This window comes from Labrus mixtus, chromosome 14 (assembly GCF_963584025.1).
Source record: "Labrus mixtus chromosome 14, fLabMix1.1, whole genome shotgun sequence".
NCBI classification, from domain to species: Eukaryota; Metazoa; Chordata; class Actinopteri; order Labriformes; family Labridae; genus Labrus; species Labrus mixtus.
Genome location: NC_083625.1, coordinates 21685184 through 21755126, shown reverse-complemented (window position 1 = coordinate 21755126; position 69943 = coordinate 21685184). Strand labels below are relative to the sequence as shown.

The following is a 69943-nucleotide window of genomic DNA, read 5'->3' as shown; positions in this document are numbered from 1 at the left end:
CACGCCCGCTGTGGAAGTAACAGAGGCAGGGTGCGTGTCCAGAACGATGTCCAAGGGGTGGCATGGGGCCCTTTGAAATCTGATTGGGCACCCCAGGCGCAATCCCAAAATCCTAAACTATGATTGGCTATTTGCCCTGTCAGAGGCGGGACTTAAGTTCCAACTAAGTGTTCAGGTTGTGTTAGTAGTTGCCTTGACATGTGAATGCAGCATTTTTTGTTTTGTTAGTCCTTTGAATTGAAAATCAACGCTTTTCATGTTTATTTCATAAGACAGGGGCGAAGGAAAGAAAGGAGTCTATAAAAAATAAAATCCTCTTCACCATGTTTCTCTAACTCTAATCTGTGTCTCTAGTCTGTCTCAAACCCCCTAATGATGAGAAAAGTCCATCCTCTCCGTCTTTTGCCTGCTCCACTTTTCAGAAAATGTGTGCTAAAACAGGCCGTTTGGAGATGTTCCCTTCATGACATCACAAAGGGCAGTAACCCCTCCCCCAGGTGGGTGACACTCCCACAGCTAGGTGTTTGTTTTGCCCTCTGAGTCTGACTTCTCACTGTAAACAATACGAGATGGAGGGAGAAAGCTTGAGACACCCAAGCCCTTCCAGAGAGGGGGCGTGGTCAGACACAGCTTATTTACATTTAAAGGTACAGACACAGAAACAGCCTGTTCTGAGCAGGACTGAAATAGAGGGGCTTATAGACATGATCAAATACAGGATCAGAGTGGATTTAGAACAAGGAACCTCACAGACATGTTTTGAGGAGCTCTGAGACTTATATACACTGGTTGAAGAGGAGGAGGATATGTGACCTTTAAACTCAGAAGATTTACATGTTGCCATGCTCTTGTTTAAGGGTCAATTACGTTCTTCAGGTGTGCACGTGCACTTTATGCCTGCTTACAGTAAGTCAGGGCCCCAGTTGGACCACCCCACCCCCCCCCACCCCCCCCCCCCCGAACAGAGGGATTACTGTAATCCAGCTCTTTGATTCTTTTCAACACCACCTGCAGCGAGACATCTCTGTTATTTTAATGATCGATATTATGAAGATTTTTTTGCAGTAAGAGACAGGTGTTCAGGAGAGGAGTGAATCCGTCTCAAACTGCAGGTAAACTCACACTGATTTAACATTTCCATACCTGTGACGTGTTTCAGATGAATCTGTCCGGCTGTGATAAAGTCGTGATGAAGAACTCCATCAACGGATCCAGATTTGTGGTGAGTTCACAAACAAACATTTATGCTTGGACAACAGTGAGGGAGGGGAGAGGAGAGGAGAGGAGAGGAGAGGAGGGGAGGAGAGGAGAGGAGAGGAGAGGAGAGGAGGGGAGGAGGAGAGGAGAGGAGAGGAGAGGAGGAGAGGAGAGGAAATATGAGTAGAGAAAAGGAGATAGGAGATGAGGAGATATTAAAGGAGATGAGGAGGTATAGAAGGAGGTAAGGAGATATGAAAGGAGAGGAGTCAGTTGTTGAACTTGACATCTCGTGTTTTTTTTAGAATCTGAGTGAAAACGACCTGCAGAAGTTCCCGAAACTTCATGCTCCGTAAGTTTAAACTTTATTTATAACTCTGTTTGTGGACAGGTTTGAATAACCTTTATTTATAACTCTGTTTGTGGACAGGTTTGAATAACCTTAATTTATAACTCTGTCTGTGGACAGGTTTAAATAACCTTTATTTATAACTCTGTCTGTGGACAGGTTTGAATAACCTTTATTTATAACTCTGTCTGTGGACAGGTTTGAATAACCTTTATATATAACTCTGTTTGTGGACAGGTTTGAATAACCTTAATTTATAACTCTGTTTGTGGACAGGTTTGAATAACCTTTATTTATAACTATGTCTGTGGACAAGTTTGAATAACCTTTATTTATAACTCTGTCTGTGGACAAGTTTGAATAACCTTTATTTATACCTGTCTGTGGACAGGTTTAAATAAACTTTATTTATAACTCTGTATGTGGACATGTTTGAATAACCTTTATTTATAACTGTCTGTGGACAGGTTTAAATAAACTTTATTTATAACTGTCTGTGGACAGGTTTAAATAAACTTTATTTATAACTCTTTGTGCTGACAGGTTTGAATAAACTTTATTTATAACTCTGTGTGCTGACAGGTTTGAATAACCTTTATTTATAACTCTTTGTGCTGACAGGTTTGAATAAACTTTATTTATAACTCTGTGTGCTGACAGGTTTGAATAACCTTTATTTATAACTCTGTATGCTGACAGGTTAATCTTAAAGATCAGCACAGAAATCAGCAAAAAGGAGGAGAAACGAGGACTTTTACGATTTGGTAAAAGGTATATTTTCTAAATCTTTTTACATATTTTAAAACAAATGACACAAACACAATTAATCTAGTGATTGAATGTTTGCATCTAAATAATTTAATGTTTGTTTTTTACAGATCAACTCCCAAAAGTCATGAACCAGGTAGGAACTGTTCTTTACAACATAAATATTATCTCATTTAAAATATTGTGCTAAATATAGTTAATATGTTTTATAACATTCTATAAATCTTATTTCTACATCTTATGTTATATTTAATATTTCATCACACTTTGATATCTTGTTATTTTTGGACATGATATAGTAATCATAGTTTTACATGAAAAGAGACAAAAATCCCTTTCATCATGTCATAAATGATTTTGTTCTTTTGCTTTGATGGTATTTGTAATGTGAACAACACGACGTCATGACTTTATATTAAACACACGGTGGATTACTCTGCTTTAAAACTTTTATTTAATCCTTTCTTTTTTAGTTTATTGACATCAGATTCTACTTTTGTAGGTTTCTGTCTCTTTGTTTTATCTGTTATTATTTTCTGTTTGTGCTCAATCGTTAAAGATATTAATCTGAGTCGACATGTTTATGTGTTAATGAGCTGCTAAACTTCTGTCTCCTCGTCTGCAGACACCTGTGCTGACGTTCAGGGCTGGGGAGAAGACGAGTTTGTACGTTCGGCCGCCTTTCTTCTGTTTTTTCCACTTTTGGTTTCATTTGAACAAAAAAAATACTCTGACCCTGTCGGGGAATTTCCAATTTGTGCAGCTTTATTCCAGAAAAAGTTGCTGTTTTAAAGGTTTCAGCCTCTCTTTACATTTGTTCTTCTCATCCTTCTAAAGCTAAATGAGATAAATGAACCCTGCTCTGACGGGCTTAAACATGTCATCTTTATAAATACTATAGAGCCTGGTTGTAGGATGTTCCTCCCGGCTGTTTGGTTGTTCCTCGGTGATTCAGGGTTGTTGGTTGGTGGTTTTCAGGTTGTTGTGGGTTCTATCCTTGAATCATTTCCTCCATCCATCCCTCATCATCCACCTCTCTGTGTCCTCCGCTCTGTCAGGATGATGAAGATTTCGATGATGACTATGAGAGTCCGTACAGTGGTGAGGAGGAGGGCAGCGGCGGGGACTATGAATCCCCAAACGAGGACGCGGCCAATGATTACGAGCCACCTCCTACCGAGCCTCCTGAGGACTTGCCTCACAAACTGTGCAGCACCCTGCCCATGGGAGACAACGATTACGTCGGTAACCACCAGGGGGGGCTCTGACTGTCTGACGTTACTGTATGATACACTTTAATGCTCGACATCAAGTTCTTATTCAGACATGAGAAATGAAAAGACACATGAAATGACATCGATCCTTGTAGGAAATTGTCTTGGAGTCCAAGCTCTGCACACATTTAGCTGCCTCCCTGTTAGAAAAACAATAGAAACAAGAAGCCACATGTAAACAGAGAGACATAAACAACAGGAAGCACGTTGCACAAAAGTCCTGTGTCGTAAGAATAACACATGAATGTTATAAATAAAACACACCAAGACCCATTACACAACTCCCATGGCCTCAAGAAACATTGTTCATAAGATTTATCACATTTTTATAAGTTTCCCTCAAATCTAATACATGTTTTCATCCACTTGGGAAGAATGATATTAATGTGTGTGTTTGTAGATAACAGAGATAACCATGTATCATCCAGAGGCCCGCCTCCTGCTCTGAGTCCCCGCCCCACTGTATCCTCCCTTTCTGCACCGTCTCCCCGGATGGTGAGTCTCTATCTTTCTTTCTCTGATCTCTGGTGAGTCTGGTTCTGTTCAAGGTTTCTACCTGTTAGAGGCGGAGTCAGTCAAATGTTTGTAAACATTCAAACTGGGCCCCTCCTCCTGGGCTCATCTCCCCCAGAAGCCCCGCCCCCTGCAGGACATAGTGTGTATGTTTACTGCTTGTAGCTACACTGCGAACTAACGCACGCTAGCTCAAGCTAACCGCCGGTGTTTGTCACCTGCCTGTCCAACAGGAAGTAGACCAACTCCACGTCCACGAGTAAAAGCCAACACAAGGTTCACCCTCGTTTTAGAACGAGCTTTATCCACTTGGTGTTTCTCCTCACTCTGATTATATTTTCTCTTCTTTGCTGCTACGTCCACGTCCGTCATATTGACTGGTTTGAATCTCGTCCAATCACTGAATTGTATCCTCTCCTAAACTCACCTGCTGCGCTGTCATTGGCTGGAGGAAACACACCAGCTCCGCCCAGAAACGTCCCGAGTCAACCAGAACAAAGCAGAACAGTAAAATCCAGTCAGAGGACAGAGTCTCTGCAGACACAGTCACCACCACACATGTATGGAGGCCCAGAAGGGAAGATGGAGCAGCTTCACTTTAGGAGAAGTCTGTATTTTATTTTGAAGGAGGAAGCTGCTGAGTCTGTCTTTAAAGAACATTTTTCTTGCTCATACAGGATTAAATGTTGGATCTCTGTAAATAATAGAACAAATACGGTTTTCACTTGCACAAAACTCCTGAAACTGTTGAGGTGATCTGCATGTGTGAATGCCAACGGACATATTTTTGTCCCCCGACTGTACCCCCAATTTTTCCTGCCCCTGATAAATTTTTGGCGTGAAGTTGGGGAACTGATGTGAGAGTGCAGCAGGAAATATTCAGGAAAATTCTTCAGGGCAGATCAAAGGAGGGTTTTTACATCTTTATCATGCAATGGTCACAATGAAGCTGCTTCTTATTTGTTTCTGCTCTGCGTGTTCTTCTCCACTCTCTAGTTCATACTGTGAATGTCTGTACACACATAGCATTAGCAGAATGGAAAACAGACATCATAACATCAAACTTTGTTTCCTTGTCGTCTTGGATTTCCGCCGCGTCTCATTTTTATTTTTTTACAATTCTTTATTTCGAGGATGGTTGAGAACAATTTACAGACAATTAGCCATGCAGTTACAGAAGGTATAAAGGGTCCACAGTGAAAGTCTGCAGCAAACATCTAGATAATCCTGAGACCATTTTCCTCCTTAACATCATCAATTTTTTTCTTTGTTTTAACAATATGTACCTTATTACTCTATAACTATATACAGTCTGTAAAGAGGGATGTGTAGTTACATTTATTTTCTTTAATATGTAGGGCGACAGTTCAACATGTTTTCAAAGCGGAGGGCCCAAGAGACAGAAAACAAAGTACAGGAAAACAAAACACCTTATGCATGATAAACATACAAGACATCAGTACACATACACATGTATGCATGGGGATAACAACATCAACGTTAAAGTATCTGTTAATTGACCAATTCTGGGAAGTGTGGCCGTGACAAACGTACATGCGAGACCCATCTAGACCATAATTGCTTAAATTTATCCATTTGTAAATGAAGTGAGAAGGTAATTTTTTCCATAACATAGATTTCATTGACTATATCCTCCCACTCCTCTGTCGTGGGGGGGTCAGGATGTAGCCAGTGTCTAGTTATAGTTTTTTTTACAGGCAGTTATCAGATTGCCAAATAGGTAAACATTGAAGTGACCAGCAATACAGTCAACTTTCCCAAAAAAATAAGTACTAAACTCAGATGGTATTTTCTTTGTAAATTTGACTTCCAGAGTGTTGTGGATTTTTGACCAGAAATTTCTAATTGTTGGACAGTCCCACAATATGTGCCAATGGTTAGCATCTTGGCTCCCACATTGTTTCCAGCATTTTGGATCCTCTCCTGTGAAATAAGATTTTTGTTTCGGGGTGATATAAAACCTAACCAGACACTTCCATCCAAATTCTCTCCATGTATGTGAGTTAGTACATTTCCACTGAAAGTCACAATAGTTGTGCCATTCTTCTTTTGAAATAGTGAAACTGCCTTCTTTTTCCCATTTGTTTTTTACATATTCTGTTGAGTGTGATCTTTTTTTCATGAAGCCTTTATATAGTCTGGCTATGAAACCTCTTTTTAATTCGGATTTGTAGGCTCCTATAAATTCTTTCAGTACCAGTTCATCCATGTCTGGTGGGAAATGTTTCAACACTTTGTCAAAATAATGTCGTAATTGTAAATATCTGTAGAAGTCCTGTTGTTCAAGGGCATATTTTCTCTTCAAAGTCTGAAAATCCATCAAGTGTCCCTTATCAGTAACTGAAAAGAGTGTGGTTATTCCTTTACTTGTCCAGTCTTTAAATCTGGAGTCCAGTTGGTTAGGTTTAAAATCATGGTCATAGGCACACAGTCTTAGTAGTCGTATTTTATCTTGTAAATAATAGTCTTCCTTAACAGCTTTCCAGACTTTCAGTTGGAATCTAATCCAGGGGTTCTGTATGTTAGCTATGGTTTTTCCTAAATAATCATTAGCAAGTACTGTCTGGATTGGATGATTCTTAGTCAATGAGAGCGCTGCGTCTCTTTTATACATCCTGTCTCCACTAAGAGACCTTTCTTCTAGGCATTTTGAAGAGTGCATGTGAGAAAACAGCTTTAGTAGATTTGGTTTGAGGTGATTTTAAACATTGTAAACATGAATCAGCTGTTCACTCGACCTCTCTCTGCCTCTTTCAGCCAGGTGAGTCGCCCTCCAGGAGAGACCCCTCCCCCTCCCCTCATGGCAGCGGACAACCATCAGGAAAATGTGAGTAACAGGAAGCTGCTCCTGTCCACACAGGAAGCACTCTGTTGTCGTGGTAACGGTTCATGACGTGTGCATCTGTCGTTGTGTCCAGTTCCTCCTGGGCCTCCGCAGATCTTTCGTGGAGACAAACCAGGTAGAAATGCAGGATCTACCCCGTCCCCAATCAGAGGTAACCCTGAACGAAACATGACAACGATCACCTCTGTAGGTTTTATATCATTTAATCACTTTATTTTAACTTTTTTAATCACTTAACTAAACCTCAATCTGTTTACAGATTCATTTATCTCACTCGTTTGGTTTCATTTAATTTGAATTTAAACCTGAGAGGGGTGGTGTGGGCCCTCCTAGAACTTTTATTGGCCTCCCCAGGTGCCACCCCAGGTGCCACCCCAAAATCCTAAACTATGATTGACTATTTGCTCAGTGAGAGGCGGGACTTGAGTTAAAATCAACTATTAGGTTTTTTTTTGCAGAGACTGCTTGTATGTTTCTTTACTTATCAGTGCAGCATATTTTATTTTGTTTGTACAAAAACTTTGCACAATACAGGTGTACGGGAAAGTAATGCACTCAATGAACTAACTGGCCATGTGTCGGCACCAAAACATTAGAAGTTAGACTGTGCTGGAGTTTGCATGGACATTTTTAAGTAAGTCATTAAAACATTAAGCTAATGTTTACAATGTTTACATTAGCTTATCTTGTTTTATAAAGTAGATATTATTGGTGAGGTTAGAAAGGTAAATAATTTATATTTATTTGTGTGTGTGTGACATCACACTACAGGCAAGCCCTGCAGAAGTCGGGGCCTCAGTTTGGCCACCCCAGTCCAAAAAGTCTGGACACACCCCTGGTGTTATATTATATTTATCTGAAAATATCTTCATGTGTTTTGTGCTTCTCTTTCTTAATGTTTCTTGAAGACAAAGACAACATAATATGGTTACCTTAAAATCAAATATTAACCTCGACAGGAGCTCAGGGCAGAAACAACAGACGATAACAACAACAGAGTTAAAGGATTAAAATCAAACTGAAGAGTTAACCTTTCTATTATGAGTTTTTATCTATTAATTTGATAGGCTGATGTTTTAAGCACTTTAACATGAAGTTTTCTGCTGTTCACAGGACCTCATCGCAACACACTGAACACGGTGAGTTTTTAAAGTGGATTTTATTTCACAATAATTAAACAATCTCAGATTATATGGAGCAGTGTTCAGGTGGAGTCATTTTATTTTGCTTAAAGTGATCTCTAACTAGAAATCTGGCATTAATTTATTCTAAGTGGGTAATTTGTACACAGCCCTAAGTGGAAGAAGCTGATTTTCAAATATAGATCTATGACGTTGTCTGTTACAGTTTCACTTACATTTAATCCAATTCTATGATTAAGACAGAAAAACTAAAACTTAACAGGATCGAGAACAGAACCCTGAGGAACTCCTGATGCTCAACAGACACTAATAAGTTCTGTGTAACATGAATTTAGTCTAAACTTTTATTCTCTTATTGTTTTATTGTTTCTCCTTCTTACAGCCTGGCGCACATCCATGGAGGTAAGAGAGCGTCGACAGGAAGAGTTTTACACAGTAATAGATTAATCTCAGTTTGTATCATACGCAAAATAAAAAAAACATAATTTTAACTCTAATCCCCAATTTTGCCTTTGTAAAAACTGATTTAAAGGGCGATAATGAGGAAAAATTACAAAATGTACACGCAAAAATAAAATCAGGCATTTTGTAATTCAGATAGCACATAACGTCTGTGAATTAGTTTCAGACTGCAGATTCTTTCTTGTATTTTGGGAAACTAACCCCTGTGTCCCACTGTAACACAGCCTTTAATATCAGATTTTGTGCAGACGATACTATCTTCTATCTATCTGGCTCTTCTCCATTAAATACTGAATAAGTGCATCATCCCACCTCTATGACATGTGTAAGCAAATAAAAGAGGTTCTAAAGTGCAGTTCAGACAATATTCCAATAATGTTAACATCATTACATGCCACTGGGGAGAACTATTCTAAGATATCTTTCTATGGGGCCTTAATACCTGGAGGTGCCCCTGTACACACCTAACCATGAAGTGCCATCTGTCGGTTTATCTGTGAAGGTTGAACACAGCCAATTAAACTTTGTCCCTTCAGATATGCAAAAAAAAGGAAATGTGTCTTGGTTAATAAAGCCACTATCACAGAGGAGATTTATAAAATGTCTGAATGCAACAACTTTCAAATGGCTTGTTTGTTATGGAGTTTATGATGTAACCCCATGACGTACAGAGAATATCAAATGTGTGACGCTTTCATGACACAGTTGTGTGTTTCTGTTTGTTTTTAGGGCTCAGCCCGACACCCCCGATCCTCATAACTGGTCCAAACCTGTTCTACCTCCTCCCTCCACGTCTATCGGCAGGAGTAACTCCTCTGCCAGAGCTCCTCCCAACAGGTCAGCATCATTGGCTGTATATAAATATGGAACTCTGTAAGATGGTCAAACTGCTTGTTCTAGGTTTTTGATCATAAACACGTTTTATTTTGCAGGTTCGATGCAAGAAGAGAGGTACGTTTCTTTACTGACAGACTCTTATTTTGACAGCTAATTTGTTTGAAATGATCTCTGATCCTTTCCTCTCTCTCTTCAGCAGACAAATGATGAAGGTGAGATTAATTTTTAGCTCATTTTATCTACTCCCCTTTGTTTCTTCGATCACCATCAATATGTGAGAAATTCTTTAAACTCCTTTCTCTCTTCCAGTTCCTAAAAACAACACCTTCCCCCTCCACAATAAAAGTCTTCACCCTCGCCCTGGACTCCCGGGTCCCCTTCCACGTCACGGAGACAGGTATAAATGATAAAATCATTATTATGACAATAATCATGCCTGTTTAATCTGGTAAATTGTGGCGTACATCATGGATCAAAGGTCGGCCCGCTAACATTTCTACAAAATGCAACGTTTCGTCCTGAAGCTTTTTCTCAGCTGTTTGAAGAAATGATCCATTTAAGAAACTAAATCTTTACATTTATTCTTTTAAGATTTAACAACACAAACCAATGTCGGTTTGGCTGTTCGGACGTTTCATTTTTCTCCCGCTCTCGACACAGGTTCAGGAAAGCCCCTTGAGCATGCCGCTGTAGTATCCATGCTTTCACCCATTAGTGCGGTTTCTCCTTATTTGTCGCCTCCGCCTCTTCTTTTCTTTTTCCACTAAAAGACCAAGGGCTGACAACGCCAGCGCCATTTTCAACTTTTTATCAGACATTATTCTCCATTAGTAGGCTACCTATAATACAAGTGGTGACATCACCCTTATTTTATATAATGAAGACAAACTTAGGATTTCGTGGGAATAATGCACAAGACGTTTAGCAGCGCCACAAGCTTTAATGTAAGATGGGGCCCTCTAAGGGAGGATTACTACTGTCATTGCAAACTTTGCACATTTTAAGCCACTGCTGGGGTTTGAATTTTGTCAGCCCCCAGGGCGCCCCCCACTGGCCTGGGGCCCCAAGCAGTTGCCTGTCTTGCCGGATGACAAGCAGTGACTCTGGTTATGATGTAAATTTTGTAATATCTGTGAAGAGTTTTCTCACACCATGAAGCAATTGCAAACAAGCAAACATGCTACAGAGTTATATTTAGTGATTTAAAACCTTAATAAAGGTTCAGTGGTGAGTCTTTTATATACATTTATTTTTCACCTCTATCGAGTAAGGGGCCACTGGAGTTTAAAAGTTGTGTTTATAGGGAGGCATGGCCAAGACAAAACACAATAACAGCAAAAAAATAAATATAAAACAGGAGAGACAGAAGCACATAATTCAAACATTACATCCAATTACAGTTTCAGTTTTTTTAACAGGGCCTTAGGTTTTTGGTAGACTGAAAGATAAAGATGTGAAAGTGTAACACATTATTCCAAGTCTATAAAGTCAAGTAGAAAAAAAGGAGGATTGTCCAAGCGGCAACCTCAAAAAATTAAGCCAATGCAGAAGTGCACAAAACTTCAGTTCCTCTAGTGTCCACCAGAGGCCTTCTCCAAAAGTGAGTCAATCTTCAAAATGTATAACTGGCTTTTTTGTGTGTTTTTGAGCAGTTTGCCTCCCAATGTTCCCTCTGCAGCGTCGCTGCCTCAAAAGCTTCACTCTGGTAAGAAGAACACAAACAATCAATTCAGCATTTTGTTAAACTATTTTATTCAGATTCATGAACAGATGTGGTTTAAATTCTTCTACAAACTTGTCTGTTTCTTTTCACACCGCTGATTTACATTTTTAATTTTTTGTGTCAGTGGCAAATATATGTTTTATTTGTATTTAAGTGCCTGATAAAAGATTCAACTACATCAAACTAAGTTAACATTTCAAAGTGTTGGTAGACTGAAGAGTAGAATTATGTTTTTCTTGTGCTGACTCTTTAAAAACACCAGAGGGCAGTATAACACCTAAAAAGCAAGACTCAGGAAGTACTGTACTGATATTTTTGTGTGTGTGTGTGTGTGTGTGTGCGTGCGTGCGTGCGTGCGTGCGTGTGTGTGTGTGTGTGTGCGTGTGTGTGCGTGCGTGTCTGTATATTGCAGCAATTGGGGAACCGAGAGGGAGCTTCTTAGGATCAGACAGACAGTCTTTTCGTCCCCCTCCGTCCACATCAACGAGATCTCAGGTAATCACATGGAGAGATTTCTTTATTTTCATTACATTCCATAAAAACCTGAAAATGACCTCAACATAAACACAAGACTGAACGTTTAAAGATGCTGCGAAGGACTGGAGAACTGCAAACATTTTCTCAAATCGATATTACAGACTTTAACATAGTGTCATGTTAATTCTAAAATTTGGGATCTCACTGAGAAGAAATGTAAATGGACTTGAGGTTGTACAGAGTTTTTACACTGCAGGTCACACCTACACATTCACACACTGATGGTAGAGGCTGCTGAGTAAAGAGCCCATCAGTATTAACTCATCCATTCATACACATTCACACACCACTGACAAAGGAGCAGGAGCAATTCGGGGTTAAGTGTCTTGCACAAGGACACATCGGACATGTTGCTGCAGGAGCTGGGGATCGAGCCCGTGACCTGCAGAGAGAGACGACGACTCTACCACTGATCCACAGCTGCTCCAAATGTCTACTCAATGCAAAACTGTCTCGAATATCATTGATTGACACATTTCCCAATTTTATAGATATCTCCGTACTTCAAATACATGTCCTCACTTTACATGAATGTGTGTGTGTGTGTGTGTGTGTGTGTGTGTGTGTGTGTGTGTGTGTGTGTGTGTGTGTGTGTGTGTGTGTGTGTGTTTGCAGGAGTTGGACCCTCGTTGGTACATTGGCAAAGTGACCAGAGGTCAGGCTGAGGGATGTCTGAAAAGAGTCAACAAGGTACCAAACTAATTAAAAAATATATATATTCAGCGTATTTTCTGGCATTAAAATCCATCTGAATATATTTGATCTCCATATCTGTTTTGAGACAGATTACTTTTCCTTAAGATAAACATGTTACTGGGTTATCAGTGTTGGTGCAGAGAGGTGTAAGTGGTATTCTGATGAACGTATACAGGTTGTTGTGTACTGTATTAAAAGTAGTTGGTCAGTAAAACGTGAGGGGAGAGTAGTTTTACATCTGTGACTCCGCCTCCTCATGTCTGCCTCTGTGTCTGTGTTGAGGACGGGGCGTACCTGGTGAGGGACTCCACGCGGCAGCTGGCCAATCAGCCGTTCACCCTGATGGTGTTTTACCAGGACAAAGTGTTCAACATCCAGATCAGACAGCAGAACCATGAGTTCCTGCTGGGAACTGGACTCAAAGTGCAGGAGGTAAACAGGAAGTACACCTGAGTGAGCACAGACACGTGCTAACAGCTGAGCCTGTCCTCTAAAGAATGCAGTCACTTTATATCTGAGAGAAGGTAGAGGTTTCAGTTCCCTTAATTCAATCTTTATTTAACCTTCCCCTTAGATAATCAAGAAATAGACAAAGAGGTGGAGCTGGGGGCGGGCCTTAACACACTCAACTGTCAGTCAACATAGCCACACCCCTAATTCTGAAAATGTATGCATAACTCTCAGTGCTTATATAATCAAAATGAATGAGTTATAAAAAATGTAATCCTCTAACAGTTTTTACCAATACAGAAATGAGACCCAAACAGTTTTTGTACCAGACTGTAAACATCTTTCTTTTCTGCTGTAAAGTTGGACATTTTAACATGGGGCTCTATGGAGACTGACTCACTGCAGGAGACAGACTCTAGTGGACACTGGAAGAACTGCAGCAGATTTTTTTTCATCTGAGATTGCCTCTTAATAGAAAAACCTTTATACTCTCTTTATGAAACATATTGATAAACAACAGCTAGAGAAAGTAGTGTGCAGAGCCTCCAAGATCATTGGCTGCAGTCTGCCTACCATAGCCTCGAAACATCACCACTGACACTTCCACCCCCCCCCCCCCCTCCCCCCACCAGCATATCACCTGTTCACTCTTTTGCCATCAGGGAAGAGGTACAGAAGCATCCCCAGCAGAACATCAGAGATAGCACCTACCTCCAAGCCAGCCATACGTCACTTAAATATGGCTTAACGTTTGTTTTTGTTTTGTTTTTTCCCCTGTTACGTACAGTATGTGCTGCATTTCTGTACTGTCTGTTACCATTATTATGGTACTGTGGTACCTATGGACTGCCCCCTGTGCACTATGGTCTGCCCCCCCCCTGCACTTTGGAATGCCCCAAGGGGTCCCTATACTAGGGACATCCATTCGCCATTTGCACTATGAACTGTTCTTTTGCACCCTTGTTTGTGCCTTCTGCACCAAGCACTTTTGGACTGGTTTCACAACCTGTTTACACACCTTTATGTATTGTGCATAAACTTGAACTTGAACATCTTTAACTGTGAGTGTGTGTGTGTGTGTGTGTGTGTGTGCAGTCTTTCCCCTCAGTGAGTGGCATCATCAGTCATTACTCCCAGTCTCCTCTTCTCCTCATTGACGCCAAAAACAGGCGCTCGAGCCAGCAGAACCAGTGTCTGCTCTCCGACCCGGCCGGGTACTACATGACCGGACAGAACTGGTCCTGACCGGATCAATCCGGATCAGACTGGATGAGTAAAAACTAAGCCTGAGTTAAACCCAACAGGCAGGATGAAGATGAATGTTCTCCTCAGATGTTGAGGTGTGATCATGAGAGAAATGTCAGATTTTTGCACGTTGCTTTATTTTCTCGTCTTCCACATTTTTTATTTTTGTGACGTTGCTCTGTTTTTAAAGTTTTACATTTTTTTGGACCGTAAACTTTTTACACTCTGAAGCTCTGGAACTATTCTGTCAATAAAGGGGTTTTCATTTAATTTTTTTCTTGAGACGTCCTCTGGTCTGGCGTCACATAAATGTTGTATTGTCTGTTTAAGCCTCTAGTAGCAGTTATTCCAAATTCAAACTCTGCACTGATCTGTATCTGCGTCCAGCCCTGCTAAATCCAGTGTTTCAGGATGCATTCATGTAATTCTGTTTGTGAAATAAAGAGCAAGCTTCCAGTATTCCCACTTCACAAAAATAATGAGTTTCATCTCTTTATTAAATCCGTATAAAAATATTTAAAGGAGCCAATGTGTAAATTGCACAATTACATAGGCAACGTTTAATAATGTATTTGCAGTTTACAAAGTTTGCAGGAGTTTATCTGCATGAGTTGGTAATTAAAAATAAGAAATGGGCATTTAGGACTCTGTTGTATAGTTTTTCCCATGAGCCCCTTTTTAATCCCTGTCATCATTTGTCAGTTAAAGCTCAGACTGTATTGTTTTGTCTGCGTTGTCCTCGAAGGCACCGCAGGGCGAATATTACTGCTGCCACTGCCAACTGTCATCACACACACACACACACACACACACACACACACACACACACTCACACCAGTGTGAATCACCTGAGGTTCAGTCTGTCTTCGTTGGTGAACAGATAAGAAGTCAAAACTCTCATGACGAGTTTGTGTTTTTAAATTCACCTGTAAAAGGTTTCAGGTGTCATTTTACATTTGTATTCACTCGTATGATTCCTGTTTCTTTCTGAAGAAAGAAGTTTAGTTAACCCTAACCCTACCTGAAATGAAAATATTTATGGTCAATCAAGAGTCAGCAGTTAACCTAACGAGCATGTCTTTGGACTGTGGGAGGAAGCCGGAGTACCTGGAGAGAACCCACACATGCACGAGGAGAACATGCAAACTCCACACAGAGAGGCTCCTGCCAGACGGGGATTCAAACCGGGAGCTTTTGTAATTTACCTGTGCTAAACAAATAAAGACTGATTAATCATGGCTGCTCCTGAAATCTTCTTGAGTTGTATTTTAAAACTTGTCCCTCAAAGTGGGAGACTATCACTGTCGGGGGAGGGGCGGTGTCACGGAGCAGGGATTTTAAAATGCATGTTAACATCTTAGTCCGACCTACATCGGACCAAAATCGGCCCATAATGGACATTTCATAATCGGAAAAGAACATCTAGATAAGTCGTTCATAGTCGGCAAACTAACGACATGTAAACTCAGCCATCGTATCGTAATCGGATTTTGCGTTCTGCGCATGCTCGAGAATTTCTGCCGGGGCTTTCACGCGGAAGCCGACGGCGTCCTTCTGCTGCTATCGCCATACATATATAAAATATACAAACAAGCTGTGCTTTAATATTTCAAACTTCAGGACAACCTTTAAACATACATCACTGTGAAAACTTCTCATAATGTTGTTTTCTTCTTTAAGCATCAGCTGCTTTAAAGACTCTTTAAAGACTCATTAACACGTCTGATGTCAGCCTTTCATCAGGACTCAAATGTTAATGTGGACGTAGACATGCTGACTGTGTGTGTATGTGTTTGGGAGGGAGGGGGTTCATTTGAAGAACAATAGCACGGGCGACACCTCAAACAGCTGATGGTCTGCTTGTCTTTTTCTGCTCTGACGAATCAGCAAACAGACCGACATCAAAACTCATCTGAAGCTTTGAAGAAAGACGAAAACTGAAAAAAATGTATCATGAAACTTTCTTCAAATTAATCACTTTCAGAGGTTAGATTTGGATTTTCTAAATAAACGCTTAATTTCCTGCATCTTCATAGGCTCTAACTACTCACTAATAAAGTAACATAACATGGGGTCTGACTCTCTGCAGGAGACAGACTCTAGTGGACACTACAGGAACTGCAGTTTTTGGTTTGTCATTATTGGTGTCATTTCTCATCACTGGACATTTAAGCTGCTTTTCAATGGAAACATCAGGATAACAATCGTTTGCAAAATATGTCTGCTGAAGCATCTTAGAAAATCACATGTGGGGCATTCAATTTGATAAATTTCCAGTTGGTATTGCAGGTGATTGAAATGTTCCTGAGGGATGGGTGTCCCTAGAACTGTGCTAAAATCCATCTTTTAAACTTGTTAGGGAAACATGATTATTTTCTGTGTTTCCTTCAGACTTCTGTGTCTCATCTCTCTATAATTCGCGGAGTTCCACAGGGACAGGTCAAGTCATTTAGATGTATAACCAGCAGGCTATACTGATTTATCCATCAGCAGCTGATGTGTCTCGCTGTCATGTTATTAGATACTGACTGAGAGATTAAAGAATACATCAATTATCAGGACGCTGTTTTACATCCCTCTTTATCCAAAGAAATAAACATCAGACTAAAAGTGTTCATTTGAGTTTGTTTGTTTGACTAAGAGTTTGTTCTGTTTGTTTGATTTTCAGAATCTTTCAGCAGACGAGACGCTGTAACGTCTGAAACTGTAAAAACTGTGTGTGTGTGTGTGTGTGTGTGTGTGTGTGTGTGTGTGTGTGCGTGTGTCACATACCTCAGCATGAAATCCTCGGGCTCTGATCTGCCTGAGGGGAAGAATCTAACCTACTCTTATTCAAATTAACCCACAGCACAAACACACACACACACAAGGTATTCATTTGATCGTGTGTGTGTGTGTGTGTGTGTGTGTGTGTGTGTGTGTGTGAGAGAGAGATACACAGTACAGCAGCCAATCAGGTTGTTAGTGGGAGGGGCCTCAGAGTATAAGTATCTCAGGTGTTCACAGGAGGACAGGTGCAGCAGCATTGTGTGTCCTCCTCACTCACACACGGACACATCTTTGTAACAGCAGCGTGGTCGCATGTTCACTTAGGTGTAGAGAAGAAGTGAAGAAGAGTTTCCATCATGGCGTCCTTCGTGTCGGAAGAGAGTCTGTCCTCCCCTCTTGCTGCTCGATCTCTCCCCCAGCAGGAGCTCTCCTCTCTGGGTGTCGACCCGTCTGACTTCAGCCTGTACAGTCCTCAGGCTGCTCATGAGTCCGGCCTTTGTGCGGCCCCGTGGACCTTAAACGACCACAGTGAGCCCTACCTCTGCTTCAATATCCCCACCCCAAGACCCGCCCCCTCAGGACTCCCCTCTGTGTTTGGAGGCTTCTTTCCTCCCCTGCACCCCGGCAGCCCCTGGTTCTCCCTGTCGACTCCAGATGAAGTTCTGCGACTGGTCCGCCCGCCCTACTCTTACTCAGCCCTCATCGCCATGGCCATACAGAGTGCGTCCGAGCAGCGGCTGACGCTCAGTCAGATCTACCAGTACGTCTCCGACAACTTCCCCTTCTACAGCCGCAACAAGGCCGGCTGGCAGAACTCCATCCGCCACAACCTGTCACTCAACGACTGCTTCCGGAAGGTTCCCCGGGACGAAACCGACCCAGGTGAGACATCTGAGCTGTCAATCACGCTTTGAGACAGTTCATCTCTATAACATCTGTCTGTAGAGTTTAAACTTCCTCGTGTAAAGTTTCTGTAAAGTCAGTTGAGCAAGAACCAGGCAAAGTAATCTTTGATCCTCTGAACCAAACTCCACTCAGTTTCTGTGTAAAATAAGAGGACTGCCTGTTCCGTTAACAAAACATTGTTAAAACCAACTTTATGTTGTTTATTGGCTGCATAAGCTCATGAGTTGTGTTTGCCTTACATGCTGTGAAGGAAGATAAATAGTTGCTTCATCTTTATTAACCATCTCCTCCTCCTCCTCCTCTCTGCAGGTAAAGGTAACTACTGGACTCTGGATCCAAACTGTGAGAAGTCGTTTGACAACGGAAACTTTCGCCGAAAGAGAAAGAGGAAGGCTGACAACATGACCACTGAAGAGAAACCCTCTTCCTCCCCCTCCGCCTCCCCCTCGTCTCTCTCTGAATCCTCCTCCTCAGAACCCAGCCCTAAAATTCCCAGCAGGCACTGCAGCAGCGGTGACTTTCCTGCGTTCTCAAGCTGCCCCCCCGACATCAACAGCTTCCTGTGTCACCTCCAGGACTCCTTCCCATCTCCTCATCCCCCTCCTCACACAGACTCCCCCTCCCTGTACATGCAGGTACCGAACCACGCCTCCCCCCCTCCTCCTCCTCAGGGATACGTCTCCTCTTACTCGCCGGGTGCTGTGGTGCCTCAGTGGGACTCCTGCAGCTCCTCTCCTCCTCTCTACTCCTCCCCATCTCCTCCTCTCTTCACCTCCTCCCAGTTGACCCAGTCACACTTCCCCTCCCTTGGTGACCCTCACCCCGGCTCTCCCCCGCTCTATACCGACCTGCAGACGGCGTCTTGCCTCCTGCCGGAGCTCCAGGAAGCCCAGCAGCTTCTTCAGGCCCATTGTGAGACTTTGTTCTCAGGTGGCTTCTCTGACACTCTGCCCCTCGACCCTCTGGTTCTCCAGCAGTGACACACCTGATGTGACACCTGATGTTTCGCCTGTTTACACTAAGAACTGATATAAATCATTCAGGTGGATGTTTGAAATATGCACTGAGCTGTAATGTGTTTGAATGTTTGTATTTATCGTTTTTTATTTCTTCTAAATGTTCAAATTAAAATTGAATGTTTTAAAGTGTTTATATGAACTTGATGTTTGTGTTTGGAATTAAAAAAAGAGACAACTGATTTGAATTATGAGCGTATCCTTAATTTTCACATATTTACCAGTTGCAAACAAACTGAGACAAAAAATACACAAGATTTATTCCTTTTAAAAAGGCTGATGAATAAGAAAGTTTAATAATAAAAGATATTTGGCAGCTGAGGCAACATCAGAAAATATATTATTGTATACAGAGCACTGCTATGAGCTAATGTGCTGTGGAAGTTGTTGAGGCCAAACTACCTTTTATTCTGAGCAGCAACAACTTCTAAACTTATCTTAAAACAGATCTTTTAACTTTCATATTTAACTAACACAATAATTGTTTTATGAATATGTACGCTTTTCCAAAATGCTTAGCCTATATCAATGTAAGCTTCTCTGACTGACTAGCACTGATGCAAGTTAGCCTCATATTAAAAATGATGTTAGCTGCTCAATCAGGCTATTATTAGTGTTTGCTGCTCAATCAGGCTAATATTAGTGTTAGCTTCTCAATCAGGCTAATATTAGTGTTAGCTGCTCAATCAGGCTATTATTAGTGTTAGCTGCTCAATCAGGCTAATATTAGTGTTAGCTGCTCAATCAGGCTATTATTAGTGTTAGCTGCTCAATCAGGCTAATATTAGTGTTAGCTGCTCAATCAGGCTAATATTAGTGTCTGCTGCTCAATCAGGCTAATATTAGTGTTAGCTTCTCAATCAGGCTAATATTAGTGTTAGCTGCTCAATCAGGCTAATATTAGTGTTAGCTTCTCAATCAGGCTAATATTAGTGTCAGCTGCTCAATCAGGCTAATATTAGTGTCTGCTGCTCAATCAGGCTAATATTAGTGTTAGCTTCTCAATCAGGCTATTATTAGTGTTAGCTGCTCAATCAGGCTAATATTAGTGTCTGCTGCTCAATCAGGCTAATATTAGTGTTAGCTTCTCAATCAGGCTATTATTAGTGTTAGCTGCTCAATCAGGCTAATATTATTATTATTATTATTATAATTTTACAGAAAAGAGCGGTAAGAATCATTCATAAAGAGCACTATAGAGAGCACACCAACGGGCTGTTTTTTGTTTTTTTGGGGGGGGGGGGGGGGCTTTTCTGTGCCTTTAATGGAGAGATAGGACAGTGGATATAGTCGGGAATCAGGGAGAGAGAGAGAGTGGGGAATGACATGCAGGAAAGAAGCCACAGGTGGGATGTGAACCCGGACCGCCCGCTTAAAACAACAGCCTCCATACATGCACACCAACCACTGCGCCACCAGCGCCCCAACGGGCTGTTTTTAAGATCAGGTTTATTGAAACTGAAAGATTTAGTTGAGTTACAGACACTTGTAGTTATGTTCAGAGCAAAGAGTAAAGTATTACCAGAAAGTTTACAAAAGCTCAGAAGATGAAGCATCAGTTTGCAAGGACAACTTTAAAACAGAAATGTATTTCTGTCATTGGAATTAAATTGTGGAATTCTTTAAATAGTGATTTGAAGGGCTGTGTTCAGATATTTTAGTTTAAGAAAATGTATAAAAACAAAGTTATCAGACGGTATGAAATTGGCAGTTAGTGTGTTTTGTGTGTGTTTTCCTTCTAATTTCTGAGGAAGTGAAGACTGAATTGTCAGATTTGTTTTATGTTGGCATGGTATTCATTCATTGATTGTAATTGGACAGAACCATCCAGACATTTATTGTTTGCTTTTTGAGTAAGGGGGCAGGCAAAACAAGATTTATTCTTCTCCCTGCTCCTTTCCGTACATGGGATAAAGTGTGAATTGTTTTTTTTCTTTTTCCTTTTCTGTTGTGTGTTTTGACATGTACGGAACAAATTAAAAAATGAAATGAAATGAAATATTCGTGTTAGATTTTAAATCAGGCTAATATAAGTGTTAGCCTCTCAATCAGGCTAATGTTCTCCTAAAATCACCAAATGTCACTTCCACAACAAATTGAATCTTAAATTTTCTTTGGATTTTGAAAAGTCTTGAATTTGATTTTATAAAAGTGTGTCTTTACGTCTGCAGGTGAGCTGATGTTGTTACAGTTCATTCAAATTCAGGTGTGTCTAAATATGCACTTGGGTCGAGTTGAGTGGGCTGAGTTTTGCTGTCTCGGCTGTAAATTGACTCTTCTCTGCAGTCTGAACTCTGGCGAGAATGCTTTCTTCTTCCTTTGTTCCCACTGAGATCCATGAGCTGGTGGGGGAATGATGACATCAGCACTTTCACACAACCAAACAAACATCAAATAAACAAATTAAACAAACAGTCGCTCTGTGATCCTCTGAGAATCTGCTGAGTCCTGATATCCCTTCTCAGGCATGGTTTCCTTGTGTTGAGATGGGTTTCATTGACTCTGCAGTTTTTACTGAGCAGGGCGAGTCAGCAGCAGAGATGATGAAGATTACAGGCCAGAGACTTTCAGTCAGCAGATCACACACACAGCACTCAGATTTCCCACAGACAGTGAAGTAGCTGCTAATCTAATGATCTGAAAGAAACTCGAACACAACACGACGGATTGAAACTTGAGACAAGTTAGACATGAAATAGTATTTCTTTTAGAATTTGAATTTGATTTGTCTTTTAATTTAACTTTAAAATGGACTCTTTTATTGTTAGTTAACAAGTTAATTTATCAAGATCTCAAGAAACTTTTAGCTTAAACTGAAATCATGTCGTTATCATGAGATAAGACAAATGTTAAAAAAACCCAAATTTACTCATACTCATGGTAAAATGGAGTAAATTAAAATGTCTAGATAACTCAGGGCTTCCGTACCAATCTGAAGTACTTAATAAACTAAATTTAACTCTTTAAACTACTTAGTAACATTTGTCTTAAAACTTTAGTAATTTTTCTGATTAGAATGGGTAGAATTAAATAAATATTAACACCATCTTTCTCCTTTTCAAACATATACTGTTTGTTTTTTTAGGAAAATTTTAGCTGATATTGTTATTGTTCATTTTTAGATCTAGTACTGTTTTTTTGCATTCATTATTTATTATTATTATTTCCTGTTTATATGTTGAAATACATATATCTAATCTAAATTGATCTAATTTATAATACAGTAATAATGTTTATATTTAATTCACTTATGAACCTTTTAGCTCTCTGTACCTCGAGTGTATTTTAAAGCTTAGAGTTTTTCAGTTGTGCTTACATAAAACTTTGGATGCAGGAACCTGTAACAGAACGTTGGAGTTGGCTTTTCATCAATGCTGGAGATTAAAAAGTCTGTATACTTCAGGCTATCTTGGGAAAATTCAGCATATTTGTTGTTGAATATGTATTTTGTGTAAAATCAAAATCTGCGAGTTAAAGCAGTCAGATTAAGTGTGGGGTACTACGGAATAGTACATTTTAAAAGTACTTTAAAATGTACTATTCCGTAGTACCACTTACAATTAGTGCCATTTCTTTTACTATTAACGATTTACTGTCTTACTTCACCTGACCTAAAAAGGGTTTTTGTTTTATTTTGGGGGATTAATACATTTTTAATGTGTTGGCTGAAAATGAGCTCCCTGAATGCAGCATGGTGTGAAATACAAAGACAGCATCAGAGTTTAAATGAAGGTTATTCTCTGTGAGGTCTGGCACACAAAGGACGGCGTAATCACACAGCCGCTAACAGCTCAGGTTTAATTAAGTATCCATGTTAATGTTAATGTGTCCACTGATGTCGTCCATTGATGTGTGTGTGACCATAAACAGGCGAACTCTGACAGACAGATACCATCAGATGATCAATGCAGCTGAAAGACATCTGATAGAGTCCTCTGTTTAGACACAACATGTGTGTGTGTGTGTGTGTGTGTGTGTGTGTGTGTGTGTGTGTGTGTGCGTGCGTGCGTGTGCGTGCGTGCGTGTGTGTGTGTGTGATTTATGGATGAAGTCAACAGCACCGTAAGTGTGCTGTTTGTTTACACACCTCCAATCCTCAGACAGAAATGCCCTCAGGACACACACACACACACACACACACACACACACACACTCACAGGAGTGAATGTCATCAGAGACAGCTGAAAGTGATCTTTATTATCACAATAAACACAGCATAGAGGAGTGTGTGAGCAGCAAATTAAAATGTCTTTAAGTGTTTTCGTTTAACATGAAACAACACACACACACACACACACACACACACACACACACACACACACACACACACAAACACACACACACACGTGCACACAAAGATCATCACATCTGTTTCAGCTGTAGGTAATGCTTCCTGTTTGTTTGTTGTGTTATTGAGCTTTGTAAATTATAAATTCAGATCCAAAAAAGTGTGTTGAGTTTGGCAGAGGTAGACCAACATCTCCTGTGTCCTATTAGTTCAAAGCTCTGTTTTTATGAATGAAGTGTGGTGTGTTTGCAGAAGAAGATATACTTTTCACTGTCGTTGAACATGCTGCACACACATGCACAAACAGGATCCTGTGGACATGCACTGATGGAGAGATGTCAGAGTGAGGAGGGCTGCACACAGTGAGCGCTCCTGAGCCAGTGGGGGGTTCGGTGCCTTACTCAAGGGGGCCTTGACAGTACTCAGGAAGTGACTTGGCACCTCTCCAGCCACCAGACCAACTTCCAGATTTTTCCACATCGGGACTTGGCCCCACGACCCTTACTTTCCCAGCCCAAAGCCCTAAAGACTGAGAGAGTGGTGTAACAGCTGTTCGTGGTAAAAGAAATAAAAATAAACAGCAGATAGACTTAAAGCTAATTTAAGATTCAGCTCATTACATCATTATCATGCTTTACTCATTTCTGCAGCTCTTAGTTTAATCTCTGCGTTGTTTTAAAAAGTAGTTTATTTGATTCATAATCATTAAACTCTGACGATGACTCATTAACAGACGTGTTTTAATGTCTTTGATGTTATTTCAGTGTTTCAACCTTAACTACTATATCATGAAAACTATATTAAAAAGTAATTCTGGTGATAAAACTTTTCTCAATTGACTTTTTAGAAATGGGAATCCAGGACACACACACACACGCTCACACACACACACACACACACACACACACACACACACACACACACACACACACACACACGCTCACACACACACACACGCTCACACACACACACACACACACACACGCTCACACACACACACACGCTCACACACACACACTCACACACACACACACACACACACACACACACACACACACACACACACACACACACACACACTGTGTCAGTCGTATCTGATCTGATAGTTTTCATCAAACTGTTGATGACACAACACGAAGAGGAGGGCTGAAAGTGTGCCGTCTGTTTACTGAAACACACACACACACACACTCACACACAGACGGTTTGATGACATAATTTATTAAACCTCAGGATTTGAATGTCAGACTGGGTGGTATGATGCTCACAGTTAGATCTCTGCTGACAGACGATTTATGGTTTTATTTCTCGGAGGTTAAAAGTGTAACAGAGGATCAACTGCTCTGCAGGAGGTGAATCAGAGGTCTGGAACTTTAGTTTTAAGAAAAAACTGTATCGATGCTGCGCATTCATGCAAATATATGTGCAATTAATAAACTGAAATAAAGTGCGAGAAACATTCTGATGAGAATCTGCTAAAAGAGGTTAAAAAACTAGGGGTCTTGCCGGAGAAACTCCGAGTGAAGTCCGTGCGGAAAATTCACATATAGCTTAAAGCCACTCCGGGTAGACTAATCTCTGTGGGTTTTCAGGAGATCTGTATGTGTGAAAAGGGTTCAAGTAACACTTAAAAAGTGAAACTTTGGCCTTCTGGTTATATCCAACTCCCCATGTACAACATGGAGGTTATAGTCATCACAGCGGCCGAGGGTTTGAATCAGACCTCTGCATTTTATTTTTATTTTATTTTTTATTTGTTTATTTTACAGGGACACTTGCAACGAGTCGATGCAGGGGGTTAGGGTTAGGGTACAGTTTGTATACAGGTTTCTAGCTGTGGCTAATTTGCAACCCCCATCCCTGACTCGGTTTTTGCGATTTAAAAAGAATCATTAGACTTAAAGAAATACAGAAACAGTAATACTTTACAAATATAGAACCATTACAAACTCAACACAAACAGAAGACTAAATAAGACCAACCAGTAAAATGAGGATTCAAAAGGCTCTGACACACCAAGCAGCCGGCAAAGAACTAGTGGTGACCAAGGGCGTCTGTTGGCATCGCCTCTCGTCTGACCAAAAAGTTGTACTTGAACACATCGCAAAGACTAAAGCCAACGGCCAACCACCACGTACATTCTGCAGTGAGGGGAAATAACTCTCCATGCAGGCGGCGGTAGTCCATTGTTACAATACCAGAAGACCATTTTCACACCGCTGTCGCTCACCACTCGTATTATAGGTGGCCTACCAATGGAGAATAATGTCTGATAAAAAGTTGAAAATGGCGCTGGCGTTGTCAGCACTTGGTCTTTTAGTGGAAAAAGAAAAGAAGAGGCGGAGGAGACAATGGGTGAAAGCATGGATACTACAGAGGCATGCTCAAGGGGCTTTACAGAACCTGACAGGAGAGCTGGAGAGAAATGAAACTTCCGAACAGCCAATCAGAGAGATTCCTCTCACCGACCTCCAATGCTGATTCAACATGTCGAATTGGCTGAAAAAAAGCCGATGGGGGGCGAAGGAGCCGGATACACCGCAAAAACTTGAGCGACGAGCGCTCACCGGCGGTCCAACTTGAACTGACAGCCGACGATCTCCTTGGTGTGTCAGGGCGTTAAGAGGAAACAGTCAAAGCTCACAGACCTCCTTCTGTTTCAGCTTCTACTCGTGTCTTAAAAACCTTGGACTCTGTCAGTTTGGCTGCATGTTACCCCCGACTCTCCCCTCCAGACATTTCCTGCCTCTCTCTCTAGTCGTCCTGTTTGATAAAGGCTAAAAAAAAGGGGCACATTTTGATTCAGCTCCTTGTGAACCTCCACAGCAGTATCCTGAGATTTCATGACAATAAACAGGCCGAGAGTTTGCTGAAATAATAACATTGTGATGCAGATTTGTAAAAAGTCAGAATTCATGATTTATCAGGTTTGTCTGCAGAACGAGAAGCAGACGAATCTTAAAAATGTTTGTTTTGGTTGAGCTACTTGTGATGTGAAGTCGTAACTTTTATCTGTCTGTCTTTGTAATAACTATTAACTTTGTCTGTTATAATCCCTCTGAACTGAACTGTCACCTGCTTTACGTCTGATTTGTTTCACGTTAATTACTCCAGTCATTCTTTAAGGACATGACTTAATTCAAATTTTTATGATCAGGTTGAAGCTTCAAATGATTCTGAAATATTAGATTATTAGAAATATTTTACTATAAGAAACATTGGACACAGCTGTGTTACAGGAGTAAGGAGTTTATGTTGTTCAGGTGTATCAGTTTATTATTATTTCTACCAAGTTACCACCATAACTGACATAACGTCCCGATTCCGTCTTTCTGTGTGTGTGTGTGTGTGTGTGTGTGTGTGTGTGTGTGTGTGTGTGTGTGTGTGTGTCAGTGGTCCTGCCTCAGCATGTCGTCCACCCCTATAAGAACTTTTCCTCCAGTTTCTCCTGAACTAATAACAACAGGAGAATGTGTGTGTGTGTGTGTTAGTGTGAGTGTGTGTGTGTGTGTGTGTGTGTGTGTGTGTGTGTGTGTGTCTTTGAACGCCTCATGAGAAAGTCAGCAGACGGTTCATTAATAAAAAATGTCACAGAGGACAACGGCTCGCTGATGAACCTGAACACCACTCTTTCATGTGTTTTGTTTTTAAACAGCTGATTTAACACGACCGTCCACTTTAATCTACGGTGGCCCTGAAGGTCAACTGTACAAACACTTCATCACTGGAAAAACGGTTTCACTAAACACAGTAACATTAACGTTTCCTGACATTTGTAAGTGTTTGGTGAAATGTTTTTAATAATAATAATTCATTTTATTTAAAGGCGCCTTTCAGAGCAGAGAATGAACATTAAAAAGACAAATTTACAGGATGTATAAAATCATTAGAGGATTCATGAGACAGGATGGAGAATGGTCAGAACATTCTGTGTTTCGAGATGAGATTTTTTTGTAAATGGAGAGAGAGTTAAAATAATGAATGTCTGGTGGGAGGGCGTTCCAGAGGCGGGGGGCGGAGCAGGACTGTTGGCTGTGGTCACCAGAACAACAAACAAATAAAATAATAACTTTATTCATAAAACACAGGTTAACAAAGTGCTTCAACAGACAAGCAAGTGTGAGGATGAACATCAGAATCAGCCACACTCCGTAAGTTTAAGCTCCTCCCACCTCGTCAATCAGCACAGATTTAAAACAGACATTTCCTCGGTCTGACGAGCTGCCGTCTTTGAACACCTGCTGAATATACTCACCTGTCAGCAGTATCAGCATTACTACAGCATCAGTATTTCTGCTTCACACACGCACACACACACACACACACACACACACACACACACACACACACTGTGTTTTATCTCATTATTTTCTCTCTTTGTTAATAAATGTGGAGTCTTTAGTTTAAAGTTGAAGGTTGAAGTAAGTGTCCTCTCTCCTGCATATTAAAATTTAAATCATGAATTTATAAAGCTCCACGTTTACCAGGTGCAACAAAACAATTCTAAACACATTTACTCATTAAAGTTTATATTTCAACAAAGCAACAACCTCCAGTGTTGAAACATGAAGCTGATCCTGAAGTGTAAAATCCTGCAGTTCCTGGAGTGTCCACTAGAGGCTGGCTGCAGAAGCACAGGAAGTCACATACACACCCATTCAAAAAAGCCTGTTTTCACAGCAGAGATTAACATGTTTACAGCCTGGTTCAAAAAAACCAAATAGGTCTGATTAGCTCATGTCTCGATCGGCGCACACTGTACGGGGGGTGAATGTTTTGATGACTCATCAGTTTTGATTTGATGAACGATAAGAGTTATTCACAATAAGTCGTGTAGCTGACCTGATTGACAGCTGGGCGCGCTGTAACGGTTTGTCAGGAGGTTTAAAACTCGCCTCAGTTCCAGCTCTCAGCCTGTCGTTAGGTTGACTGAAAGTTAGACTGAGACAGCATTTCCAGCATGGAGACCGCCATCGATGGGACTCCAGCGCCCCCTGCAGGAACAGACGGGTGACGCCACTCAGGCTTCAAACATTCATATTAACAGTCTATGGTCTGACTTAAACAGAGTTTCTATACTGTTTAAAATAATGTATATGAAGTGAAAATGTCTGACGTTAACATTTAAAAAGTCTGTTAGTGTTTGGAAACTAAAAGTGGAACGTTCTCTGCTCCTGTCGTCATCAGGACGCTTTTAACAGATTTAGTTTCTCGCTGAGAATAATAGTTTAAACAGAAAGCCCTGGCCATTTAAAGAGACAAAACATATTTATGATAGTGAAGTGTGTTTCATTGCTCCCTGTCATTGTTTTAATCCTCCGTCAGGTTCAGACTTCTTCTTGCTCAGAGGCACGTCAGCAGGCAGCACTGCGGCGTGTGTGGTCGACCCACTAACTGCCAGGCTGATGGCTTGATGCCTCACATTTGCATAACGTAACACACACAAACACACACACACACACACACTGACAGAGAGTGTGTGTGTGTGTGTGTGTGTGTGTGTGTTTGTGTGTTCAGGCCTGCAGCAGAAACCTTGAAACAAGAAAACAAACAGCCAATAGGAGGAGAGTATTTCAAATGCATCCAACATGAATCAGTGGGTCTTAAATAATTTATTTATGTTATAAAAACTTGTTAAATAAACTCTGATCCCTCACCTCATTGGCTGACAATTTTCTGGTCCTCAGATAGAAACTTGACAGGTTCTTTTACAGCGTAGACGTTGGCTCCGCCCCCACATGCAGGTACACTGACAGCTTTAATGAAGACGACCCTGTGTTTCCTGTCGCGTCCGTTAAAGTGAAACCATCTGATCCGGTTCAGGTGAGACCGTCGGGCGGCCTGCCTGTCTGTCTGTCTGTCTCTCCGTTGCCTCTGGCTCTGTGTTGACAGGAGTTTATGATCCTCACAGTTCAGAGATTTGTGGACGAGTCTGAACAGGACGGAGGGGGGTGGGGGGCGGAGGAGGAACAATCTCTCTCTTCCTTTTTTTCGTGCCCTCAGGCTGAAGGATCGAGATCACCTTCAACTCTACCTGCTCTGACGGGTCACTAACACCTACATCGCCGTCGTCCAATCAACAGAAAAGCTGACCTCTTTCTAAACGCCACTCGACCTTTACACTTCAGGGAATAATCAACGATCCACAGGACTGTACCTGGTTTATATAAGGGCTCTGGGCCAAACAGAAGGCCCCCCCCCCCCCAGAGTCACAGTTAGGTTCAGGTTTATTGAAACACCTGAGGGGTCTTCGGGGCAAACACTGATCACACGTGGTGAAGGAGAGGTTCCGTTTTTAAGCTCCTCTAGAAGCCCTGACAGAATCCTAACGCCACCTTTAAAGGTCTAGATAGGTCCAGATATTTTCCTGCTGAGCGTCATGTGTGAACACAAACAGCTGAATGTTTCTCTCTTCACCCGGAGTTTCTCCTCCAGCCTCCTCGTATTTATTCTGCAGAAAGTCAGAGTGAGCTGATGTGAGAACGCAGCAGGATATAATCAGGAGAATTCACCTGGAGCGAGTGGGAGGGGGTGGTGATGTTTATTCTCTGTGATCGCTGCACGACCATAGACTGTCTGCACGCCACCTCTACCATCTCTGTGCTCTAATGAACCTGCTGCATTATGTTTCCTGTTCTCCAGTATGTTCTTCTCCACTCTTTAGTTCACATTGAGATTCTGTTAGTGGAGTGTTAGCATAAAGATGAAGACATGGTGAACACATCTGTCCAATCATCAGAGAGATGTTGGGCTGACACATAAACAGGTCACATTCAGTCACTCTGTGTTCGACTCTGCAGCCTGAGATCAAACCTTTAAAGTCTTTACACTCGTGTTTATAAAGTTTGATTTGGTGATCACAACCCTACATTTATTATTTAAAGTATAGCATCAGTTTAAACTCCTGAGAAGAGCTCTGGGTGTCTGACGCTCAGTGTGAAGATAAGAGCACTTTGGGTTGGAGGGTTTCTGTTTTGAGCGCTGCCTCCCGGTGGTCATAGGAGGAACTACAGCTGTAGAAAGTGATACAACGCTGCCCTCGTGTGGCGGAAACAGAACAGCAGCAGAGTGAACCACCAAAAAAACACGTTAATTTGAAATCACACAACTATACATTACGAAATAAAAAAAAACCCAATATATTATTTTATTTCCAACATCATGTGTGGATTATAAATTCAGAATTTTCACTTCTTACAAATCTACATGTGATGTTAGACCAGGGGTCTTGAGGCCATCATTTTTATTTAACATCCTTTATTAATCCTGAGGGTTAATTCTGTTGTTACACTCTGAGAGACATGCTTCTCACTCTTGCACAAACAGCATCAGAGGAGAGATTTTAGAGCGAGCTGCTAAACAGGGAGCACCATCAGAGCGGTTGGGGATTTGCTGCCTTGCTCAAAGGCTACCAGAACAACTTCCACACTTTGGTCCGCACCGGAACTTAAACAGACGACTCTCTGGTTCCCAACCCGAGTCCTACAGACCGATCTACAGCTCTTAAACTTTTGAAATAGAATCCTCAAACTGAATATAAAGATGAAATCTACAAAAACAGAAAATGTTTGTTTGGATTCTGAAGTTTTCCATTGAAACGTTCGTATTACCGATGACCTTTGGAATTTGACCTTTTGTTTTTGAAACATATGTGGATGTAATGTTTCTCATGATTGCCTCGAGGCGTCGAGTCTCATCACATCAAATATAATCCACATTCAACCGACGAGTTCAACTTCTTCTGTGAAGATAAAATGAGCGGAACAAAAGTCGACTTGTTTCTGAAAACGCAGCGAGCAACATTTCAGACGCTTCCAGTTGACCTGTTCAGACGCCAGCACTTCAACATGTTTCCTTAAAGTCTGATCATATGGTTAGGTTGCCGCTCCCCCACCTCTGGAACTAACTCCGAAAAACCATCAGAGACCCCCCCCCCCCCCCCGCCCCCCCTTCAAGACCCCTCTAAAGAATCACTTCTCATATAACCACTAACAGACTCCGTCCTCCTCCATCTGACATTATTTCTGTTGTTTTGTTTTGTTGTTTGTTAAGCATCTTTGAGTGTTTAGAAAAGCTGCACAAAAGTCACATTTATTATTTTTATCATTCCAGTCACTACACATCAGACCGATCTGACCTCAAGCTGTGAAGAATCAGTTTCATGTTTCCTGAAGTTTCCTGTTATTGTAAAGTGTTTTATATTTACAGGGACTGTTGCAAAAACAAAAGAATATTAAATCATGTTGCAGAGAACTTTTCGCTGTTAATATTTATTTCTTATTTTTCTACTTTGTGAAATCTCAATTCAACAACAAAAAATACACTTTTTGCTGCTCTGATGTTCAACAATATTATCCTTGTCTTTGCATTAATTTAGGACAACCTGTTCTAAAAATTACAATAAATTAACTGAAATTATAAATTACAATAAACAATGTAGGCTCAATCTAATAGTTTTGTTATAAGTCTACACTAATATAACTAAAGAAGAATAATCTAGGCTACATAAATATTTAGCGCAAGATACCGCTAAGTAACCATGGTAACACACAGTTCCTGTTTCCACCTGAGAGAGGGAAGTTTGTCCCAAAGCCTGCCGCTGTATTTCTACCTACACCTTAATGAAGGAGACATCATTCAGCTGAGAGTGTGACTTCTAATGGAGTGCACTCCGTCACGGAGGGGGAGGGTTTGGTTTGAAAAAGGGCCAAAGAAACTACAAACAGTCAGTTCACTTTTTTAATAAAAAAAACTTTCATAAAGAATTCAAAGTAAACGTTTTAACAACATGAGAAACTCAGAATCCTCCAGAGAGTCTGAAGAGAAACCACAGAAGAAGAAGGTGAAGTCTTTAAAGCTCCAAACATTCAAACTGAGAATCCACAGATTGTTTCTGATTTATCCACCAAACTGTTGATATTTCTAAAATAAATTCATGATAAATTGTTTGTTTTAAAAAAAAAGTAGAAAATTCATTTTTTAATCACCGTGCAGTGACATCATGAGAAAGACAACAGCTGACTGTTTATTTACAGTTTGAAAAAAAGAAAAGATCTATTTAATCTCCTCGCTCTGACGTCCAGGACAATGTTAGCCTAGCTTAGCATAAAGACTGGAAGCAGGGGGGAAACTGTTAGCCTAGCATAAAACTGTTAGCCTAGCTTCGCCGTCCACCGCCTGAAACGTCGTCATATTTACGTCTCGTTACGTTCATTAATCAGGTGCAGACACACAAACGTAAAAAGACAACAGTGAGAAGAACAGGAGGGTTTCCTGTGACCTCGGAGCAGAGCGGCTCTTCGATTGGCTGCCGCCTCAGAGCGGTTTGGGCAGGCCGCTCACCTCCTGTGCACACTCGTCGTAGGCGTCCTGATAGTCCGGGTGAGGTTTGATCAGGATCACACACGTCGGCCGCTTGGAGCCCGCAGACGAACCCAGGTCCTGAAACCAGAGCAACAAACATCAGACTCCACCCACTCGGGAACACACGCCGTCATAAATACATCAAGTCAAACATGGCCGGCGTGGATCGAAACATCTTGAAGTCATTTTTATGTTGCAGCTTGAATCTGCATCAGCTGAACAAACATTTTAAACTGGAATAAAAACATTGACACTTTTAATAAATATTTATTCCTCTTCCTCTTTAACACCGGAATAACCAATAACCATAAATAAAATGCTGACATTAGCGCCGTCATTACCGAGCGTGCGGCCGCCGCCATCACACACTGCACGCCATCTGACGTGATTAAACATTCCTCTCCGCTCAGTGTTTATTGCACGCTGTGTTGGCAGAGAAAGGGACGCAGAGCGAGATCTCAGGCGTCGATTAAAGTCGGGTCACTGCGACAAACTGTCGTTAAACAGGGCGAGCCAGTTCGCTTGTTAACCCTTTCAGACCTCATTAGTTCAGAGTTAATAAATTCATCTCAGAGTCGACTTCGTAAAAAAAACAACAACAAAAAAAAAAAACGTTTCTTCACATTCGTCTGATTCACTCGTCGACACAGCGCGAGGAACTGATTCATGTCATCGATACGGAAACGGTTTGAAAGAGCTCATTACTGGAGTTTTAAACGTGGTTACAATTTAGCGATTAATCTTGACTTTGAAAAAGACGCAATTGGTAGGGATGTAACCGTATCGTCGATAGCTTGACTTTTGTTTCAGCCTCAGCGAGAAAGCGGAGGGAAGTGGGAACTACGAAGACCAACATCCTTTGCAATCCGCTCGCTGCCTCAGCTCAGCGAAAACTTGTGTTGAACGTGAGGGAGGACAGAGACGAAGCTGTAGACGCTGCGGCTGCTTTTTAAATCGCCGCGTGGAAGCGTTTCTGTTCCAGTGTCGAGAAATGAGACGGGTGGGGAAAAAAGATGCTGACACCGACACGGAGGTGACCTACACGACGAGGAATACGAGAAGCCACTCGGCGAGGAAAAAGTCCAGCCGTGCCCAATACTATGCAGGAAGTGTTTGCTTAACCCTGATATGGAGAGTGACGTGTTTGTTTAGGTCATGTGACCCGTCTCATCGCCTGCCTCCGTGTTCAATATTATCACACCATGACATTTTGATATCGTTAGTTCAGCTGCTGCAGAGCGCTAACACAGGTTGGACCAGAGGTGTGTTTGTCTCACCACTTTAGAGGGGATGTAGGCGTACGGCATGCTCCTGTCCTCGCACATGACGGGCAGGTGACAGTACACGTCAATGGGCAGCGTGTCTCCGGCCAACACCACGATCCTGCGCACACACACACACAAACACGTTTAAGGTTAGTTCACACCTGCAGTGTAGCATGCATGTGATTAATGACATGTGACAAACATGGCCGCCTCACCCCTTCTCTCCTTTGTTGATGAACTTCTGAACTTCTTTCACTCCTCTGCGGATGTTCTTCACTTTGGCAGCTGCAACAGAATAAACATCATCAGTATGACGTCACCACGCGTTTCTGTGCATGCAGGACTCAGGACAACATCTCATTATTGATGTGATGTAAGCACGATTATAATTGATAGTCCAAACACTCATACAAGATCTGATTTGATCACATACAGTGTGTAAAAACTCTAACAGACAAACTAGAGTTAAACTCGTTATTTAAAAAAAAAAAAACCTAGTTTGGAACAGTTTCCTTTAAATCACATGAACCCGCAGAGCAGCAGCTGATAGCAAAAGTACCTCTATGATGGCTTTAAATTAAAAATAATAATGAGCCGAATTAATCAGCAGAATCTAAAGATTAAATGTGAATCCAAACTCTCGACCTGCTGCGGCCGGAAAGTCTGCAAACACACCGGAGAAAGTAAAAACCCGCAGATTTGAAAAGGGATTTGGTGATCTCTGAATAAAACAGTAAACGGACAGCAGAGAGGAGGATTTCATTGTACCCTTTTTGACGCATTTGTAGAGCTTCTTGCTGAGTTTTTTGGAGGCCAGTGGTTGAGCGATCGGGTTCACGTTAGCGACCAGATCCTGGTACGACCTCTCCGTCCCGTCCGCAGCCACCGGCTCCTCTGCGTCCACCGGAAGCTTCTCCTTCTTCGTCTTCGTCATTTCGGGTCCAAATTAATCAAATAATTATCGATAACCGTTGAATGTTTTCTGATCTGAGTTCTCCCGAGCGCTAACACAACCAGCAGTCTGTGGGGAAGCCGCACGTGTTGGACTTTCTTCTTCTTCTGTTCGTCTCAATACAGAACACAACAGCGCCCCCAGAGGACCGGAGAGTAACAACAGACTGCACTTTCAGAATCAGAAAGACTTTATTAATCCTCAGGGGGACAATCGTTCGTTACAGTTACACACAATAACCCCACACACCCCGCTCTGTTGGACGTGGAGGTGGTACAGGTATCATCATTTCTAATACCTGGAAATTCAATAAACTCTTCCCACTGAGCAACAACTCTTCATTTGAATATCACACAATTTTGGTAACTGCTCCTATTAAAATGTACATTGCTATCATTTACCGCCCACCAGGGTGTAATCTGAATGATTTTGTTGTGGAACTGGATATGCTACTCTCAGAAATCCCTGATGATGGAACACCACTGATTGTAATGGGAGACATGAATATACACACTGATAAAGCCCAGGCAACAGACTTCCTTGCTCTCCTATCCTCATTTGACCTCACGCAGGTCCCAACTCCTCCTACCCACAAAGCTGGCAACACTCTTGATTTAATCCTGACTCTGAACTGCTCGACAGCAAACCTGACTGTCACCCCTCTACATCTATCAGACCACTTCTTTGTTCAATTCACAATCTCCTTGCCGGAACTCCCTCAGGCACAGCCACAAATGTCGTCATACCACTAAAACATGCGATCGCTCAAGCCAGCTCAGCTGTCTAACGAGGTCTTGGCTGCCATGCCTGCCCAAAAGGTCTTTGCCGCACTCTCTACAGACGAGGCTACAGACACACTCTGCTCCACACTAGCCTCATCTCTGAACAAACTCTGTCCTCTGGTGTCCAAACCCGCTCGCAAAACCCACCCTAGCCTATGGCTCACTGAAGTCATAAGAGAGCAAAGAGCAGGGCTGAGAGCAGCAGGGAGAAAATGGCAAAAATCCAAACAGTCCGCTGACCTCAATGACTATAAGCAAAGACTTGTCTCATTTTCCTCCAGCCTGAAAACGGCCAAGACAACATATTATCAGAACAAAATATGCAATGCCACAGATACAAGAAAAATGTTTTCTGCTTTTAACTCACTGCTTCAACCACCTCCTACTCCACCCTCCGATCTGTTCACACCAGACATGTTTGCCTCGTATTTTACTGAAAAGGTTGCAACCATCAGTAACCAGTTTTCTGAGCCTGACCAACTCAGCCCAAAGGCACCAACCAAAAGTGCCTCACTCGACTCATTCTCCTCTCTGACCGAGGATGAAGTCTCTAAGCTTGTGCTAGACTCTCGGCCCACCACCTGTCTTCTGGACCCAATACCATCAAGCCTCCTGCATTTCATCTCCACTTAACGCAGCATATCATCAACTCCTCTCTGTTAACGGGTGTGTTCCCCATCGCATTCAAGCAAGCTTGGGTCACCGCATCTCAGGATCTGCCCTCTGCTGGTTCGTGTCCTATCTCTCTGGGCGATCGGAAGGGAGAAGTGTCCAAAGCGCACAGCTTATCCACAGGGGTACATCAAGGGTCAGTGCTTGGTCCCCTTCTCTTCTCCATATACACGAGCTCACTTGGTTCAATAATCTGCTCTCATGGCTTCTCATACCACTGCTATGCTGATGATACCCAGCTCTTCCCGTCATTCCCGTCAGATGATGTTACAGTCTCAGCAAGAATCTCACTCTACCTTGCTGATATTTCTAAATGGATGAATGAACGCCACCTTCAACTCAATCTTTCAAAGACTGAGATCCTTGTCATCCCAGCCAGTCCCTCTATGCAACCACAGATCAATATCCAGCTAGGTACAACCAAACTCATGCCCACGAAGTCTGCCCGGAACCTGGGTGTCATGATTGATGACCAGTTAACTTTTAAGGTTCAAGTAGCCTTGATTGCCTTGCCGATCAGACCTTACCTGTTAGAACATGCTACACAGCTCCTGGTACAGGCTCTTGTGATATCACGCATCAATTATTGCAACTCTCTACTGGCAGGTCTTCCTACATGCACTATCAAACCTCTGCAAATGATACAAAATGCAACAGCACGACTGGTCTTCAACCTTCCTAAAAGAGCACATGTCACTCTGCTGTTCATCTCCTTACACTGGCTCCCAGTTACTGCTCGCATCAAATTTAAAACTCTGCTGCTCGCTTACAAAACAGCGACAAAAACGGCTCCTCCTTACTTTAACTCTCTCATCCAGGTCTACACTCCCTCCCGCCCACTACGCTCTGCCAATGAAAGGCGTCTGATCCAACCTTCACAACAGGGTCCTAAGTCTCTGACTAGACTCTTCTCCTCTGTCGCCCCCCGGTGGTGGAATGAACTTCCAAACTCCATTCAATCTGCAGAGTCCCTCTGCACCTTTAAGAAAAAGCTAAAGACCCAGCTCTTTCAAGAATACCTACTAACTTAATGATGATGGTCTCGATATTATTGATGATGATGATGGTTGTGACGATGTTTTTTGTTTGATAACGAAGACTTATAAGATGGTTTCTATACTGATTAGAGCTCTCAAGAACTGCCCTCAATGTTGTGCTTTGCCTCTGGTCACTTCCTGTCAGCACCTGTGTGTCCAATCGAACTCAAAGCTGATCGTTTGCACTTACTGACATTGTTCTCTTTTTTTCTAGATCCTTGCTTGTGTTGTACTTACTCTCTGATGTACGTCGCTTTGGATAAAAGCGTCTGCTAAGTGAATTGTAGAATTGTAGAATTGTAGAATAAAGCAGCAGAAATATGTTCATATAAATATAAATCGTTTTGATAAACAGTTTAAAATACCTGATTATCTGATACTGCTGCTGTAATGGAGGTGCACCTGTGTGATGACGTAAATCATTCATAGCACAGAACAATTTTTTTGCAGCACGATTAAGGTCGTAGGTATTCATGGGTCTTTAGCTTTTTCTTAAAGGTGCAAAGGGACTCTGCAGATCAAATTAATTTGGTAGTTCGTTCCACCACCGAGGGGCGACAGAGGAGAAGAATCTAATTAGAGACTCAGGACCCTGTTGTGAAGGTTGGATCAGACGCCTTTCATTGGCAGAGCGTAGTGGGCGGGAGTGAGCGTAGACCTGGGCCATATCCGAATTGCCAAGTACATACTCAATCTTTCAGCAGGCAGTAGGCAGTACGTACTATCCGTGCTGCATACTGTTAGTACCTACTATTCAGTATGCAGATATTTGTTCCTACTTCTTCTGATTCATTCAGTATGGAGGTGGCGTCATTTACGTTTCCCGAACCGGCCGCATTCACCCGTTTGTTTTTGTTTAGCTTTATTCAATAAGAGTAATGCACATATACAGTCAGGTAAAAACAATATTACAATGTAAATCAAGTAAAAGGCAGATTAAATAACTAAATAACATACAGTACATAAAGAAAAGTACAAATGAAAGACAGTAATATACAGAATATAAAATAAAATAAACCAATAAAGACGCATTTAAATAGTGAAATCATTATTTAAATAGAGGGAGAAAGGTTTTATAATAATTCAGATATTTGTTATATTTTCTGTTGTTAATTAAAAGTAGTGATTTCAGTCGGGACTTTAACTCTAGATTAAAAATTGATTCAATTAATCCACGCTCGTTTGTTTTGATTTGGAGGCGCACGTGACGTGCTGATTTACGTTTAATTTCGCACAGCATTGTGGGTGGTAAAATACAATTCATTTCCTGAAAGCACGCATCTGATCCATACTGCATAAAACCCGGAAGTTAGTATCCATACTGAAATGTTCAGTATACTGAGGTGGACACAAAAAATGCATACTGAATGACCACGAAAGTTCAGTCTACTGAAACTCCCTACTGAAAAGTACGTACTGCCTACTGAACTGTGGCTATTCGGAAAGGGCCCTGGATCAGAGAGTTTAGGGAAGGAGGAGACGTTTGTAAGCGAGCAGCAGAGTTTTACATTTGATGCGTGCTGTAACTGAGCCAGTGGAGGGAGATGAACAGTTGAGAGACATGTGGAGAAACTTAACACTCAATTCTCTTTTTACCATTAAAAACAAATGATATAAACACACAGATCCTCGATATGAAACGTCCGCCTCCTCGCCACGCTGCAGGATCATAAACTCATAGGACACCTTCAGGAAGTGTTTTATTACATTTCAGGATAAATGAAACAAGTGTTGCTAAATCAAAGAACTAAAAAGACTTTAAAATAAATAAACACAAACATGAAGTCAGGAAAAATTTAAACAATCACAGTCATTCACACATGAAGTCAAACATGAGTTATCTAAATGTTAAAGAGCTCGTCGATATGTAAGAGGATGGACAGGAGGCAGTGATGTCACAGCCATGATGTCATCAGCGGCTGATGATGTCACCCAGCACGGCGGGAAGTTCCCTGCTCTTCATCTCTCTGGAGATCTGACACCAGACGCAGGACTGACAGAAGACGGAGCACACACAGTCTGTGCACAGGCTGCCCTGAACACACACACACACACACACACACACACACAAAGGTGTCAGGATAAACACACACACATTGAATATAGATGAACAGTCCTGTACTCACTCTGATGCCATAGCGGTGGCGTACAGAGACCCTCATGGACATGGTGATGGGGTGGGTGCAGACGCCGCAGACGTCCAGTAAGGGGAGACAGAGACACTGACCGAGTGCTTTAGAGGTGATACAGGCAAAGCAGGGACAACACCAGAACGCAAAACAGCCTGAAACACACAAACACAATTTTTGGTAATTAGATAGAAACCACGCTGTAACGGCTGCAACAGGTAAACGGGCTGTAAGAAAATCGTGTCAGTCGGTGATGTCCCTGTCTCTGTTGTGTATGTTGTGTATATTATTACATATATGACTGAAAAAATATTATCTATGATATTTTTATGTCACTGTTGGTGAACTAGCAGTATAGAAAGTGTGAGCTTACATTCTCTGGTGTCGTTGCGGCAGTCACAGATCCCAGAGCTCCACTCTGCCGCATCATCAGAGAAAGCCCCCAGAGGACGAGGCTGCGTGCGCACGGACGAGCTCATCCTGCAGCACAACACAGGACACGCAAACAACTACACACACATGTACACAATTCATACTGACTGTTTAGAATATGTGTAAAGGTCAAATATACTTCCTTTTGAACCAAGCCTAAACGACCTGCTGCATCGTGAACGTAAATCTTCACAAAACAAGTACACTCATGTGTCAGAAGGAGGGCTGTCAGACTGTCATGTAACTGTCTTAAGCTGAGAGTACTTGACTTGCTGTTTGCTTTTATTTTGAAATACAGTAAACAGCTTCCTGTAGATGGAAGCTTAGGACCTTAGGGTGCGTTCGAATTGTACCTCCTGTCTCCTTTCGCTATCCACGTGAAATAAGTCTTCCCCTTCTCCGTCAGTCACTTTAGTGCAACCTATTTCTCATTCCGGGGGAAACGTCATGAGGTTAAGAAAGATGTTAGGAGAATTCATAAAGGACTTAAGGAAAGGCGATCGCGTTGCTCTGACAATCCGACCGCATTTCCACTAGGCCACATAATTAAATGTAACAGGCCGGCGGAGGTTAATGACGTGGGTCCGCCGTGGTGAAACTCCAATGTTCAGAAAATGGACTACTAAAAGCGCAGTTAAAAAACTTTCCCCTGTGCCTTCTTACCAGTGAAATAATCCTAATTACCACAAGGTTGGGATTGAAATAAAAGCAATATAGACTACAAGGCTACGAGTAAGAAAAGTGAAACCATCAGCTTCCTGTCCACTCAGAAATCAACATCAACATAAATATGAAATTAATTGTTACATTTCTGTAAGATATAACCTACACATAATGTTTTAAACATACAAATGTACAACTGCACAAAGCATTCTTCAGTGAATTAAACATGTTGAATAAAACTTAATCTGGATAAAAATGTCTTTTATCTTTTTATCTCTTACATGATCTGTGTCACTTTACGATCATCGTTCATTTCCATGAATGGTCGGATGCGCGACTCGCTTTAAATGTTGCGGCCGCAAGGAATTGTGGGGCGGCATATCTCATCTCCTTTGGTAAAGGATGGTCCAGTGTATCCTATGCTAAAGGATGTTATAAAGGAAGCATTGACCCACCTTTCCTTAACTTTTAGAGAATTCGAACGGCTCTTATCATGGCCGCCACTTAAATGCTTCCTGGTCATTTCACTCAGTTAGGAACATTCCTAAGCTAAAATGACAATTCGAACGCACCCTCAATTTAAATCCTGCGGTTCAGTTCCTAATAGTAATCAGAGATTCAGATCAGTGAGTTAGTTTGTGATGGTCACAAAGTTCAAAACTAAAACAGCAACATGTTTCATATTCAGTCACAACAAAGAGCAGAACACAAAGATGATCATCAGAGAGCGTTATCAACATCTAATCTGATCAAAACCCCCAAAGAAGAAAAGAAAGAGAAACAGGTGAGGATCTTACTTGTGTGAGTCGGACTCAGAGACTGATGAGCAGCTTTCTGATTGGAGGATGAGGTCATACGGAGGTTTCTGATCAACCTGTCCAACTTGTCTGATGTCATTTCTCAGGTGAGGAGCCTGGAGGCGGAGTCTCTCAGAGGCTTCTCTATTTAAAATCACAAACACTGAACTGAACGAGATGTAGAAAATATAAATGTTTTATTCTGTTAATACGGAAAACTACAGAAGCCCTGAGAGGACAAACGTAAGATAACTGAGTTGATATCAGCGGATTTATCAGGAAAATAAACAATTTTAAAAGGAAGCAGTAAATGTTGTTTTCTCAGATGGTCGTTGATCCCAGATAAACACGCTGCTTTTCCTGAGATAGCAGCTTCATCTGGTCGTAGCGTGTTACGAGCTAACGCTAGTTTCTCACGTTAATGAGATCATTCGGTTGTTTTCCTGACATCTTGACTCGTTTACATATTGAGATATTAAATCTCCTTTTCCTGAGATAACGAGTTAGATCTGATTGTTTTCTGGAGATTTCCTCGTTTATATAATTTCACGAGTTATACACGAGGTTTTCCTTTGATCTCGAGTAAATTCAGATGTTCTCATGAGATCCTGACTTTTATGTTGTGATCGCCGTTTTTTTTATAAAGAGTTCATTTTCGTCTTTTTTCAGCAGATATCATAGACATAAACTTAGCATGAAAAAACAATGTTGTGATGTTTAGAAAACAAACAGAGATTTCTTGTTATGACAGAAAAACGGACTCAAATTCAAAATATGGATTCGGCCCTTCAGGACTTAAGTAGAAAATCTCTAAAATCTGTAAAGTATATGTTTTTATCAGAATTTATTTAAATAAAATACCTGAAAAAATAAAGTCAGACACAATGCTCATTTTTTAAATTAAAATAAAACAAAAAAGAATATCACCATCTTTATTTTAGGAACCAGAAGTGACCATTTTTGGACAAGAGGGCAGAGCTGGACTCTCCAGCTCCGCCACCTAGATAAAGTATTCTCTCTGTTCTTAAGACGATAGAATAACTTGAAGCTCCCTGATTGGTTGTGCCCTCCAGCAATGCCCCAAGCTGCCCCTTTAAATGTTCTCCTGGTGGCAGTTAGAGGAACTGCAGGAGCTCTGGTGATGAGTCATGATTATGTCCAGAGCTGGTCATGTGTTCAGTGGGCGGAGCTTCAGGGCTCAGGGGCAGTACTCGTACTCTCCTCCGTCCAGCTGGTAGATGTTTTCCACGGCTGATCCTCGTCTGTGGAGCTGCAGCGTGGACGAGGTCTGATTGAACTCAACTGTACTGCTGACCTGCTGCGGAGGACTGAAACAAAGAAACAAACTCACTTTAACTTTAGCCTGCTTTGAATTCAACCATCATTTAAATTCTTAAACTAAATTATTGACTGATTATTATCTTCTTAAAGGTCCAATCAGTGAGATGTGTAGTGAGTAAAATGATAAAGTGAGCTTACTATATGATCAGACATTAAGGAAACATGCTATGTTGAAGTGCTGGCTTCTCTGACAACAATGCAGCAGTCAGTATGTTCTCCTTCTAACTTTAGATTCTGCTCCTGAATGATCTGGATTTGTTTGGACCAGAGAAGGTAGGCGGTTTTAAGGCAATCCCACACGGCCGTTTTGGACGCTCCTCGACAGCTCTCTACAATGTTTAGAATTTGGACTGCAGTACCCATTTTAAACACTAGGGGTCAGAGTTACATACTGCTCCTTTAAATAACTGGATATTTAAATAAATGGAAACATGCTCTCCCCCCTTCACACAATAGCTGGCTTAGGGAGGTCCTAACTCATGTCAAACTTGAGAAGGTTAGACTCTCACTTGCGGGTCCTGGTAATGCTTTCAACAAAACCTGGCAGCCCTTCTTAGAATACTTAGACAGAACTATTATTCACCCAAAAAGTGACTAGATGCCCAACCCCCCCCCCCCCCCATGGTGTTTCTCATAACAATGGGTGGGAAGGGATAATGGGTAACTACGGTTCAGTAGTAGAAGCCGTTCTGGTTTAGGCTAATTAAGTTGATTGTTGTTTTTTAACATTATCTGTGTAAAACAAACTTCCTACTGCCTTCCAACAAGTCTACCTGGATACAATGTATGTGTCATGTACTGCTGATTTAAAAATCTATTAAAAATATTTATAAAAAAAAGAAACTGTGGTTAGGGTTCTTTGATAAACATCTTCGAGTGGTTTCATAACTGCCGCTTTCAGGTTGACACATTTATGCACTGACATTTGTGGTCGTGTCGGCTGTAGTCCGAACGCCTCAGCGCTCTCTGAATGTCACTTTATCATCAACATGATCAGAGGAAACGCAGAGGTTTCCCTTCATCGCTCTCCATCTGTGAAACTTTCTGTTCATGGTGAATAGAAACCTTCAGCAGCCTCACCACAAACATCCAATCATAGATGTTACTCTGAGCAGCGTCGTAAAGCACCTCATCTTTTCATGAAAAAGACTTCAGAGTGAAATCGTTTTCATATGTATGATGAAGACAGCACTAACAGTTAGCCTAACTTAGCATAAACCACATTCACCTGAAGTTTGTAGTGTTTATTGTCCTCTCAGGGATTTAAAACTAAATGATGCGTGTCTTTTTTTAACTCCATTTATTTATTTTTTGATTCATTTGTTGAATTTATTGAACTAATCAGGATTGTGCCGCAACTGTAACAAAATGTGACGATGATAATAAACTGTGATGAACGTATTGTCAGACTGATTCGAGGAGTGTCAGCAGCTCGACTGTTGGAAATGTTGAATGAATCAAGTGTTTCCTCTGAAGTCAGAGTTTCTGTTCTCACTGAGGTTTGAGGAGTTTCAATCTGAATTCAGCGAAGATTCGCTGAACGGCATGAAACACGTCAGGATGAGGATGTCGATTGTTGGTGGTCTCAGACCCCCGGGTGAATCTGTCGACTCATGAGGTGTGCTGAGTAATGACTTCTCATCATTTTTATTAACCCCGACGTCCTCGGCTGTAATGATGCTCTGAGACGAGAAGGAGAAGTTCACGTTTCCCAATCTTAGAGTCACATTATGAAACTTACATTTTGTTCAGTCGCCTCCATCGTCTCGCTGCAGAGACACAAAGACATAAATACACATTAACCAGGGGGAAAGTCCACTGTGACGCAGAGTTTAAAGTTTAAAGAGAGCCGTAAAGGACCAATGTTAAAAAACAACATGCCAGTTCTTCATGAGAGGGAGCAGAATCTATAAATGTCACTATAAGAGGGAAACGGGAGGATGTGAAACCATTACAAAGAGAGAGATCAGGTGAAAGGAAACAGAGTCACATACAATCTCAATCAAAGCAGTTTAGAGTCATGGAGAGAAAGGTTGAAATATTTCTAATTATAAAACTGGGTCACATCAAAGTGAGTCACATTCACAGGACCTCAATCATGGCGGACAGACCACAGCTTCATCCTCAGGTTAAGGGGGACGGACATGAGGACAGACACCAGAACAGACATGAGGACAGACACCAGGAAAGACACCAGGACAGACATGAGGACAGACACCAGGACAGAGATGAGGACAGACATGAGGACAGAGATGAGGACAGACATGAGTACAGACACGAGTACAGACATGAGGACAGACATGAGTACAGAGATGAGGACAGACATGAGTACAGACATGAGGACAGACATGAGTACAGAGATGAGTACAGAGATGAGGACAGACATGAGTACAGACATGAGTACAGACATGAGTACAGACACGAGTACAGACATGAGTACAGACATGAGTACAGACACGAGTACAGACATGAGTACAGACATGAGTACAGACACGAGTACAGACATGAGGACAGACATGAGTACAGAGATGAGGACAGACATGAGTACAGACATGAGGACAGGCACCAGGACAGACACCAGGACAGACATGAAGACAGACATTAGGACAGAGCTGCAGACGGACATAAGAAAGAAATGAGGGTTGTCCTGAGGACAAGACTGAATGCATGTGATGTGAGGACAGGTGTGAGGTAAAGGATGAGGACAAAGATGAGGACAAAGATGAAGATAAAGATGAGGACAAAGTTAAAGACAAATGTGAGGACAGATATGAGGACAGATTTGAGGTCAAATGAGACAGACAGACATAACAAGTGGTAAATGGACTTATATAGCGCTTTTCTAGTCTTCTGACTACTCAAAGTGCTTTTACACTGCATGTCACACCTACCCATTCACACACTGATGGTTGGGTCGCTATGTAGTATCATCCATCAGAAGTAACTAATCCCATTCATACACCACCACCGAAGCAGCAGGAGTAATTCGGGGGTTAAGTGCTTGTCCAAGGACACATCGGACATGTTGCCCAGCTGGGGATAGAACCCTGAATCTTTCAGTTGAGAGGCAATGACTCTACCAACTGAGCCACAGTCGCCCACAACAACAGAGCTGCACACGGACATGAGGAAGAATTGAGGGTCATCTTGATGACAGGACTGTATACAGGCTTAAGGGCCAGTGTGAGGACAGATGTGAGGACAGGTGAGGACAGATGAGGACAGAATAGCTTACAGGTGTACGGACACTGTTGATGTCTGACTTACTGATATAGAGGACTCCGCCGGCCGTTGCCATACTAATCAGCCCCAACAAAACCAACACTAGAACGAGCATCAGATTGCTGCTCTCCTGCTGCTGGAAAACACACATACACACATATACATAAACACACATAAACACACATACAAAAGCAAGTCTGAAAATGTTCTGTTTTTTTGACGCAAGAAGTTAGACCATCTCACCTCGCCCTTCATGCCGGCTGAGGAGGAAGTCACTGCGCTCTCTGTGGAGGTCAGCTGACCTGCAGAACCAAGAAGTGAAAGCAGATGTTGTGAGTGCAGCTGTGTCAATGGATGATGTCATCACAAAGGAAAAACACATGACTGAGCTGAAATCTGTGCGAACTGATGCAGACTGACATTAAACTGTGTGTGTGTGTGTGTGTGTGTGTGTGTGTGTGTGTGTGTGTGTGTACATGTGTGTGTCAGTGTGTGTGTTAGAGTTGTACCTGCTGTGTAGTTGTGTGTTGGTCCTGTCGTCGTCTCTGTGTTTTGTGTTGTTTCTGTGGTTGATTGTTCATCTGAAACACAAAATCTGTGTCAGGACGGAACAAAAAAGTGTCTTATAACCGGAAATCTTCTTTGAACTTCAAACTTAGATACAAACATTTTATTAGAGCCACAAATCTGCTCGACTGTGTCACAAAGCCCATCAGTGTTTAGATTTCCTGACATCCTTGAAGTGATTGCTCTGACCTCCATCCAACAAACATTTAGGAAGCTGTCAGACGTCTGAAGTGATCCAGAGTGAAGCCTCTGTGTGACTTATTATTTACTGTTAAACTGAGACTCAACAGAAACTGATGAACGCTCCTCGTGACGAACCAAGAAATTAAGATGTATAAAACTTTGTTTATTTACAAGAGTTAGCATTAGCATTAGCTCTAAAGTTTCTGTGCCCCTCCGCAGTTTCATGTTTCGTAATGAAACTTTAAATTCAATTCAAGTATTTGTTGAACGGAGGTCAGATCAATCGTTTCCGATGCATTCAAGGAAGAGTGGAAATCTAAGCACTGATTGGCTTTCAGACACGGTGCAGATTGTTCACTTAAGTGTAGAACAGATTGTTGGCTGTTCTCTCATGCTCATGGGTGACAGGAAGTCATCATGGTGGATTGTGTTCCTCCTGTTTTTGCTCGCAGTACAAACTCCAAAGCCTGCAGATTCGGGATTGGTCGATACTTCTCAGACTACAAACGTACTGCAAACAGAAATCAGAATACTCCACAAACTGAAATTCAGACCTCATAGAACAGATTCTACTTTTTTCATCAACAACAATGCAGCAGTCAGTATGTCCTCCTTCTAACTTTAGATTCTGGTCCTGAATGCTTTGGATTTGTTTGGACCAGAGAAGGTAGGCGGTTTGAAGACACCCCCACACGGCTGTTTTGGACGCTCCTCGGTTTGTCAGATATGAGAGCAGTTATCAGGTCAACAGGTGTTGCAGTGATGGAAGCGGGCAAGAGAAGTGGTTCAGATAGAAGTGATTGTACCCGACCTAAAAAGCCTCTGCATGTTTCTAATAAGCTCCACGAGCAGAAACGTGCTCAAACTAGGATCAATATTGGAGATGCTTTTGAAAAATGGAGAGAGGTTAGAACACAGAAAGGTTTACAGACCGATGCAGAGCTGGATAAACACTGAAGCTTCAGTGTCCACCACATGGTGACCTGTGAGCATCCACTCTAGAGAGGAGGGGGCGGGGGGGGGGGGGGGGGGGGGGGCAGCTCTCTTAACGTCTAGAATATGGACTGCAGAACTCATTTCAAACACTACTAGTCAGAGTTACATACTGAACTTCACAAATTAACAAACCAACAAGTTTCTCACCTGTGTCTATGGTCAGGTCAAAGTGGTGTTTTTCGTCATTAAACAACCCCCATATGTCCACTCTGCAGCCGTAGCGTCCAGTGTCTGTCTCTGTGAGGTTCAGGATGGTCAGAGAAACGTCTCCTTCGTCCAGTCGACCCAACAACCGATACCTTCTGGAAGCTTCTTTGGTCACTTTTTTTCCGTCTGTGGAGATCAGCTGGTCGTCGCAGCCCGATGATGGAAGATGTCCTCGCCCCCAGCACACTGAGCGCGCTCCATTTCCGTTTATGTTGTACCTACAGGACAGAGTGACGTTCTGACCCACTCGACCAACGAGGTCGCTGCTGCATTCACTGGCTGAGGAGACACAATAAAGCCTGTAAATATCAGTGCCGTGTTCAGCAGAAAGATGACAGATGATGTCTGAAAACGCAAAGGAAGAACGATTCTGTTATCACGGGATTGTTTTTTTCATCCTCTAGTGTCTCCACGGTTGTGTACGTTCTGAAATCAGACCTGGGTCTAAACCGCTTTGATTGGGGAGAGGGGTCAATAAGTAATGTTGACTGGTCACTTACTCCCAGACATCAGGACTCGTTACGGGGGTCCTCGATTAGTGTTCTTTAGGACTGTAAGCTATAACATGTTTTATGTTCTCTAAATCTAAAGCCATAGTATCTAATAATCCAGAAGCCCATGATGTTTTTAATTTGAACCCCCAGCGAGGATTGTGCTATCTTGAAGCTAGCTTATTCAACGTAGCTGGGACCAGAAGTACATCACATGACCCGTAGTTTAGTTTGAAGCTAATGGGATCCTAACCAAGCCCCTGGGGAGTCATTTTCCCGTGTTGGCAGAACCTGGTATTGCAGCATCTGGTGATGCCGTTGGGCCCAAAGAGACTTTTTCCAAAAGCTTGTATCGGGAATGAGACATCTATAAATCAGTGTATACATTCCTTTTTAGGTACATCAACTTCCCGATACGAACACTTAAATAACTCTTTTGAAAATAATGAGGTCCTAAAAGTTATTAAATACAGTTAAAGCTGAATTCAGGTTTCAGGTTTTATTTTGTCGACATGATGAACGCAGATCTGAGCCACGGGACTAAGACTCATAGTGAGCGTGCTCTGTGGGCTCAGTAACGAGTTCGACTGTTTGTGCTTCATGTGCCACCAAGCAGCTTTTATACGCATAAACGGGGCTCCGCCTCCAGCGCTGTAACCATTCCATAATTCATGCAGGATACTGACAGTCAGGTTAGCATGCTGTATGCAGTACAACTTATCCTAGCATGTAGTAGACAGTATGTTAATATGTGGTTTCACACAGAGCTACAGATTATCTTGTTTTTTTTTTTTTTGTTTTTAATTGTTTTTCTTCTCAGTCTGTGATCTGTTTTACTAAAGTTCACTCTGCTGAGTGTGCTAAGGTAGAAATGTCCCTCAGAGGGTTAGATACAGACCAAAGAGAACTAAAGATATGATAAGAAATAAAAACAAGAGAAACCCACCATGTCTTTGTTTAGTGCCTGTACTCAGTATCTGTTATTATGATCTGCTGCTGTTTCTCATGTAACTGAGACAAAAGGTCTGTAATCATGTCACAGCTTCATCCAAGGCTTTCACTGACTGTGATAGTGAAACACACACTTTGTATTAGGGATCGTAATATTTAAATAAGAAGGGGCTATCTGTCCATCTATAGAATGCAAAAAAACACAACAGCGGTTCAGGGTCAGATTAAATGACCTGCATTAAAAAGTTTTTGCTCTCCTTCAAATCACATAAAAAGGAGAGTAACAGAAAGTAAACATAATTGATAGAAAGGGTTAACTATTTGATGCTTTAATTGTGACTTTCCAAGTGACTGCAGATGTAAATAACAAGAGTATATAAAAAAATAAATATAAAGTAGCCTACTTGAGAGGAGGACGAGGAGCAGAAGTGTCTTCATGATGAACAGAGTCACACTGACAAACTGTCAACCCTCACACGCACCACATTCACACACCACAGCTGATCTGCACGCTGTAAAAAATTAACCACTGTCACTTTAAATGTAAAAATTAACACTGATGACTAACTTTGATTATTGTCACGTGTGGCCAGTTGATTCTTGTTGTTACTGTTTCTACTGTTCATCATGAGTCTGGTTCTGATCCAGGTTTATGTCTGTTTAACATGAGTCTGGTTCTGTTCCAGGTTTGTGCCTATTCATCATGAGTCTAGTTCTGTTCCAGGTTTGTGCCTGTTCAACATGAGTCTGGTTCTGTTCCAGATTTCTTCCTGTTCAACATGAGTCTGGTTCTGATCCAGATTTCTTCCTGTTCATCATGAGTCTGGTTCTGCTCCAGGTTTCTGCCTGTTCAACATGATTCTGGTTCCGTACCCTAACCATCTTCTCATAAATCTTCAGTAACCACAAAGAAAAATCCCGGATTCTTACATCCTTCGGCACATATATTTATGAATCCAGATCGTCTCTTCAAAGGCTTCACTATGAACTTTCTCTGTCCTCATTTCTGTTTTGTTTTCTTACATCAAGGTTTACTCTATGTGACACTGCCTGAACCTGTAACCACTCAGTAACCTCCATGAACACCCTTACCCCCCTAATGAAACCATCTCAAAACAGAGCAGTAGGGTACTCTGATTTTTTTTATTTGTTTGCTAACTGAATAGCAATCAATCAACATTTGTTATGAATTAGCAAGATACAAATTAAGATGATCTCAAGACACTTTACAAAAGAGCAGGTATAAGACCCTTTCCTTTGTTATGTTATCTACAAAGACCCAACGTTGATCCATCATGAGCACTTAGCAACATTTAGCAAAGTTACAGTGGCAAGAAAAACTTCCTTAAAGAGGCAGAAATCTAAGGCCAAACCAGACTCATGATAAACAGCCATCTGCTGAAACTGTGCTGGTCTTAAAAATGGGAAAGGGGAGATGTAGGAAGATAGGGAATAACAGAGCAGCAAAAACAACAGCGACGTTTAAATCAGTAATAATGGTAAAGTGGGTGGAGTATTACTAGTAATAAATGAGAATGTTTAAAGGTCCAACCAGTAAGATGTGTAGTGAGTGAAATGATAAAGTGACCTTACTATATGATCAGACATTAAGGAAACATGCTATGTTGAAGCGCTGGCTTCTCTGACAACAATGCAGCAGCCAGTATGTCCTCCTTCATGAGGGTTAGGGTTAGTTCTTCCTAAAAAATGGAGAGAGGCAGGAAAGTTTACAGACTGATACAGACCTGGCTAAACACTGAAGCTTCAGTGTCAGCAACATGGTTACCTGTGAGCCCTAGGAGCTGGTCCATACCTGCATCACCGGACACTGACTGGTAGATGATTCCAAATGAGAGGGGCCTGATGACCGAAGGCTTTAGTTCCCATAGTCAATTTAGAGATCATATGTATATCGCAGATTTATAACAAGTGTTTTCTTGAGACGCTTGACAAAAGAGCTATAGGATAAGATGCAGGAAGGATTTCTCCTTTGTATTCCTTGCGCTCCTGTTGTCCACACTTCCTTGCCGCTGAGGTGGAGGTCGGAGCAGGCCATGAATGAGGACAGCGGTGGTTGTGGGACGATAGTCTGAAAATAGGCTGTCCTTGTGTTTCATGTGCGAGTTAAAGGACATATCTTGATCAAATAGTGGTGCTAACAGATGCCAGGTTGATGTCATTTAGGACAGTTATAGCATTAGAAAAAGTATCTCTGAGGTTTTTAGGGCCTAGCACAATAACTTCAGTCTTGTCTGAGTTGAGAAGCAAAACATTTCTGGTCATCTGACTTTGCTTAGAAATAGTTTTTCACTATTTTGTTCAACAAATCTACAAACATATCTGGACTTTGAATGTTTAATACGAATGAGTCACAGGTACAGGCCCACTCAGTCTGTGCGGCATTTTAAAATCTTTAGCCGCCACAATACTGACATAGCTAACCATAATGAGCATCCAAATATATGTTACAGTTTTAGTGAAAGAATGATATACAAAGCTAACCATGCTAATGCTACTGTTATAAATACTGCATCAAAATTAAAGAACAGAAATATGTAGAGAGTACCTGAGAGGTGGACGAGGAGAAACACGATCTTCATGATGGACAGTTACACTGACTGTCGACACACACACACACACACACACACACACACACACACACACACACACACGCACACACACACACACCAGCTAATCTGCAAACTTAAAAAAACAAAAAATCATCTGGCACTTTAATTGTAAAAATGACTTTGATAAAATATGTAATGATTAAAAATATATATTTACGGTAAGTAGGATTTTATTTTTTTATTGAAGAGTTATTCAACTTGATGTGTGAACATGACAAGCAGACGTTTTACAGGCGGCCAGCACAGGATTTCCTGTTTGTTTCAGCTGCTTCCTATTCCTGAACCTCGGACTCTGACAGCAGAGCTCTACACTGTAAAAAGTTCCTGCAGAAATACACACATATACCAGACAGGATCCTATGGAGGGGTGTTGCTGTTTGGTGCCTTGCTCGAGGGCACCTCTGCAGAGCTCAGGAAGTGAACTGTCACCTCTCCAGCTAGCAGACAAACTTCCTGATCTGGTCCGCACCAGGACTTAAACCAGTGACCCTTCGGTTCCCAACCTAGGTCCCTACAGGCTGATCTACTGCCTGGGATACGGGTTATTATTATTTTTATTTTACTTTTTAATCCCGAGGTGAAATTCTGGTTTTACAGTCTGTTATTGAGAGAGAGACCTTTACATCCCCATCCACTTAATTTGAGTTAATACAGAAAGTAGAGTTAAACAAATTGTCTAATATAACCAGGCTATTAATAAAATAATAGATTACATGTCTGTATTTTTTTTGTAAGATTTGTGATTCCATGTATTTGAGCAACTATTCCAAACAATGATTTTACATTACCATGAAACTGTGAACTTCAAGGTTCTCCAAAAAAGTGTTGTATTTTAGTAAAATTCTGATTTTCTTAAATAAATAAATGGTAGTCCTTATCACTACGGATGTAATATACTTTTGGCCACTATGGAGAATTTGGGGGCGCTGTTTCCCCTTTTGGTAAAGGTAAGGAGACCCCGTTTCTTAACGTTTGAGTGACAGTCGTGTCTTCATCAGAAAGTTAAAACAAACTCCGTCAGCTCGACATTTAATCACCTTTTTGTCATGACTCTGTCAAAAAGTCCATCTTATGAGACGTAAGTATGGCTAATGTTTTCAATAACTTTATTAATAATCCTCATTCATATTGTGAAACCTGTTGAATGATAGTTTATTTGTTGTTTTTGACAAATACGATTGTTGTTTGCTAACGTAGCAAGGTGGTACATTAACGTTACCTTTACACTGTTTTTAACTGTGAGATTAATGTTATTTCATTTGATTATTAAGCAGGACTGGAATAAATGTCAGTGTTTTATATTTCTGACCTGCTGACAGTGACAGATAATTATATTTGTTTGACTCTGTCACGGTTTTTATTCATATAAAGTTTAAAACGTGTCCTTCAATCATATGTTCGTTCATACATTCTCATTGTGAATATTTGTAATGTAGTTTATTTTAAAAGGCATCAATGTTCATTTTCAAATCAGACTATATTTGTATAGAACTATTCATACAACAGAAATGTATTTGTTAATGTTTGGGGGTATTTTTGAATTAATATCAGGGTACATGACTATTTTAAAAACCTGCGTGTAAGATTGGTTTGAATTAAAAATATTTGATTTTAATTATTAGGTGTCAGACAGAAGTATCATCTTTTCCCGTGCATGTAAGAATCTATCAATCTATCTGTCTGTCTAGTGTGCAATATCCAGTGTTGTTTTCTCATAATGCCGGAAACATGACTAACACTGTTCATGTAACAGGATGATTACACTTTGTTTAATATGAGTATGCATTGTTTTTTATGTGCACAGAAGACGATGAAGTCGACAGTAAACTTATTTCTGATTTGTCAAAACAAACAACTATTTACATTACCAAAATCATATTTTTAACCCCAGTTGAACTACTGTACTTATAAAGTAAACATGGTGTTAATGATAACCTTGTATGACTACCTGTAAGAAACCACATTAACAGACATATGCTTTATTTTTAAGAATTTCCAAGGCCTGCTCTGCTCCCGGTGTACCTGTGTCCCCCTCTCCCCATGTGACCTGCTCTGGTCCTATAAAGACAGGAGGTCTGATATGGCCGGACAGTAAGTCGCACAGTCAGCCGGACAGCCAGCCACACAGCCAGCCTCACAGTCAACTGGACAGGCGGCATGAGGCAGCCGCACAGTCAGCATACCTGTCACAACTCTTCCTCAAACTGCTTCCCACCCTCCAGCTGTGACTACCCCTCAGGAGGAGTCAATAAGCCATACATTTTCCTTGCTCACCTCCCATTTCTCAGCCATTTTGCTTTCCTGTTTTAAAGTAATTTATTATCTGAGGGTAGGTGATGGCTAGCTTGGGCTTTATATCGTTGGTCAAATGCTGTGAATGCATGCTGCAATTATTAAGGAGCCCACCTGATAGGTCAACAGTCAGTATGTCAAGTGTGACTGTGTGCCATGTGAAAAATAATAATGTTGGCACCGTAACCCGAGGTGTTTATAGCACGTTTATAATGTGGTCACAGTGAGAATGTTAGTGTCAACTTTTTCTGCTTCTGGAAGCCGAGTGTTTATCACTGTGTCTAATGAAATATCTAGAAGGTATTTCACTTACTGTCTTTACTTGATAGTTATGGTGAAAATAAAATCAATCAATCAGTATTTGTAAAGCGCCAATTCATAACAAGTGTTATCTGGAGAGACTTTAAAAAAGAGCATACGGGATAATATGCAGGAAGGATTTCTCCTTTGTATTCCTCTCGTTCCTGTTGTCCACACTTCCTTACCTCTGAGGTGGAGGTCGGAGCAGGCTGTTCATGAATGAGGACGGCACAGTGTGAGGGTGGAGGCTGGGCAAGGTGATCTCTAAATTTACTCAGGGACTGTTCTTGAACATTTCAGGTCATTCCTATCTTTCCGCATGATTCGTTCCGCAATAGGTGGATGCATTTCACTTTAACCATCTCATGTACAACGTAGTGAATTATTCTGGTCTAAATATTAGAACTTCTTTTGGTCGAGCTGGATTCGAACCCCCTCACACCTGAAGCGCCTCCAGTTCATGGATTTGTCCTCTACGGTACCTTTTTACTCCACCTGAGAGTCTTCTGATCTCTACATTCTTGTTGTTTTTAAATCTGTTTAAGGAAGAACTCTGACTCGTGCTTGACTGATGAACTCTCAAACAAACCTCGTACAGAAGAAAATAAACGACCTGCCGTGTTTCTATCTGTCATTTTCCAGCAGTTACATCCCATAGTTAGTTCCTGACAGCCCTGTGCTCACCTCTCTGCAGGTAAGAAACCCTGAACGTTTAAATCCACACTTAAAAAGGTACAATTACACAATCACCGTAACAAACAGCACCATGCTGCAGATCAGCGCTGCTCTGCGGTCAGTGGCGCCCTCTGCTGGTCAGAGAGAAGAACTGCACCACAGTGAAGCGCTGAAAAAGACTGATAGTCATTATAAGAAACTTATCCTATTGGCTGTGACTGTAACAAAGCCGTGTTTATTAATCATCTGAATGAAAAATATTTACGTTATATAAAAGATTAGTTTACTTCTGACAGGTGTGTCGTCATCATCTCTCGTGTACAGGTATACATAATGAACCGGTCTATGAGGAGTGATGGAGTTTTTATAAAAGTACCTTTTGAGGTGTGAGGCGTCAGCAGGAAGAGGGCTGCAGAAACTCAACTTTAACAACCCTGAGGTTCTTTTACAGCGAGCAGGATGATGATCTGACATGAGGCCGGACCCTTTGTGAAAATCAAACACTTTAATATTGAATACAATTGAACACAGAAAGATGAACTCTGAGGGGGTAAATAACCCCAACAACCACAAACACTGCTAAGCAGGAAGTGACATATTTATTCTTCTTCAATTAAATCATCGTTAAAATATGTGAATATTTTGTGATCTCGCTCCACGTCGTATGTTTCAGCTTTAGGTGGTGATTAGCCTAGCTTAGCACAAACACTGGAGGCAGGGGGAAACTGTTAGCATCTCCACAACACACGCACACACAAACACACACAGGGGAAATATCCATGTGAAGTTTGATAAGATTTTCACAATAAAAACAGAATAAAAACAGTGTTCACACTGAGCAGCAGCTGCATTTCCTCTAATGTCCACTAGGTGCTGCTGTGATCAAACTAATAAGTGAAAATCTATTAATCAAAATACTAATAAAAAATTTATGAAAGAAGATTTTCAAAATAAATGTCCTGTCCTAAACAAGCCCACGTCACTGAAACATGCTAAGCTAACGTACGAAAGGTACGACCAGTGAATCATTACGAACACATCTTACAGATGTTCAGCTAAAATTAGCACGCTTACATTTAGCTAGCTCAGATAACGACGCTGCTGCTGTTTACAGGCGGGTTTTAACCATCAGATAAAAGTTTGACACGTTAAGCTCCCATGACCTCCTCGTGTTCGCCGCTCATGTCATCAGTCTGTGAAACCTAAAGAGCAGCTAGCATGATTAGCAGCTAAAACCTGCTCATGGATCTGATAGCTAGCTATCGTAAGCTAACCATAGTAACAGTATCCCCGCCTCTGTCAGTCAGAGTTCTGGGTTCGTTAAAGGCAGGAGTATTTAGATCAAGTGAACACAGTATCTGATGTCAGGGTGGCGAGAAGTCTTTCGTTCCCTCTCAGGGACCGCAGAGCGTCTAACAGCGTTAATCCACGATCTCCTCCTCTCCGGGTTTTCTGTCCAACATTCTGTAGAAGAAGAACCCGGGCTCGTCTCCTCGCTGGTTAGAGCGTCACATTCAACAACAACTGTCTTAAGTTTAAAACATACAAAACTGGTAACGTCACTGTGGCGTGCAACAGTAGGAAGTCTTTCTCGGCCGCCAGGAAGCGTGTAACGTCACGTGAAAGCTATGATAGGCTAACCTTGAAGCTAACCCTAGCTTCAAGCTAAAATGAGCTCGCTGATGTTGCTGTTTTCAAAGGTCAGAGGTGAAAAGGTTTGAGGAGGTGGAGCGTTCAGGTGATGTTTGTGCAACTGGTCCAGGTGAGGAGGCGGAGTCAGTGAGAACAATCTGACCACCATCATCACACCTGAACGACTCCTCAGTGAGCAGAGCGTCTCGTGATGTCAGCAGTGATGTCAGCAGTGATGCCTGTTTGTCTTAAGAGCGTTCTAAAACCACTTCCTGTCATGGTGGGCTGGCCACCGGAGTCAACAGAAAGTATCCCTGCATGGCGTTCTCTGACAGTCTCAATCATTTCCCCACACTGACCCCTGATGCCGTCCCAGCATTCATAGCGAGCGGGGACACTGGGCTCAGTCGACCTCTTCCTGCCGAGCCAGGGAGGAGTTCCCTGTCAGAGGAGCGTTGTGGGGGGCGGAGTTTGGAGTTAACGCAGCCTGGGCTGGCACTGACGGAGGAGAGCGTCTGCTGGGAGCCATTTTGGAAGGACGAGTTGTTGGAGCTCTGACGAGAGCGAGAGTTATAATTTGGCTGCCAACTGCGACGCTTCTTCTTCCACTGACAGCGCAGGATCCGGATAAACGCCTGCAACCACCAACAGAAACAAACAAATCAGAACGAGAACAGGAAGTGTGATGGCTGTGGACGCAGTCTTTGAATGTGTGTGTGTGCATGTGTGTTTGTGTGTGTGTGTGTGTGCGCGTGTCTCTATATGTGTATGTGTGTGTGCGTGTCTCTATATGTGTGTGTGTGTGCGTGTCTCTATATGTGTGTGTGTGTGTGCGTGTCTCTATATGTGTATGTGTGTGCGTGTCTCTATATGTGTGTGTGTGTGCGTGTCTCTATATGTGTGTGTGTCTCTATATGTGTGTGTGTGTGTCTCTATATGTGTGTGTGCGTGTCTCTATATGTGTGTGTGTCTCTATATGTGTGTGTGTCTCTATATGTGTGTGTGTGTGTCTCTATATGTGTGTGTACGTGTCTCTATATGTGTATGTGTGTGTGCGCGTCTCTATATGTGTGTGTGTGTGCGTGTCTCTATATGTATGTGTGTGCGTGTCTCTATATGTGTGTGTGTCTCTATATGTGTGTGTGTGTGTCTCTATATGTGTGTGTGCGTGTCTCTATATGTGTGTGTGTGTGTCTCTATATGTGTGTGTGTGTGCGTGTCTCTATATGTGTGTGTGCGTGTCTCTATATGTGTGTGTGCATGTCTCTATATGTGTGTGCGTGTCTCTATATGTGTGTGTGTGTGCGTGTCTCTATATGTGTATGTGTGTGTGCGTGTCTCTATATGTGTGTGTGTGTGCGTGTCTCTATATGTGTGTGTGTCTCTATATGTGTGTGTGTGTGTCTCTATATGTGTGTGTGCGTGTCTCTATATGTGTGTGTGTCTCTATATGTGTGTGTGTCTCTATATGTGTGTGTGTGTGTCTCTATATGTGTGTGTACGTGTCTCTATATGTGTATGTGTGTGTGCGCGTCTCTATATGTGTGTGTGTGTGCGTGTCTCTATATGTATGTGTGTGCGTGTCTCTATATGTGTGTGTGTCTCTATATGTGTGTGTGTGTGTCTCTATATGTGTGTGTGCGTGTCTCTATATGTGTGTGTGTGTGTCTCTATATGTGTGTGTGTGTGTCTCTATATGTGTGTGTGTCTCTATATGTGTGTGTGTGTGTCTCTATATGTGTGTGTGTGTCTCTATATGTGTGTGTGTCTCTATATGTGTGTGTGTGTGTGTCTCTATATGTGTGTGTGCGTGTCTCTATATGTGTGTGTGTGTGTGCATGTCTCTATATATGTGTGTGTGTGTGTCTCTATATGTGTGTGTGCGTGTCTCTATATGTGTGTGTGTGTCTCTATATATGTGTGTGCGTGTCTCTATATGTGTGTGTGTGTCTCTATATGTGTGTGTGTGTGCGTGTCTCTATATGTGTGTGCGTGTCTCTATATGTGTGTGTGTGTGTGCGTGTCTCTATGTGTGTGTGTGTGCGTGTCTCTATATGTGTGTGTGTGTGCGTGTCTCTATATGTGTATGTGTGTGCATGTCTCTATATGTGTGTGCGTGTCTCTATATGTGTGTGTGTGTGCGTGTCTCTATATGTGTATGTGTGTGTGCGTGTCTCTATATGTGTGTGTGTGTGTGTGTCTCTATATGTGTGTGTGCGTGTCTCTATATGTGTGTGTGTCTCTATATGTGTGTGTGTGTGTCTCTATATGTGTGTGTGCGTGTCTCTATATGTGTGTGTGTCTCTATATGTGTGTGTGTGTGTGTCTCTATATGTGTGTGTGCGTGTCTCTATATGTGTGTGTCTGTGTGCATGTCTCTATATATGTGTGTGCGTGTCTCTATATGTGTGTGTGTGTGCGTGTCTCTATATGTGTGTGCGTGTCTCTATATGTGTGTGTGTGTGCGTGTCTCTATATGTGTGTGTGTCTCTATATGTGTGTGTGTGTGTCTCTATATGTGTGTGTGTGTGCGTGTCTCTATATGTATGTGTGTGCGTGTCTCTATATGTGTGTGTGTGTGCGTGTCTCTATATGTATGTGTGTGCGTGTCTCTATATGTATGTGTGTGCGTGTCTCTATATGTGTGTGTGTGTGCGTGTCTCTATATGTATGTGTGTGCGTGTCTCTATATGTGTGTGTGTCTCTATATGTGTGTGTGTGTGTCTCTATATGTGTGTGTGCGTGTCTCTATATGTGTGTGTGTCTCTATATGTGTGTGTGTCTCTATATGTGTGTGTGTGTGTCTCTATATGTGTGTGTGCGTGTCTCTATATGTGTGTGTGTGTGCGTGTCTCTATATGTGTGTGTGTCTCTATATGTGTGTGTGTCTCTATATGTGTGTGTGTGTGTCTCTATATGTGTGTGTGTGTCTCTATATGTGTGTGTGCGTGTCTCTATATGTGTGTGTGTCTCTATATGTGTGTGTGTCTCTATATGTGTGTGTGTGTGTCTCTATATGTATGTGTGCGTGTCTCTATATGTGTGTGTGTGTGTGCATGTCTCTATATATGTGTGTGTGTGTGTCTCTATATGTGTGTGTGCGTGTCTCTATATGTGTGTGTGTGTGTGTCTCTATATATGTGTGTGCGTGTCTCTATATGTGTGTGTGTGTCTCTATATGTGTGTGTGTGTGCGTGTCTCTATATGTGTGTGCGTGTCTCTATATGTGTGTGTGTGTGTGCGTGTCTCTATGTGTGTGTGTGTGCGTGTCTCTATATGTGTGTGTGTGTGCGTGTCTCTATATGTGTATGTGTGTGCATGTCTCTATATGTGTGTGCGTGTCTCTATATGTGTATGTGTGTGTGCGTGTCTCTATATGTGTATGTGTGTGTGCGTGTCTCTATATGTGTGTGTGTGTGTGTGTGTCTCTATATGTGTGTGTGCGTGTCTCTATATGTGTGTGTGTCTCTATATGTGTGTGTGTGTGTCTCTATATGTGTGTGTGCGTGTCTCTATATGTGTGTGTGTCTCTATATGTGTGTGTGTGTGTGTCTCTATATGTGTGTGTGCGTGTCTCTATATGTGTGTGTGTGTGTGCGTGTCTCTATATGTGTGTGTCTGTGTGCATGTCTCTATATATGTGTGTGCGTGTCTCTATATGTGTGTGTGTGTGCGTGTCTCTATATGTGTGTGCGTGTCTCTATATGTGTGTGTGTGTGCGTGTCTCTATATGTGTGTGTGTGTGCGTGTCTCTATATGTGTGTGTGTGTGTCTCTATGTGTGTGCGTGTCTCTATATGTGTGTGTGTGTCTCTATATGTGTGTGTGTGTGCGTGTCTCTATATGTGTATGTGTGTGTGTGTGTGTGTCCAGCACTGGTATTAACAGTAGTATTAGTATTGTGATGATGATGATTGTTTACCTGTTTGAACTCGCGGCTGTAGCACGGGTAGATGACAGGGTTCAGGCAGCTGTTGAAGTATCCCAACCAGAAAATCACTTTGAAGAACGTTTCAGAAGGCCGGAGGCTGCTGCTGAACGAGCCTATACACAAAAAAACAAACAAACACAAACAGTAAATAAAGACAAACAGGAAGTGACTCAGTCTGTCAGGAAGCTGATATTCATGTGTTCATACCTTCAGTCTGACACGAAACTCCTTTCTGAGGTCAGATTAAACCCACAGCAGCAATCCGTACCGTGCCTCAGCACGCTTCACCCCTAAAGTCCAGTTTGTTTGACCAGTGTGAGAGCTCTGATCCGTGCTCGAGCTCGGTACACTTCCTCGGCCCTGGCACGCTTTGAAGAGGTGTGCTTAAGCATGGTACACTTCATGTACGAGCACAAGCACGGGCACACAACATGGACAGCCTTCATTCAGGAGAAACCCCGGAGTGTTCTGTCAGTATCTGATTAACATGACTCTCATTAAGACACCAAGTCAGTAAAGTAGCTGTCATGGTCTCTGAGTTGTTTTCCGATGTGCGGATACGGACCCGACAGCGCCTCTTTTTCTTTTCTCGAGTCCGCCCGTCTTGTAAACTGAACATGCTTCCTGACCACCTAAGTCATGTATGTGTTGTATTACGATGTGAGGTACCAGAAGTAACTGTGATCAGGCCTGGTTAGTCCTGGAGCACAGAGTGCGGTACGGGACAACTTTGCTAGTGTGAGTGTGCCCTAACAGATGGAGGTGCAGGTCAGTGCTTTCACCAGCAGGGGGCAGAGTTCACCACCACACCAGAGGAGCAGGTATGATGTGAAGATGTTTTCTTAAATTAACTGTGAATAAGTTAGAGTCAGGGATTTTTATAATGACTGAATAAAGGATCATTTAAACACAAACAGCAGCGACACACAGAGACGAAGAGACACAGCTACAGGAACATTTAACCCTTTGTGTGTGTTTGTGAGTCAGACGGGGTCTCTGGGTTAGAGGGGGAAAGCTGCACAATCCAATGCATGAGGGGCTGAGTGTGCAGTTCTCCTCTCATCTCAACCTCTCCTCTCGTGTCCCCTAGTTCCTCGCCTCCTCCCATCACCTCCTCCCCTCTCTCACAGGTGCTGACCCTTGTATGAGCAGGTGATCTGCAGAGTGTCAGAGGACTTCAGAGGATTTCGGGGGATTTTGAGGATCAGGTTTTTGATGTTAACAGACTCCTGAGCAGGTTGGATTATTTTGCCCTGAGTATGGACTTGTAAGGCCATCCTGCGCCTCAGGCTGCTGCCTCTGACTATATATGAAGCCTCTAAACTCAGCCATGAGAAACACATGTGACGGCAGACCATGATGCATCACTGTCCTGCTGTAAAAGCAAAACGTGTATCTCCAAGTTTGGAGATGGTCTCTTTAAGTGCAGAAGGATCTATTTTAGCGAGAGTCTGAGGAGGTTTTGGGTTCGAGCCACGTCCTTCATGTAAATATCTCCCCTGTTCCCAGGACGCCTCCTCCAAACCCCACTCTTCTTCTGTGGTGTTTTTAATGCACTTACAGAAACACTGAACTGTTTGTAACGATTCATCAAATCACGTTAAGATTTCCTTATTCTAATTTTTACAGAGATGAAACTGAAGTGAATGTTTGCATCAACGTTCTTTTCTCTGGTTGTAAAAGTTTTTGTTCACGTCTTTTCTGAAATGTTGGGTCAGTGTGTAAACATTTTCCTCATTGTGCCTAAGGGTCACCATCTTTAGGCCCCGCCCCCTTTAATCCAAGCTTGTTCTCCTGATCTGAATCAACAACACCTAACCCCTGTGATCACAGTCCTGAGGTTCAGTCTGCAGCCCGCTCACATCACGCCGCTTTATTCTCTCTTATGAAACCTGCGGCGCTCCAGAGGTCGCCTGCAGCCTGAAGGATTGTGGGTTATTAATGATTCAGACTCAGCAACATTCAAACACTCACAGCTCCTGTTTGAGGGTTATAAACTGCTGTCAGACATCACAGAGAAACTTCTTAGGTCTCCTGAGTTTGAGGAGGTCAGATTAAAGCAGATCTATTAAACGCACGGTCACCTGATGAGCAGAGCTGTGAGATGTGAAGTTCAAAAACCTCCTTATTGATCTGATACTGACGTCAGTAAAATCCCTCATTTCAGCTGCTGTCTCTTTAAGGCCCCGCCTCCCCCGTGCCCACTCTCCTCTGATTGGCCAGCTCTGTTTGCAGTCACAGGGACATCTGAGTGAGCTTCCTTGAAAGAGCTGCCTGCGTGGGCGTGTCCTGCAGCTTTGCTCTGATACGTCGGTAAAACGTGACTTCAGGTTCTGGTGATGTCTCGCCAAGTTCTCGTAACGTCTCGTTCCGAGCAGCAGGAAACCACGTCGGGGATCACGTCAACAACTGAGGTTTAGACATCGTAACATTATTTATTTAAAGATGGATCTGCAGAAAAGATTCCTTTCAACTTGTCGATACTTTTCTAATCCTCGTGTTTTCAAACGCCTTCATCTCCCTGATGTTAACGCTCGACGGTCTCAGAGTGCTGACGCGTTAATAAATAAACACGAATCATCGAACAAGACGACGAGTCCACCAACACGTTAACGTTGACATATAGCAGTTAGAGGTTTGTAGTCAGAGGCGTCCTGATGTCAGGTTTTATATCTGAAGATATCCACGCCTGTTTGGACACGAAGGCGCCGGATGACGAATCATTTCCTGTTTTTAATCATCATCCTGCAGGCTGTCTGACGCCTCGTCGTCAGGTAGGCGGGTACTTTTGACCACGAGCGTTTTGACCTTTCGTACACAAACAGCCTTTCAGGTCACTGTAAACTATCCTTTAGTAAAACTCCTTCCAGGGTGAAGATATTCAGAAACTCAGTTTAAGGTGTTTCTGTGTAGACGGGGAAAACGTCTCGCTGTGCACCGGTTTCTGCTCCGTGTGAAGTCATCGTGCGACGATTAGTCAAAACTAGCGCTGGTGCTAACGTTGCAAACTGGACTTTCTACACGCTCACTCACACACACGCGCGGTTACTCTCCCACTATGTGGACGAGCAGAGACGCCTGATTGGACGACGGAGGTCACTGCTGCTTCATACAACACAGACAGACTTTGGGTTGGCGGGATGAGGAATGGCGTTAAAATGTCCGCATGTCAAGGACGTCGTTGTTGACTTGGCATGCTGATGACAGCCGTAACAGTGAATAACATACCTGCCTACGCGTCGACTCGGCCAACATGACGTGTAAGAGTCTGATCAGCACTGCTCTATGAAACGGCGTTTGTTTTGAGCGTTGGTTTGAAACGGTGGATCGTTAAATTATCGTCTTGAAACACTCGGGATCAACAGGGTGGAAGTAACGGACGTGTTGACCATGATTGGTCGGCCTTAAAGGAACAAGTCATCCGACACGCACTCTGTTATCTGACATCTTATTGGCTCTGTCAGATTCCTCGCCCTCTGATCCGACAGCCCGAGGCGAGCGTCTGGCTTCGCTCCACTCTTCATGTTTTGGAAAATCAAGCTCCAAAAATAAAAACAACCTCGAGTGTTTCACTTCCTGCCTTTTCCTTCTGTGAGAACAACACTCTCCTTTCTGGCTTTTGTCCTTGAAACGCCGACTGCTGATTGGACGCTGACCTCACGAGCAGGAAACAGGTCAAATATTTCAGATATGAAGAAAACTAAACGTTTTCTGTGGACGTCTCTTTAGATGAAAGGTGACGACAAACTTTATTTATCTGAGTTCTCCTGTTGTTAGCCTCGTTCGGCCGTTATGTTATTTATATGTCATACAAACATCCTAACGGCCAAGAATCAGGCCACGCCCCCCCCTGATCGTTGGGGCCTTAAATATTGATCTGGTACATACTGTGCGTAAACCCGTCCTCATTAACGACCATGTTTTTTAACCATCACGTACCGAGAGGCAGAGCCATGAAGAACGGCAGCCAGCAGAGGATGAACATGCCGACCACCACGCCCAACGTCTTCGCAGCTTTCTTCTCCCTGGCGAACTTCTGTAGTTTGAGGCTGAGCGAGCTCTTGGCTGTGGAGGCCCCGGCCGCCCCGGGTTCCTGCGCCTGCTGGTTCCTGCAGTGGATCCTCATGGTGAGCTCGTTGGAGTTCTCCTGACGCTCCTTCATCACGCCGGCCTCCAGGTTCTTGGTGGTGCGTTTGGCCACGACGTAGACGCGGCAGTACATGGCGAGGATGACGAAGAGCGGGATGTAGAATGAGCCGAGCGAGGAGAAGAGGGCGTAGAACGGCTCCTCGGTGATCACACACACGGTGTCGTCCTGCAGGAGACATGCGAAGAGTTCAAGGTCAGATTAACGTTGAACAGGCGTTTAAATCTTTATAGAACAGAATTAACCCCTTAACAAGACGTTAACGTTCATATCAGTTCATCTGTTAATATTAACTGAATTCACCAGTGTTACGGTTTAAAGAGTGACCGTGTTAACTGGTGACTTTCAGCTGAATGCCTCTGTGGTTGTCATGGTAACAGACCTATATGATCAATGTTTCTGACATCATTCGTAAGAACACTTTCTCTGTCTCCAGCATCTGTTGTAACCACGACGACCACAGACGCATACTGCTGAAAGTCACCAGTTAACACGGTGACTTTTTAAAACGTTACACCGGTGTTATAAAAACAACAGAACCATCGTCTTTGTACAAAGCCAGTAGATGTGAGTTCTTAGAGGCCGTGAGGACTCAGAAGACGTGTCTGGGTTCATACGTCACCACAGGAAGTCCTTCATGTTAAGCAGCTTTTCACAGTAAAAGCTTCCAGGGAGCAGAGACGGACATTTTGTCTCATTATTCAATAATCTCTCTGAAATACAGGGGGCTATACTCTCACTCAGGCTGTCTGATCCATCTGACACATGTTAGTCAGTCCATCACAGAATATTTAGAAAGCTGAGGTTTCAATCTCGTGTTTGACAAAAGAGGACGTTTAAAAGCGTCACTCTGGGCTCTGAAATACTTCAACCAGATATACATTTTTGGGCATTTTTGCCTTTATTGGACATCGGACAGCTGAAGAGAGACAGGAAGTGTTGGGGGGAGAGAGGGGGAGGACATGCAGCTAAGGGTCGAGGTCGGATTTGAACCAATAGCCACGGCGATGAAGTCTAGCCTCCATACACGGGGTACGTGTCATAACCGCTAGGCTATTGGCGCCCCCTTCAACAAGCTTTTTGATTGTTTATGGACTCAAGAAAAATCTTCAACAGAGAGATGAAAATAATAAAAATGATGAATCTTCTGTCCTGTACTCCGTGAATCAATGAAAGCCTGAATTCCTCGTTAAACGCTTTCCTGTCATAAACCTCGTTTACCTTCAGTCACCTAGAGTCTCAACAGTCAGGGGTTAACCTCGGGATTGACCTCTGACCCTTGCCGTGATTTCAAGACCTCTCAGGCAGTTGAAGGTGTTTAAGGGATTATTGGTTCAGGTTCAGTGATGCATGATGGGTAATGAGTACCTGTGACGGCGGCTGCTTCCAGCCCAGCAGCGGGCCGATGGAGATGACGGTGGAGAGGATCCAGACGCCCAGCATGGCGAGCAGCGCCCTCTTCTCGGTGACGATGGTGGGGTACTGCAGCGGGTAGCGCACGCCGATGTAGCGGTCAATGGAGATGACGCACAGAGACATGATGGACGCCGTGCAGCACATTACGTCCACCGCCGCCCAGATGTCACAGAAGATACGACCGAACACCCAGTAATCCAGAATCTGTGGAAACAGGACGTCACTGAGCGCGCTCTGTTCAGCCTTTCACACGAGAGACGCTTTCCTTCACTGATGACACGTTGAAAATGATGCTATCTTTGTTTTAGTCAAACAAAGTTCACCTGTTTGACCAGACAGGTGAGCAGGAGGCGAGAGAGTCATCAAACATTTAAGACAAACCTGCACGCTGTTTACCTTTCTAAACATGATGATGCAGGTTAAACGGCGTGCACGAGTCTGTCTTCAGCGTTTCATATTTAAAACAATAAATGTTCAAATATCTGGCTTCATTCAGCGAGAGGGGCAACAGATGGCGAGGAAAAACAAACGCTGTCACCACCGATATCACATAGGATATGTTGCCAATTGAAGCGGTCGAGAGACACTTTCAAATGACTTTGGACCCCAGAAACATGGCGCCCAGTCTCCTTTGAAATACTGTGGTGATAGTCTGTGAACAAAGTCAATACTGAAGGACATTTTGAAATGTTTCATTCAGACCGGCTGTGTTTCACCTCACGCTTCTAAAGGCTTCATTTATTTGAATGTTCCGGACTCTGTAACTTTTACAGATCAACACAAATGTCTGGTGAAAGAGGGGCTGATTATATAAGATTAGTCTTCTTTCTGCTCCTTTTCATTCAAAATTTGAGATTTTATGTTGTTTTTTAAATTGTATTGTTTGAATTAAATACATTTACAAATAAAATAAATAAAACATGTTTATCACATTGTTGACAAGAATCTGAGCACTTTATGAACTTTGACCCATGTGACCTGTTTGCACTTGTATGTTTTATTAATTATAGCTAGGTGACTCTCCCTGAAACCAGATTTAAAGATTTAAAGTCACATGAACCCTTTCTTTATAAAACGTTATAAATCAAATGTCATATTTGAGATGTGTTAAATATTTTTAATAATAAATCAAACAGCTGATATAAAAATGAAGATGTATTAAGACCTAGTTTAATTTCCAATGTGTTTAATTTCCAAAGTTCATTCTTTACTATTATTTATTTATTATTATTCAGTTTGTGAAATAAAACGAAGAATATCGAGATTATTTAGCCTAACACAGTAATTATATTTTTGTTTCACTATTTTCTTTCTCTTCATCCATGTTTGATGTCGAAGCTGTCGACATTTAAATCTCCACCAAACAAATAACAACCGATCAACAATCAACCAACAATCGATCAACAGGCTATTCGATCAGTAATCGATCAATAATTGACTGTGCCTGACCTCCAGCGTGGCGGACACCGGCAGCACGGTGGTCCCCAGCAGCAGGTCGGCGATGGCCAGGTTGATGATGAAGTAGTTGGTGGCGGTCCGCAGGTGTCGGTTACAGACCACCGACAGGATGACCAGGATGTTCCCGACGATGGCGCACATGATGAAGAAGGCAAGCACCATGCCTACCGGCACCGCCCGGCGCAGGTCCAGCGGGGCGGGGACGTGCTGGGAGCCGGCGGAGCGGTTGATGGAGGAGTTGGAGTCCGGCAGTGGAGCCTGTGTCCCGGGGTAGAGGACCGCGGAGGAGTTAGTCCACAGATCCATGATGAGGGGGTCCAGAGAACAGATTGTTCCTTCTCGGGGTTTAATAAAGTCTTAAAGTTCAATATTTGATTAATTTATGTTTTTAAGGGATTCGCCTAAGCAGACATGAGCGTGAGTTTTCTTTCTTCCTCAGCAGGTCGCAGTTTGGTTTATTTTTCTGTTAAGTTTTCCCGGCCTTGTTTCTGGTCTAACTCCATGGCTGTGAAGAGCGCTCGTGCCGGGCTCGGTTTGAGCGGGAAGCTCGCGGAGCAGCAGGTGGTGGAGGCTAGGGTCAGCTGGGTGTCTCCGGGCGGTCAGACATCCTCCTGCCGGCCACTGGAGCTCCTGCTCGGGTTACAGAGAGGATGCAGGAGCGGAGCACGGAGCAGCGTGTGTGTCCTTTTATGGTCCAAGTGTTTAATGTGGGAAAGTTTCAGCAGGGAAAAAAGAGACACAAAGTGCTGCATCCTTCTCTCATGGTGATCTTCTCTCTCTCTCACTCACTCACACACACACACACTCTCTCTCTCTCTCTCTCTCTCTCTCTCTCTCTCTCTCTTTCTCCCTCCCCCATAAATGTGATTTATGACTGAGAGTTTAATGCAGCTCTACAGTGGCCCTCAGTTGCAAAAAGAACAAAAAACAACAGAAACCCCTTAAGTGGTTCTTTAAGTCGGAGACTGTAAATAATAATGGACGAGACTGAGTGACGTCACCTGATTGTTAATGCAGGGGGATTTGGAGTCGCTCTCACCCTGACTTGTCTTTCAGTCAACCCAACGAGTCCCCCCCCCCCTCTCTAGAGTCGATGTTCACGCAGGTCACCATGTGGTGGACACTGAAGCTTCAGTGTTTATCCAGCTCTGCATCGGTCTGTAAACCTTTCTGTGTTCTAACCTCTCTCCATTTTTCTAAATCATCTCCAATATTGATCCTAGTTTGAGCACGTTTCTGCTCGTGGAGCTTATTAGAAACATGCAGAGACTTTTTAGGTCGGGTACAATCACTTCTATCTGAACCACTTCTCTTGCCCGCTTCCATCGCTGCAACACCTGTTGGTTTGACCTGATAACTACTCTCATTCAAACCGAAAAACCCCAGAGAACCTTCATGTGAAGAAACAATTGTTGATCATCGATCTACGGTGGCCGTGAGGTGAAAAACACTGCCTTTTAAATGACATACATATAAAAGATAAGGATGTTAATCCAATAAGGTCAACATGTCTTCATGTGGTCTCATGATCCGACACGCTGCGGCCTCTAAGTGAATAATTGTGTCGCTCTGATGACTTCAGGTCAGAGCAGAGTTAACAGAGACACTATGAGGATATTTCATTCACAATGTGGGATATATTACAAACACACACACACACACACACTTCTCCTCCGGGGATGTGGATTCATCCGCTGCTGAAAATAGTTGCCAACAAATGCACTCTTCCTCTGCCTGAGCAACGTTCAGGATGATGGAGAAACGTAACAGGGGCGTAAATATCATGGCTTTAAACAGCGGTCTGAACAGGGTATAGCAGCTATGTGTGTGTGTGTGTGTGTGTGTGTGTGTGTGTGTGTGTGTGTGTGTGTGTCTGTGTCTGTCTATGTGTGTGTGTGTGTGTGTGTCCCAAGGTCGGACAGTTTCAGATGATATGAGCGTCCTGTTGGGAGTGTGTGAGCTCTATTTTCAGACCTGTCAGAAATGTGCACCATGCTGCCGGCAGCGGAGCAACAATAACTGTTTATGTGTTGCCGTGTGCACAGGGCGACAGCCAATCAGAGCGCAGATCATCAGCAGCACTGCAGATGTGTAAACATGTTATTAATAAATGGGGGGCTCTTTAATGGAAGAACACCTTGATACTGCCTCACAGCTCAGCTCTGTTTCCAGCTGCCTGGTGGTCATTTGTGGTATTACAGTGTCTGTATGTGGGTCTGAAAGCATTTTCCCGTAGATCTCTGTTATAAAGAGAAAATGTTCAACCTGATGACAGGACACAAGCTCGGTGATTCTAACGATCAACTGAATCAAGAAGTACCTGAACATGGAAAACAGGATACTGTGACGTATACACCTTACCGACTACCTGCACA

General features: G+C 42.4%; 6 protein-coding genes across 8 annotated transcripts in view; 2 read left to right on the top strand and 4 right to left on the bottom strand.

The window, feature by feature from the left end:
• The window catches only part of lcp2a (lymphocyte cytosolic protein 2a), a 16722-nt gene extending 1425 nt beyond the window's left edge, over positions 1-15297 (top strand). The window contains exons 2-21 of the mRNA XM_061055801.1: positions 1160-1222; positions 1503-1549; positions 2246-2317; positions 2425-2450; positions 2940-2980; positions 3373-3559; positions 3989-4083; positions 6880-6949; positions 7041-7118; positions 8081-8106; positions 8492-8511; positions 9301-9408; positions 9504-9522; positions 9605-9620; positions 9718-9805; positions 11061-11113; positions 11544-11626; positions 12284-12358; positions 12647-12796; positions 13910-15297. Coding sequence (XP_060911784.1) covers positions 1160-1222; positions 1503-1549; positions 2246-2317; positions 2425-2450; positions 2940-2980; positions 3373-3559; positions 3989-4083; positions 6880-6949; positions 7041-7118; positions 8081-8106; positions 8492-8511; positions 9301-9408; positions 9504-9522; positions 9605-9620; positions 9718-9805; positions 11061-11113; positions 11544-11626; positions 12284-12358; positions 12647-12796; positions 13910-14059 — 1467 coding nt within the window. The 3' untranslated portion in view covers positions 14060-15297. The remainder of the gene's footprint in view (positions 1-1159; positions 1223-1502; positions 1550-2245; positions 2318-2424; positions 2451-2939; positions 2981-3372; positions 3560-3988; positions 4084-6879; positions 6950-7040; positions 7119-8080; positions 8107-8491; positions 8512-9300; positions 9409-9503; positions 9523-9604; positions 9621-9717; positions 9806-11060; positions 11114-11543; positions 11627-12283; positions 12359-12646; positions 12797-13909) is intronic.
• A 1794-nt stretch (positions 15298-17091) lies between these two features.
• Positions 17092-18915, top strand: foxi3a (forkhead box I3a). Its single transcript, XM_061056328.1, has 2 exons — positions 17092-17710; positions 18044-18915. Exons 1-2 carry the CDS (start codon positions 17185-17187, stop codon positions 18712-18714), a joined length of 1197 nt encoding a protein of 398 aa, XP_060912311.1. The 5' UTR covers positions 17092-17184; the 3' UTR covers positions 18715-18915.
• Positions 18916-31763: 12848 nt separating this feature from the next.
• On the bottom strand, positions 31764-34729 carry nhp2 (NHP2 ribonucleoprotein homolog (yeast)). Its single transcript, XM_061055810.1, has 4 exons — positions 34435-34729; positions 33882-33951; positions 33679-33784; positions 31764-32479 (listed from the first exon to the last, which is right to left on the bottom strand). The coding sequence occupies exons 1-4, from the start codon at positions 34598-34600 to the stop codon at positions 32354-32356; spliced, it is 468 nt and encodes a 155-aa protein (XP_060911793.1). The 5' UTR covers positions 34601-34729; the 3' UTR covers positions 31764-32353.
• A 4063-nt stretch (positions 34730-38792) lies between these two features.
• LOC132988419 (cornifelin homolog B-like) lies at positions 38793-41323 on the bottom strand. Of its 2 annotated transcripts, none has more exons than XM_061055812.1 (4): positions 41131-41323; positions 39612-39747; positions 39236-39393; positions 38793-39144 (listed from the first exon to the last, which is right to left on the bottom strand). In XM_061055812.1, exons 2-4 carry the CDS (start codon positions 39715-39717, stop codon positions 39022-39024), a joined length of 387 nt encoding a protein of 128 aa, XP_060911795.1. In that variant the 5' UTR covers positions 39718-39747; positions 41131-41323; the 3' UTR covers positions 38793-39021. The 2 variants fall into 2 exon arrangements, with proteins under 2 accessions (XP_060911795.1, XP_060911797.1); XM_061055814.1 differs by having other exon boundaries at positions 39612-39718.
• Positions 41324-41957: 634 nt separating this feature from the next.
• Positions 41958-49600, bottom strand: havcr1 (hepatitis A virus cellular receptor 1). Of its 2 annotated transcripts, none has more exons than XM_061055789.1 (7): positions 49493-49600; positions 47587-47925; positions 46203-46274; positions 45937-45995; positions 45739-45829; positions 44213-44240; positions 41958-42458 (listed from the first exon to the last, which is right to left on the bottom strand). In XM_061055789.1, exons 1-7 carry the CDS (start codon positions 49524-49526, stop codon positions 42329-42331), a joined length of 753 nt encoding a protein of 250 aa, XP_060911772.1. In that variant the 5' UTR covers positions 49527-49600; the 3' UTR covers positions 41958-42328. The 2 variants fall into 2 exon arrangements, with proteins under 2 accessions (XP_060911772.1, XP_060911773.1); XM_061055790.1 differs by having other exon boundaries at positions 45739-45826; positions 49493-49541.
• A 6322-nt stretch (positions 49601-55922) lies between these two features.
• Positions 55923-68420, bottom strand: LOC132988415 (alpha-1A adrenergic receptor-like). Its single transcript, XM_061055808.1, has 5 exons — positions 67560-68420; positions 66063-66314; positions 64487-64862; positions 60539-60660; positions 55923-57252 (listed from the first exon to the last, which is right to left on the bottom strand). Exons 1-5 carry the CDS (start codon positions 67872-67874, stop codon positions 56959-56961), a joined length of 1359 nt encoding a protein of 452 aa, XP_060911791.1. The 5' UTR covers positions 67875-68420; the 3' UTR covers positions 55923-56958.
• Positions 68421-69943: the final 1523 nt, after the last annotated feature.

Bases quoted from the DNA above. Each gene is read 5' to 3' on its own strand.
- foxi3a (XM_061056328.1), top strand. From the start codon at position 17,185: ATGGCGTCCTTCGTGTCGGAAGAGAGTCTGTCCTCCCCTCTTGCTGCT. The intron at 17,711-18,043 runs GTGAGACATCTG...TCCTCTCTGCAG, and splicing joins CCGGGACGAAACCGACCCAG to GTAAAGGTAACTACTGGACT.
- nhp2 (XM_061055810.1), bottom strand. From the start codon at position 34,600: ATGACGAAGACGAAGAAGGAGAAGCTTCCGGTGGACGCAGAGGAGCCG. The intron at 33,785-33,881 runs GTGAGGCGGCCA...GTGTGTGCGCAG, and splicing joins ATCAACAAAGGAGAGAAGGG to GATCGTGGTGTTGGCCGGAG. The intron at 32,480-33,678 runs GTGAGACAAACA...CTCTGGTTTCAG, and splicing joins CCTACATCCCCTCTAAAGTG to GACCTGGGTTCGTCTGCGGG.
- LOC132988419 (XM_061055812.1), bottom strand. From the start codon at position 39,717: ATGAGCTCGTCCGTGCGCACGCAGCCTCGTCCTCTGGGGGCTTTCTCT. The intron at 39,394-39,611 runs GTAAGCTCACAC...TGTGTGTTTCAG, and splicing joins CCGCAACGACACCAGAGAAT to GCTGTTTTGCGTTCTGGTGT. The intron at 39,145-39,235 runs GTGAGTACAGGA...GTGTGTGTTCAG, and splicing joins GCCACCGCTATGGCATCAGA to GGCAGCCTGTGCACAGACTG.
- havcr1 (XM_061055789.1), bottom strand. From the start codon at position 49,526: ATGAAGACACTTCTGCTCCTCGTCCTCCTCTCAA. The intron at 44,241-45,738 runs GTAAGTCAGACA...GTGTCTCTGCAG, and splicing joins CGGCGGAGTCCTCTATATCA to CGAGACGATGGAGGCGACTG. The intron at 42,459-44,212 runs GTAAGTTTCATA...TCTTTGTTTCAG, and splicing joins TGGAGGCGACTGAACAAAAT to TCCTCCGCAGCAGGTCAGCA.
- LOC132988415 (XM_061055808.1), bottom strand. From the start codon at position 67,874: ATGGATCTGTGGACTAACTCCTCCGCGGTCCTCTACCCCGGGACACAG. The intron at 66,315-67,559 runs GTCAGGCACAGT...CTGTTTCCACAG, and splicing joins CGGTGTCCGCCACGCTGGAG to ATTCTGGATTACTGGGTGTT. The intron at 64,863-66,062 runs GTACTCATTACC...TGTCTCCTGCAG, and splicing joins GGAAGCAGCCGCCGTCACAG to GACGACACCGTGTGTGTGAT.